This window comes from Rana temporaria, chromosome 7, assembly GCF_905171775.1.
Source record: "Rana temporaria chromosome 7, aRanTem1.1, whole genome shotgun sequence".
NCBI lineage: Eukaryota > Metazoa > Chordata > Amphibia > Anura > Ranidae > Rana > Rana temporaria.
In genome coordinates, this window is record NC_053495.1 from 96,865,803 (window position 1) to 96,937,891 (window position 72,089).

The following is a 72,089-nucleotide window of genomic DNA, read 5'->3' on the forward strand; positions in this document are numbered from 1 at the left end:
ACACCAATGTCTCATTTACACCATGGGCTGCCCTGCCCAACACATAGCAGTGTGAATGGGCCCCTCATCTGCTGGTTACACACTGCCCACATTTCCCTCTCATTACACGAGGACACAGTCAGAGGTGATTACAGGGCTTCTACATAGGAAAACAAGCCAAGAGTAAAGAAAGCGCTGTGCACATGTTACACATCAGGATATACGAAGTTTGGGGAGAGCTGTGTGTAACTCTCGCCGGCAGGTCTCCTGGCTCCAGCTCCTCATCTCCTCCACACCTTCTGTCTGTGACATGGTGAGCCGTGCACTGCAATACGTCCAGCCGGAGAACACGTCTCTGTATGAATGAAGGGCGCCAAATCCCAGCAGTCAGTGAGCTGTGTCCGGTCCTGTCACCTCAGCATAGGGAAGTCCCGCGGCTCCCGGTGGCATTGTGTCCGCTCACTATACGGGGAGAGAGAGAGAGACAAGCTCCAGAGTCTGATGGCGGGAACACAAAGTGGCCCCGCCTGGTCCTTTGCGCAGCATGTGACGTATGAGGGAGAGAGTCATGAGGAGTGCTTGTGTAGTGTCCTGACTGAGCTCATGGAGGTTCCAAGCAAGCTGTGAAGACCAGCAGGCGTTCTGGTGCTGTACACATATTTAGAAGGCACCCCAGGAGAGTCCCCTTTCGATTGCAGTGTTCAGCTGTCTGTTATAACTTGTACTGTGGTTGTTGAAAAAAATCAATCGGGATTTCAACATCCACTTGAGCTACCTCCTTATTGACCGGACATGTTTTGCTATTCGGCACAGTGCTACTTTAAAGTGTTTGTTACCCACCCCCAAAAAAAAGGATCCTGTTCCCTTAAAGCGGTTGTAAACCCGCATGGAAATTTTTTATTTTTTTTCCTCCTGTAAGGGAAAAGTCATAATGAGCTAATATGCACCGCATATTAGCTCATTATGAAATACTTACCTCGGAACGAGGTGCGTAGCACTTACCTGATTCACGCCGAGCGAGATTTCATCTTGCCTCGGCGTGTCTTCCGGGTATCGCCGCTCCAGCGCTGTGATTGGCTGGAGCGGCGATGACGTCACTCCCGCGCGTGTGCGCGGGAGATTTAAAACTCGGCAAGGTCCGGCGGCTGCCGGTCCTTTCGCCGTAGATCCCCCCTGCGCATGCGCAGCGGCGCTTTGCGAGGGGAATATCTCCTAAACCGTGCAGGTTTAGGAGATATTCTCCTTACCTACAGGTAAGCCTTGTTATAGGCTTACCTGTAGGTAAAAGTACAAAAAGTGGGTTTACAACCACTTTAAAGCATGTTATACAGCATAGTGTCTGTGCTGTGTAATTTGGCCCCTTCTATCACCTGAAATACCTGGCTGATCCTGCCTTGTTCTACCTTCCCCCTGTAAACTGACCACGGTTTATCATGGCTGCTGAGCCCTGACACCGTGGTCAGTTTACGTGCCTCCATCATCCACTCTCCCCTCCCTGCATGTCAGCTCATACCAGCGCCACTCTGCTCCCCTCCCCGCTGCTACAAAACTATGTTATGCTTATTGTTATGTTCATACCATCCCCTCTGTTAGATAACAACATGTGTCCTAGTGCCTGTTCTTTATTTAAAAAAAAAAAGATTTCTATCTGATTTGACAGAGCCTCCCAACGCTCACGTGACTTCTCGGCTCTCTCCTCCCGAATGATATCAGCGGGAGTTCTCGGCCCCACCCTCTGGAGCTGTCAGAAGTGGAGAGAGCCTAGGAGTCACGTAAGCACCTGGAGGCACTGTCAAATCAGGTAGAAATCTTTTTTTTTTTTTTATAAAGCACAGACACTAGGACACATTTTGTTATCTAACAGAGAGAATGGTATAAACATAACATAGTGGCTTAAACGCCCATAACTTGCAACATGGCAAAAGGGATGATCAGAGACTGCATACTAGGGATGAGCTTCGTGTTTGAGTCAAACCCATGTTCGACCCGAACATCGTATGTTCGAGCGTTCATCGAATTGCGAACGTTATGGTGCGGTATTAACCCCCGCTAGCGGCCGATAAAGGGTTAATACCGCCCGCAATGCGCCTCTGCAGAGGCGCATTGCGGGCGGTATTGCCGCGGTTTCCTATTGTTTTAAATGGGAAGGAGCGGTATACGTGCCAGTCCTCTCACCGCTCCAAAGATGCTGCTGACAGGAGATTTTTTTTTCTCCCGCCAGCGCATCGCCTCAGTGTGAAAGCCCTCGGGCTTTCACATTGAGTAGGCAGTAAAGGAGTTTTTCAGGCGGTATAGCAGCGCTATTTTTAGACCTGTACCGCCTGAAAAACTCCTCAGTGTGAAAGGGGTCTTAGTGTACTGTGTCCTCTGCACCTAAATACAATTGCTGGTGTTCTCATACAATTACAGTCAGGGACCTACAGTATTCAGTTTTATTGTCCTTTGCACAGTGTGCACCTAAAGCTTACCTGAATACAATTGCTGGTTTTCTCATACAAATACAGGCAGGGACCTTCAGTATCCAGTTTTATGCCTCGTTTCCACTGAGCGGAACGGTTCGGGTCGGTACAGTTTGGAACAGTTAAAATGGTCCGGTCTATTCTGGTGAGCGTTTCCACTGCAAATCGGACCGTCGGGCCATACAGGGTTTAGAAAAAATGCCTAGTGTGTCCACCAATCAGTGGAATGTATTGTAGCTCCACCCTAACCGAACCGTTCCATTTTCTATGGCCCCACATCTGAAGCAGGACCCAGAATGATGCGGTACGGTTCGGTTTTATGGCACACTTTCAAAATGGAAACACCCAAAATAGAGTACCGTACCGAACCGATCTGCTCAGTGGAAACAAGGCATTAGTGTCCTTTGAACAGTGTGCACCTATAGCTTACCTGAATACAAATGCTGGTGTTCTCATACAAATACAGGCAAAATTACAAACAGATTCTACTTAACAACAAACCTACAGTCCCTGTCTTGTTTGCATCGCTTGTATACTGCTGTTCAGAGTATATAGGGCTTGGGGGCCCCACGCCTTTCCTTTTTTTAATTTGGGTGCGGGGTTCCCCTTAATATCCATACAAGACCCAAAGGGGCTGGTAATGGGGGGGGGGCCCATGCCATTTTTCTCAATGATTTTCATCCATATTGCCGGGACCAGACATTACATTAAAGCCGCAAGCAGTTTTAAATGACTTTTTTCCTATATAAATGTCATTTTGTGCAGGGACAGTTCTAAACACAGGAAACACGTGCCACTTTACAGGCATACTATAGACACCCAGCAGGTACGATACTTAAAGGAATATTTCACTCTTTTTTTCGCTTTAAGCTTTATTAAAATCACTGCTCCCGAAAAGACGTCAGTTTTAAAAACGTTTTTTTTGCATTGATACATGTTCCCTGGGGCAGGACCCGGGTGCCCAAACCCTTTTTAGGACAATAACTTTTATATTATTATCGTTTAAAATTAGCACTTTTGATTTCGAACGTTCGAAGGTTCTGATGCGAACCGGGGGGTATTCGGCTCATCCCTACTGCATACATGGCAAAAGAGACGATCAGAGACTGCAGGCATGGCACAACAGACAATCAGAGACTGTGGGCATGGCATAAGGGACAGTAAGAGACTGCTGGCATGGCACATGGATGGTCAGAGACTGTGGAAATGGCACAAGGGTCGGTCAGAGACGGCAGGCATGGCATAAGAGGTTGTTAGAGACTGCATACATGGCACAATAGATTGTCAGAGACTGCATACATGGCACAAGAGATTGTCAGAGACTGCATACATGGCACAAGAGGGAGAAGGGGCGGTGTCTGCTATCTGAGGACTCTCTGTCCTGCATCTGGCAAAGGAGGAGTAGGAGTGCAGGAGGCAGTGCCGGTGTCCTACTGGGAATTTTGCCCGCTCTGTCCTGCGCAGGTGCAGCGGACCTCCTGCTCTATTCTGCGCAGGTGCAGTGGACCTCCGAAAATATCCAAAGCTCAACACAGCTGTGAATCACCTGGACACGGCGCATGCGCAATGAGCACAATATTGTGCCACGCTATGATGCTGTTATGTATCACGTACCTGGTAACCAGAGCCCGGTGGTAGGAGTAGGCCTCTCTTACAACTCCGGCTTGTGAGCTGCTGGATATGGAACAGCAGACTCAGAAGCCTGGCGGGGTAGGAGTGCCGGCTGGCCGGATAGGTGAGTAGATGTAGACCACTGCTGGAAGTGTAGACTGGAGCTGAAACCGGAAGAAGGGTCCGCGACACTTGACAGAAGATTCACAGCAACAACTGAGAAGGCAAGCCGGTTAATAGACAGCAGACGGAAGCAGAGTCAAAACAAGCCGGATCACAATAGAGAGTTCAGGTATTCAGATGGGATAAGCAGGAGAGTAGTCGTTGTGCAGGCAGGTAGGTCAGGCAACAGTGGATCAATCAGAGGTAGGTCGATAGCAGCCGAGGTCAGGATCGGAGAGGTGCGGAAGGTCAAACAAGCCGGGTCAAATAGGTGATAGCAGATAATCAGGTTTCTTCAGGGTAACAGCGTTCAGAGACTGTAGATCAGACAGCAATGTGCTGGAGCTGTCAGTGTCCATTTAAAGCCGTTTTGGCGCCAAGGAGTCAGCGCGCACGCGCGCGCCCCGCTGCGCGCGCTCCCGCCGTGCACGCGCGCGCCGTTAACGCACGCGCGCGCACCACAGGCACACGACGGTGCGCGATTGCGCGCCGCTGATTTAACCCTCTGGAAGGATTCCGGAATTGAGAGGTGAGTCCCTGACATTGCCCCCCCCCCAAGGGGCAGCCTCCGGATGCCTAGTCGGGCCACCTTGTCAGGATGATCAAGAAAAAATGAACGTACCAATCTTCTGGCATGGATGTTGCTTTCAGGTTCCCAGGAGTTTTCTTCTGGTCCGTAGCCTTTCCATTTAATCAAAAATTGGTTTTGTCCTTGTCGCCTTCTACAATCCAGGATGGCTTCTACTACAAATTCCTCGCATCCGTCAACATGAACTGGTTCAGGAGGTCTTGTACCCCTATTAGGGAAGGGATCAGGAGCTGCAGGTTTCAATAAAGAGACATGGAATACAGGGTGCACTTTAAGAGAATCAGGTAAAGAAAGTTCATATGAAACCGTGTTGATTCTCCTTTTGACCGGAAAGGGTCCCATAAATTTGGGTCCCAATTTTTTAGAAGGACAAGCTAACCTGAGGTTACTGGTAGAAAGCCATACCTGGTCCCCTGTTTTCAGATCCAGCTCTCCTTTCCTTTTCTTATCAAAGAACCTCTTGCTGTCAGCCTGGGCCTTGGTTACAGCTTCCTGTAGTAATTTGGTGTTCTGTTTGAGGAATTCCACTGTATTCTGTACTGCCGGTACTGAAGATTCTGAAAGAAAATCTGGTAGAAAAGTTAGGTTGAAACCATAATTGGCAAAAAAGGGAGATTGCCCCGTGGCAGAATGACTGGCGTTGTTGTAGGCAAATTCTGCTAGAGGTAGCAGAGAGACCCAATCATTCTGAGAAAACGTAGTGAAGCACCTGATGTATTGTTCCAGAGTCTGATTGGTTCGTTCGGTTTGCCCATTAGTCTGGGGGTGATATGCTGAAGAAAGAGCGAGTTCAATTTGTAATATTTCACAGAGGGCCTTCCAAAACCGAGAGGTAAATTGAACTCCCCTGTCTGATACTATGTTGGAGGGTACCCCATGCAACCTAACGACTTCTTTAATAAAGACACGAGCAGTCTCAACGGCAGAAGGTGTGTTCTTTAGAGGGAGAAAATGGGCCATTTTGGTCAAACGGTCCACGATCACGAAAATTGCAGTACAGTCTTCGGAGCAAGGAAGCTCTACGATGAAATCCATGGCCACCATTTTCCATGGTCTGTCGGGTACTGGTAAGGGTTTCAATAAACCCCAGGCTTGGTTTCGAGGTGTCTTGTTCCGATTACAAATAGGGCATGTACTGATGTACGATTTGCAGAAATTCTCTAATCCAGGCCACCAAAAGGTGCGACGCACCAGCTCTAGTGTTTTACGAACCCCAAAATGTCCTGCCATTGGATGGTCGTGGAGGTGTTTTAGAACCTCTACTCGGATGTCTTCCGGGACAAAAATCTGGCTTCCTCTCCAGAACAGTCCATCTCGGGATTCTAAAGAAATGTTGGGAGGTTTGGAAGAGTCCGAAGATGCTCTCCGGAGCAGGGAAAGCAGGTCAGTGTGCAGTAGCAAGAAACTGTTCTCTGGTAGGATGGTGTCAGGAGTGGAGGTATCTTTTGGGTTGTCATGCATTCTGGACAGAGCATCTGGCTTGATATTTTTTGAGCCTGGGCGATAAGTGATGTGGAAGCAAAAACGGGAGAAGAAGAGTGCCCACCGAGCCTGTCGGGGCTTCAATCGCTTGGCTGATCTTAAATATTCCAAGTTTTTATGGTCCGTATAAATTAGCACAGGGTGTGAAGCTCCTTCCAATAAATATCTCCACTCTTCCAAAGCGGCCTTTATGGCCAATAACTCACGATCACCTACGTCATAGTTTTTCTCCGCAGGGGAGAGTTTTCGGGAGAAGAAACCTACGGGATGTATTAGGTCTTTGTCTCCCATGCGTTGGGAGAGAACGGCCCCCACTGCGACTTCGGAGGCGTCTACCTCAAGGAGGAAGGGTAGAGCCGGGTTTGGGTGGCTGAGAATTGGGGCGGTCGTGAAGAATCTTTTAAGCGTGTCGAAGGCTTCTTGTGCCTCAGGATTCCAACGGAAACGGAAGTTTTGTTTTGTAAGCTGTGTAATGGGAGCAACAATGGTAGAAAATCCTTTAATAAAACGTCTATAGAAATTCGCAAAGCCTATAAAACGTTGGACCCCCTTCTTGTCCAGGGGCACCGGCCAGTCCAGGATAGCAGACACTTTCTTGGGGTCCATCTCAATTCCCGTCGCGGAGATCACTAGGCCCAAAAATTGGATGGTATGCAACTCGAATTCACATTTTTCTGCTTTCGCATATAGACCGTGTAGACGAAGACGATTCAAAACCTTCCGAACATGCTCTCGATGTTGATTTAATGAGCCCGAGAAGACCAGGATATCATCCAGGTAGACGATGACAAAAATATCTAAAAAGTCTCTGAACACGTCATTGACGAAATGCTGAAAGGTGGCAGGAGCATTGCATAACCCGAATGGCATGACTAAATACTCGTAGTGACCATACCGAGTACGAAAAGCAGTCTTCCATTCGTCACCGTCCCTGATGCGAATTAGGTTGTAGGCCCCCCTCAGGTCCAGTTTAGTGAAGATAGTAGCGAACCTTAATTTTTGAAACAGTTCGGGTATCAGTGGCAATGGATAACGGTTTTTAACCGTGATGTTATTGAGCTCTCGATAGTCGATGCACGGTCGAAGGGTCTGATCCTTTTTAGCGACAAAAAATATACCAGCACCTGCTGGTGAGGTGGATGGACGAATGAACCCCTTATTTAGGTTCTCGTCGATGTAGATCTTTAGAGCATCTTGTTCCTTCTCGGATAGGGGAAAGATGCGCCCAAAAGGGATCTCGGCCCCAGGAAGTAGTTCTACCGGGCAATCATAGGGGCGATGAGGAGGTAGGGAGTCGGCCCCCTTTTTACTGAAGACATCGAGGAACTCATGATAGGGCTCCGGAACAGACTGAAATAAACTGGGGTCGGTGTTCAGACATAACAGAGTTGGAGAGAAACTGGAAGATCCAGGAAGGCAGTGTTCCAGGCAGTATTGGGAAGGAAATTGTAAAGTTCCAGAGACCCAGTCAATCTGGGGGTTGTGGACCCGGAGCCAGGGAATGCCAAGGATCACTGGAAACAAGGGTGAAGAGATTACATCCAGAATTAATAATTCCCTATGATTAGCGGAAGTAGAAGCCGGTAGAGGAAGGGTTTCTTGGGTCACTTGACCCGATTTAATGTGGGATCCGTCGGCCAGAAAAACTGAAAGCCTGAAGTCTTTCTTTCGAAGAGGAATGTGGTGCAGACTGGCAAAGGTGGCATCAATAAAACAACTGCAGGCGCCGGAGTCAATGATTGCGTTGACCGGAATCGTTCTTCCTGGGAGCTGTAAATACAGAGAAAGAGCAAGGTGTGTTGTATTGGTTGAGAGAGTAGAGACGTTGACAGGAACAGAAAAACGACACTTACGCATCTTGATGGGGCAGTTGGCGACATAATGACCGGGCTCACCACAGTAGAGGCACAAATTTAGCTGCCGACGACGTGTTCGTTCTTCTGGAGGCAGAGTGGGTCGCATGACCCCAAGTTGCATAGGCTCTGAGGTATCAGGAGAAGAGCTGGCCGCACTAGAGTGGACGGGTGGTTGGTAGCGAGAGGCAGGCAGGGGTGCTTTAGTAGTAACCCATACAGGGCGACTTAGATGAGAAGATCGCTCTGCTCGTCGCTCTCGTAGGCGTCGGTCAATCTGTATGGATTTGTCAATTAAGTCCTCCAAGGTATCAGGAACCCCAATACGGGCCAATTCATCCTTTAAGTTTTCTGAAAGTCCCAAACGGAACTGGTGACGCAGAGCTGCGCTGTTCCACTGGGTGTCCGCACTCCAGCGGCGAAAGTCCGAAACATACTCCTCAACGGCTCGGCGGCCTTGTTGAAGTGCAAGCAGGGCGGCCTCAGCAGTAGCAGTTCGCTGAGGATCGTCATAGAGTTGTGCCATGACCTGAAAGAAAGCAAGTAAAGTCTCAGTGTTGGTGCCATTTTCCTCCAATAGTCGGTGCGCCCAGGTTAGAGGCTCTCCTTGAAGAAGCGACACCACAAATCCCACCTTTGTGGCTTCTAAAGAAAAAGTCCTAGGTTGGAGAGCAAAATATAATTGGCAGGTGTTGCGGAAATTCTGGAATTTGGAGCGATCCCCGGTGAATCGCTCTGGCATCGGAACCCTGGGTTCGGGTGGTAGCATCACTACAGTTGGAGCAGCGGCTGATGAAGACGATCTGGCGGAAGATTCAGGAGTTGCGTCTCCGGACAGATTCTGTACTCGGCCTTCCAGTCGCATGTAGCCGTCCTGTAGATTTTTAACAGCTTGGGTGAGAGATGCGAGGTGTTTACAAATCTCCTCCATTGCTGGGGCCACTCCTGAGGGCTCTGACATGGCTGTCTGATACTGTTATGTATCACGTACCTGGTAACCAGAGCCCGGTGGTAGGAGTAGGCCTCTCTTACAACTCCGGCTTGTGAGCTGCTGGATATGGAACAGCAGACTCAGAAGCCTGGCGGGGTAGGAGTGCCGGCTGGCCGGATAGGTGAGTAGATGTAGACCACTGCTGGAAGTGTAGACTGGAGCTGAAACCGGAAGAAGGGTCCGCGACACTTGACAGAAGATTCACAGCAACAACTGAGAAGGCAAGCCGGTTAATAGACAGCAGACGGAAGCAGAGTCAAAACAAGCCGGATCACAATAGAGAGTTCAGGTATTCAGATGGGATAAGCAGGAGAGTAGTCGTTGTGCAGGCAGGTAGGTCAGGCAACAGTGGATCAATCAGAGGTAGGTCGATAGCAGCCGAGGTCAGGATCGGAGAGGTGCGGAAGGTCAAACAAGCCGGGTCAAATAGGTGATAGCAGATAATCAGGTTTCTTCAGGGTAACAGCGTTCAGAGACTGTAGATCAGACAGCAATGTGCTGGAGCTGTCAGTGTCCATTTAAAGCCGTTTTGGCGCCAAGGAGTCAGCGCGCACGCGCGCGCCCCGCTGCGCGCGCTCCCGCCGTGCACGCACGCGCCGTTAACGCACGCGCGCGCACCACAGGCACACGACGGTGCGCGATTGCGCGCCGCTGATTTAACCCTCTGGAAGGATTCCGGAATTGAGAGGTGAGTCCCTGACAGATGCACGCTCACTCCACTCTGCAAGGGGCGTGTATATTACTATTATATCGTCAGCAAGGGGGCGTGGCGTCTGTATTACTATTATATCGTCTGCAAGGGGGGTGGGTGTATGAAAAGAAGGGCGAGTTTTGCACTGTTGATGGCCGAGTTTGTGCCATCCGCCCCTTACACGATATAATAGTAATACACCTGCCTCCCTTGTAGAGTGGATCGAGCATCCGGAGCGTGCAGCAACGACTGTCACAATGCCCTGTTCATTGCGCAGGCGCAGTGTCATGGAAGGCGTTCCAGCATCAGTGACAATGGCAGGAGAATCCAATCCCGGCGCGTGTGCGGTGGTGTTAGTTGGCGCGCATGTGCGCTCATCGGTAGAGAGCGTGCGCGGTGATGGCGTTTGGTGCCAAAGCTCCCTATTTAAACAGTCTGACCCCTCACCAACTTGCTGTCCAGTCTACAGCGTATCCCTGGAGAATCTTGCACCTGTATACCTGTTTGTATCCCGATTACCTGACCCGGCTTCCTCTGACCTCTCCATCCTGCAACCTGCCTCTGAGCCCGGCTACGTCTGACCACCGCACCTGCTCTGCCCCTGGCTCTGTTCTCTGCCCGCCTGTTATACCGACCCGGCCTGAACTTTGACTACCCCTTTGGACTTTGCTCTGGCTTCTGATCTGCCCGCCTGTGTTTGACCCGGTCTGCCTCACCTGCTTGATTCCTGTCCCACAAGTGCCGCACCTCTACTCCAGCTTGCCGCTAGCATCCTGCCAGGACCTTGGTGCACCTTCCTGCTGCCGCATCCGGCCACTACTCAGCTTACTACCAGGCGCTTGTGCCCCTCTGAACTCTTGACCCCCTGTCTACTCTACCAGGGGCTCCTGAGTCAGAGGCTTACGAGAGGCCGCTCCCTGCATGTTGGGGTCCACTACCAGGTACGGGACAGTACTGGACAGCAATGTCCGAGCCCACGCAGGGAGCGTCTCCCATGGAGGACTTATGCCGTCACCTGGATGGTCTCACAGCCGCTGTAAGAAACTTGCAAGAAGGGTACACCCGTCTGGAGGGATGCATTCAGATTTTGTCCGCAGCAGCCCCTGCAGCATCCGGAACCTCCTCTGCCCCCTCAGTCGTGATGTTGCCACCTGAGCCCAGAATCCCCACTCCAGAAAGATTTTCTGGGGACCGAACCAAGTACAGAGCCTTTCGCAACGCCTGTGAACTTTTCTTCGCTCTGCAACCCAGGACTTTTTCGCTTGAATCTACAAAGGTGGGCTTCGTCATTTCATTACTATCAGGCGAACCTCAAACTTGGGCTCATCGTCTCCTGGAAAGCAAGGAAGATTGCCTTAACCTGCTGAGTACCTTCTTCCAAGCCATGGACCTCATCTATGAGGATACGCAGCTAGCGGGTACCGCAGAAGCAGCATTGTGTGTGCTACAACAGGGCGCAGGACAGTAGAAGACTATGTGGCAGAGTTTAGACAGTGGAGTTCCGATTCCAATTGGAATGATGCTGCCCTGCGTCACCAGTTCCGTATGGGTCTTTCGGAACCCTTAAAAGATGAACTGGCCCGAGTTGGCATCCCTGCAACGGCGATTGAGAGGCGATTGACAGGCGATTGAGGGAACGACGAGCTGAGCATACATCCGGCTCTGCACACCCAGTATGGATGATGCCAGGTGTACCTAGTTCTCCTTATCTAGTTCCTCCCAATCCTGTACCAGCCTCCACCGATACCTCGGAACCAATGCAACTAGGCCTGCTCCGCCCGTCTCTGATTTTTTCCCTGGCCGACTTCGAGAGAGGAATTTGCCAATAACCCTTGGTAAGGTCTAACGTTGTCATGTACCGAGCAGTGCCTAGGCAATCAATCAGTTCATCTATGCGGGGCATGGGATAGGTGTCAAACTTAGTGATTTGATTAAGGCGGCGAAAGTCATTACAAAACCGTCAACTTCCATCGGGTTTGGGCACTAAGACAATGGGACTTGACCAATCACTATTTGACTCTTCTATCACCCCCAGCTCAAACATTTGTTTTACTTCCTGGCGAATTGCCTCTCGCCGGGCTTCTGGAATTCTATAGGGCTTCAACTTGACCTTATCCCCTGGGGTGGTGATAATGTCATGTTCGACTCCGGAGACCCAACCTGGCAGGTCTGAAAACTTCTCCTTATTACGGAGCACAAATTCTTTAACCTCCTGTTTCTGCGTTTTGGATAGAGTCTCCGCTATCCCAACTTCAGCTATCCCAACTTCAGGGACAGCCCGGTCAAATGGAGCAGAAACTCGGGTAGTCTCAGCAAACAAGGACTCTCTATCCTTCCATGGTTTCAGCAAGTTCACGTGATAGAGCTGGGGTGAACTCTCACTCTCCCATGTTTCCCTGGCAATGTCCAGTAGGCCCCGAGGGTGCCTCCCATACAGTAGCTCAAACGGAGAGAACCCTGTGGACGATTGGGGAACCTCTCTTATTGCAAACATTAGATAAGGGAGCAGATAATCCCAATTCTTTCCGTCTTTATTCACCACCCTCCTCAACATTTGTTTTAAGGTTTTATTAAACCTCTCCACTAACCCGTCTGTCTGAGGGTGATATACGGATGTACGTAGTTGGGTCACTTTCAGGAGTTTACAAAGTTCTTTGGTCACCCTAGACATAAACGGGGTGCCCTGGTCAGTTAGGACTTCCTTAGGGAGACCCACACGGCTGAAAACCTGAAATAACTCTTTGGCAATTGTTTTAGCAGAGGTGTTTCTGAGAGGAATCGCTTCTGGGTACCGGGTGGCATAGTCTATTATTACCAAGATGTGCTGGTGCCCTCTAGTGGACTTCAACAAGGGGCCAACCAGGTCCATGGCGATCCTCTCAAAAGGGACCTCGATAATGGGCAGGGGTACCAACGGACTGGGGAAATGTGGCATGGGTGCAGTGATCTGACACACTGGACAGGAAGAGCAGTACAATTCCACTTCTTTTGTGATCCCAGGCCAATAAAACCTCTGGGTGATCCTCTCCCGGGTTTTTTCCGCTCCCAAATGTCCCCCAAGAATATGCCCATGGGCCAGTTCCAAAACCATTTTGCGGTACGGTTTAGGCACTACCAGTTGCTCAATGGTGTCCTCTATCCTCTGTGACACTCTATATAACAGGTCCCTTTCAATAATAAAGTAAGGGAGGGCAACCCTCTCGTCAGGATTAACTAACTCCCCATCTACCTTCACTGCATTCTCTCGGGCTCTTAGCAATGTGGTGTCCCTCAATTGCTCAGTGACAAAGTTTTCTCTGTGCACCTCGAGGTCATCAAACCCTATCGGCCGCTGTTCCTCTTCTAGCAGGCTCCTCCCTAGGGACTGGTGTTTCCCCTGCTAATACTGAGAATGGAAACTCAGGAGAATCCTCACAGTTAGAGGTTTCTGGAATAGATGGTTCAGACTCAGAAGAACCACCTACTGAGGAATTTGGGCAGTCCCAGAGTTCCCAGAATTTTGGGAAATCCCTTCCCACAATGGCGTCATGTGGCAGTTTGGGAACTAAACCTACCTGGTGACACAAGTTACCGAGGGAGGTTTCAAAGGAAATGGTAGTCACCGGATATTCTCGAGTGTCCCCATGTACACAAACTACAGCCATTTTCCTCGGACGTAAGGTTTTTCCCACCACTAGGTCACTTTTCACTAAGGTGACCAGGCTACCTGAATCCAACAATACCACAACATTTTTACCATCTAAGCACATTCTATATAACGGTTTCTTATTTCCCTTTACTGCAGTGCATGTGGTTGCAAAAAGGGACTGTCGTCTCTCGGTAAGAAAGTCACATTGCATGGGTTCATCACCCGCTGGGCAAACGGCTGCTACATGTCCCTCTTCATGGCAACGGTAACAGATCAACCTTCTGGTCCTCTCCTGGGTCTTCCAGGCCACTCTCGCCAAACATTAGCAGTAGTCCCGATAGTTCCTCTAGTTGCTCCTTGGTACCTCTCTCCACCCCCATCCCTTGATGCAGTCTTACCTATAGGTGGGGACGGTCTGGTCTTGGGGTGAAAAGTCTGTGCGTCTCAGGGTGGAAGAGGACAAACTCTCCGTTGTTAGGTACCTTTCGACCAGGTCTACAAGTTTGTCTGCAGTATCCGGACCACCATGGTTCCCCCATTTCTGCAGGGTGTTGGGAAGAGACCTAAGAAATTTGTCCATGACAACTTGCTCCAAAATTTTTGGTCTGGACTGAGTTTCTGGCTGCAGCCACTTCTTAGCCAAATGGATAAGATCATACATCTGTGACCGAGGTGGCTTCCTCTGCTGATAACTCCAATTGTGTACCCGCTGAGCACGGACATCTAGGGTTACACCGAAACATGCCAATATTTCCACTTTTAATCGATCATAGTTCTTTGCGTCTGCAAGCTCCAAATCAAAATATGCCTTTTGGGCTTCTCCAGATAAAAGGGGGGCCACTAGTCCAGCCAACTGGTCTTTAGGCCAATTCTCTCTTTCCGCTGCTCTCTCAAACGTGGTCAGAAACATCTCAGGGTCCTCATCTGCAGTCATCTTTGGCAATAAGTGTCGCACCTGAAAAGTCGGTACGTTACTGGCCTGACTCCCAGCCTCGGTCTGCTGTCTCTGAAGTTGTTTCACAATGGCCTCCATTTGCTGCTGGTGTCTCTGTTCCAAGCCTGCAATGCTTTCTTTCTCTTGGTGAACTTGTTGTTAAGCTGCAATGCTCTCTCGGTAAACCTGTTGTTGAGCTGCCATGCTCTCTTGGTGAGCTTGTTGTTGAGCTGCAAGGCTTTGTTGTTGAGCTGCAATGTTTCGTTGCAAAACTGCATTCGTCTGTTGTTGATTTGCATTTGCCAAAGTCAGCTGTTTCAGCATCTCCTCCATTTTGGGTTTACTTTAAATGCCCGCGGCACTCCACCATATGTGAGGGGTTAGCTCAGTAGCGGGGTGTGTGACCCCTTGGGCGTCTACCTTCCACACAGGAACCTATCTATGAAGTCTAACACAGCCTATTGCTGAGTAGACAGTGCTGGTCATACAGCACAACACAATAGTCTTTTGAGATTTATAACACAGGAAAAAAGTCAATGGTCTCCTCACCTCATCAGGCACTGCTCTCCTACTCACACAGCCTTAGGAGTGATGCAGCAACCAAGTGGTAACCCTCTGGCTACTTATAAAGGCCTTGATTACTTCATTCTGAACAGCTGAAGTTTTCTAACAGCCTCTAGCCTTCCTCTGGCTACGTTTGTAGCCGACGCCCGATAATAATCTGTGTATCATCTAAACAAGGCAGAAATGTATGTCCCATCAGTGACAACACCCACAGATTTACCTGACTTCCTGTCACACTGGAAACCGAAGCCGAGAACCGTCAATTAGTCCCAGAGGCCTATCACAGTTTTTTGGACGTTTTTAGTAAAAAGGGCGCTGAGACCCTACCACCACATAGGTCCTACGACTGCCCAATTGAACTTCTTCCTGGAGCAGAAATTCAATTTGGGAGAATATTCCATTTGACTGAATTGGAACTGGGCACCTTAAAGTCTTACATAGACGAAAATTTAGAAAAAGGCTTCATACGTCCTTCCACATCTCCCGCCGGAGCTGGAATATTCTTCGTAGAGAAAAAGGACCATTCCCTACGCCCCTGCGTAGATTACCGGGATTTAAATACAATCACGATCAAGAATAGGTACCCTCTTCCTCTGGTCACCGAATTATTTCAGAGACTTGGATCTGCTGTCATCTTCACCAAGCTTGACCTCCGCGGGGTCTATAATCTGGTTCGCATTAGAGATGGCGATGAGTGGAAGACTGCGTTCCGCACCCGATTCGGGCATTTTGAATACCTGGTCATGCCCTTCGGTCTTTGCAATGCTCCCGCCACTTTTCAACACTTTGTAAATGACATATTCAGAGACTACCTCGACCTGTTTGTCATAATCTATCTGGATGACATTCTGATCTTCTCCTCTTCTCTGTCAGACCCTCGGGAGCATGTCTGAAAAGTACTAGCCCGGCTTCGTCAACATAGCATGTATGCCAAATCCGAAAAATGCGAATTTGAGCGAGAGAGCATCCAATTCCTAGGACTAATCATCTCGGTGGAAGGTGTTAAAATGGACCCCCAGAAGGTCACCGCTATTGTGGACTGGCCCGCTCCCACCGATAAGAAGGCGATCCAGCGCTTCGTGGGATTCGCAAACTTTTACCGAAAATTCATCAAGGGCTTCTCCTCCATCATCACCCCCATTACAAATTTAACCAGGCAAGGCACTCGGTTACAGTGGTCTCCCGAAGCCCAGGCCGCTTTTGCTACCTTAAATGATCTGTTCACCTCAGCCTCCATCCTGAAACATCCCGATCTGGCCCTACCCTACATCCTGGAAGTGGACGCATCTGAGGTGGCAGTTGGAGCGGTGCTCTCCCAGAGATAGGGACCCCAGGCCCTACTGCATCCAGTTGTGTTCTTCTCTCGCAAGTTATCGGAAGCTGAGAGGAATTACGATGTTGGGGACAGAGAACTCTTGGCGATTAAAGCCGCTCTCGAGGAATGGCGCTACCTTCTGGAGGGTGCAGCACACCCTATACTGATCTACACCGATCATAAAAACTTAGAGTACCTGAAGGGTGCTAAAAGACTGAAGCCACGCCAGGCCAGGTGGGCACTCTTTTTACCCGGTTTTCTTTCCATATCACCTACAGACCTGGGTCGAAAAACACCAAACCAGACGCACTTTCTTGGATGTTTAATGGGCCGGAAGCCCCTTCATCTCCAGACACCATCCTAGCTCCCGGTAACTTCCTCATGTTACAAGGGGATCTCCTGTCCCAAATTAAGCAGGCCTCCTCAGAGATTCGTCCATCATCGGATCCAGCCCTACAGTTAAGGGACGATCTATTATGGAATAAGGATAGGATCTTTGTGCCCCAACAACTATGGGTAGCAGTCCTCAAATCCTGTCACGACCATGAATTGGCCGGCCACTTCGGAGTACACAAGACATCCGGGCTTCTCCAGCGTACCTTCTGGTGGCCACAGTTACCTCGGTATCAGGAATCAAGTACTCACCGAGACCGAACTGCCGAGGGTAGTTCACCTTTACGACCAAGCGCGCCCGCCCACTGAGTTTTGGAACAGGTGGCGGAAGCACGAGGCGGTACCGGTGCCAGTGGAGAAGCGATGACCGGTGACGGTTGTAGATGGCAGGTGCTTCTGGGTGACTGCAGACGGAAACAGGAACAAACGATACTGAAGCCGGATAACCGGTACTGAAAGAGTCCAAGAAACAAACTGGAAAGTCCGGGGTGCAAGCCAAGGTTCGGGGAGCAGAGAAGACAGCAGATCCGGGTCACAAGCCAAGAGGTTCAAGGGCAGGAGAAACAACAACAGAGTCCAGGTCACAAGCCGAGGTCGGGGTCAGAAGAGTTCAATAGAGTGGTGAAGCAATCCGAAGTCAGGTTCCAGGTGAGAGGTGAGTCGGACGGAATTCCAACAGGAAATGGTTTCCAGAGACACAGGTTCAGGAAGTAGCTGACGATAAACCAGCAATCTGTCTACTGACAGGAGCTGGTTTAAATAGGGCAGTCACGCTGGTGATTGGCCCCGAGAGGTCACATGCGTATGCGCACACGCCTAAAGTGCCCAGTTAGCCGCCGGGAAGCCAATCTACTACGCTGGTGTGTTAAAGGAGGAAGTACAGCGCTTTGGCCCTGACACTCGGGACTGCAAAAGCTACGTAGAATCCTGCACTACCTGCATCCAAAACAAGGGCAGCATAACCAGAGCTTGGGGGTTATTAAAACCACTACCTGTTCCGGAGAAACCATGGAGGATGATATCCATGGACTTTATTGTCGAGCTACCTCCATCGGAAGATTACACCACCATCTTCGTGGTGGTGGATAGACTTTCCAAAATGGCCCACTTTTTGCCTATGGTTGGAACACCTTCTGCTTTTGAAACAGCAAAAGTATTTATCAAGGAGATAGTGAGACTCCATGGCTTTTGAAACAGCAAAAGTATTTATCAAGGAGATAGTGAGACTCCATGGCATACCCGCAAATATTGTATCTGATCGGGGGGTGCAATTCACGTCAAGATTCTGCAAATCACTATGTGGGGCCCTGAAAATTGATCTCTCTTTCTCGTCTGCATACTACCCGCAGACCAACGGCCAGACTGAGCGCACCAACCAAACGCTTGAGCAGTATCTGCGTTGCTTTTCAAGTTTTTCTCAGGATGATTGGGCCTCTCTATTGCCCATTGCGGAATTCGCCTACAATAACTCTGTCCATTCCGCTACCAAGCAGTCTCCATTTTTTGCCAATTACGGTTTTCTCCCTCTATTTCTATCCAACAACATTCCAGAATGTACAGTACTGGCTGCCCAAGAAACCTTGGATTTCTTCTCCACTAACAATAAGTTACTCCAGGAGACAATGGCGAAAACCCAAGAATACAATAAGGAGGTGTTTGACAGGTAGAGGAGGGGAGAACTTGACCTAGCGCCAGGGGACCAAGTCAGGCTGTCCACCCTGAACCTAAAATTAGCCTGCCCATCCAAGAAATTAGGTCCCAAGTTTGTGGGTCCCTTCCAGATACTTAGGAAGATTAACAAAGTGGCCTACGAATTAAAATTACCTGCCTCCTTCTGGATTCACACAGTCTTCCATGTGGCATTACTCAAGCCTACAGTCTCGGATCCCTTCACCAACCAGAATGCCGGGCCTCCTAAACCAGTACTTATCGATGGCGAAGAGGAATTCGAGGTGGAGTCCATTCTGGACTGCAGGAAGAGACGCAACCAGGTTCAATACCTGGTGAAGTGGAAGGGCTATGGCCCGGAAGAAAATTCCTGGGAACCAGAGACCAACATCCATGCTGAGAGACTGATCCTGGCCTTTAAGAGGGCGCACCCAAGTAGGTTGGCAGAGTTGGTCAGCCGGAAGCTGCCGTAGAGGGGGGGCAATGTCATGGAAGGCGTTCCAGCATCAGTGACAATGGCAGGAGAATCCAATCCCGGCGCGTGCGCGGTGGTGTTAGTTGGCGCGCGAGTGCGCGCATCGGTAGCGCGCGGTGCGGCACGGTGACGGCGTTTGGCGCCAAAGCTCCCTATTTAAACAGTCTGACCCCTCACCAACTTGCTGTCCAGTCTACAGCGTATCCCTGGAGAATCTTGCACCTGTATACCTGTTTGTATCCCGATTACCTGACCCGGCTTCCTCTGACCACTGCACCTGCTCTGCCCCTGGCTCTGTTCTCTGCCCACCTGTTATACCGTCCCGGCCTGAACTTTGACTACCCCTTTGGACTTTGCTCTGGCTTCCGATCTGCCCACCTGTGTTTGACCCAGTCTGCCTCACCTGCTTGATTCCTGTCCCACAAGTGCCGCACCTCTACTCCAGCTTGCCACTAGCATCCTGCCAGGACCTTGGTGCACCTTCCTGCTGCCGCATCCGGCCACTACTCAGCTTACTACCAGGCGCTTGTGCCCCTCTGAACTCTTGACCCCCTGTCTACTCTACCAGGGTCTCCTGAGTCAGAGGCTTACGAGAGGCCGCTCCCTGCACGTTGGGCCCCACTACCAGGTACGTGACACGCAGTCTACAGCTCATGTTTGGGTATTTTCGGAGCTAGAGCGCTGCGCCTGCACAGTCCAGGGCGGGCATTATCCTCCAGGGGGACACATCTCGGCAGAACACCGGCACTCAAACGGGTGAAGTTAACAGCGCCCAGCTAGGGCTGTGCTGCGCCGCTTGTCAGTGTGCTGGGGAAAGGTACGAGCAGGGCCGGCCGCCGAGGCTAGAATAAGCACCCCCTTGGGACTGAGCCCCTGGCTTTGGCGCCCCCCTCTCCTGGCGCCCTCAGGCGGGCCTTATGTCATGCATTATGTGGTGCACCCCCAGGGCCATCTTTAATTTTGATTGGACCCTGGCCAAACATTTTCTTGGGCCCCCCACCTGCTCTCCACCTGCTCTGAGTCATACAATAAATAGCAGCTAGACTCAAAATCAGTTTACTGAATCAGATCAGGCAGCGATTGCGATTTGGTTGACAGAGGTTATAGGGTATCATTACCGCTCACTGACTGGCTGTTAGAAGTTATAGCACACATTATGGCTCACTTATTATTTTCTGGAGGTTACAACGCATGACTTCTGCTTGTTAATTGGTTGCTAGAAATTACTGTACATCAACACTGCTCACTGAATGGTTACTAGAGGTTACTGGGCATCCTTACCACTCACCAGTTGGTTGCTAAAGATTACTGCTCTCACTGATTGGTTGCTAGAGGTTACTGCATATGCATACTGCTCAATGATTGGTTGAAAGAGGTTAGTGCACATCATTACTGCTTACTGATTGGTTGCTAAAGGTTATAGCACATCATCTCCTTACTGCCTGCACACCATGGACTGGAGAGGTGAGGGGACCCATCAATAGACAGAAAACTCCTGGGGATCCTAGGACTCCTGGGATCAGTGGCAATTCTGGGGGAGGGTGTGTGATCAGTAACGATGCTGGGGGTTAATGGTGGCAGTGGTAGGGGGATAGGATTAGCTAGGAGGCAGTACACCTCTGATGAAGCCACGTGATGGGGCGTAACTAGTAACTGCACCAGGAAACACTAGAAGAACTGAACGCTGAATCGTTGTTTTACATTGCTTAACAAACCTTTATGTAAGTTTCTATATTTTTATTTAATAAAATTCAATGATATACTTCACTATGGGATGTCTCTCTGCTTTACACTTGGGCTAACATCGAGGAGAGATCCTGTGAAACCATCTACACCCACAGTGACAGACAAGAGCTGGAGACCAACGCAGAGGAACCATCCCTGGATTATTTATATCCGCACAAGCTGTTTTACACCTGCCATAAGGTAAGCGCTCTGTAAGCACAACTTATAGAAGAGCTACATAAGAAGACTGTGAAGACATATTTGTTTGGATATCTGTTTACACAAGGACACTTCATCATCCATTTTGGGACTTTTTTGTTTACTATTCGTCCTATGCATATATTGCACAGTATTGCTGCACTTTGCACAATATTTTTTGGCATTTTACCACTTTGCACAATATTTTTGCCATTTTACCACTAAGTGAATATTCATTTTGGAATATTTATTTATGTATTATTGATTTACTTAATTTATGCGCTGATCACTTTTTATCACACCCACTTGAGGTATATAATTATTTATTTACTTACCGTATTCAGATTAAGCAGCATTTATTTGATTGTTTATCCTTATCTTACATTTGGTGGCGCGGAAGCACTCTTCACCTCTTAGCACACTGCAGCAAATTCTGAATCATGAGCAAAGCTGGAAATCCTTGGCAAATATATATTGGTGGATTCTACACTGACCACCAATGTAATGTGGAATTTACACTGACCACCAATGTGAGGGGGGATTTACACTGACCACCAATGTGAGGGGGGCATTTGCACTGACCACCATGTAATGGGGAATTTTACATCACCCACCAATATAAAGAGGGATTTGTACACTGACACCAATGTAATAGGAGCATTTACACCAACCACCAGTGTAAGGGGGAATACACAATGACCTCCATGTAAAGGGGGAATTTACACTGACAATCATTGTCGAGGAGATTTGTACTGACCACCAATGTAAGATGACACTTCTACATTGCCTGCCAATGTTAGGGGGGTTTACAATGACCACCGATGTAAAGGGGTATTTACACTGACCACCAGGGTAAGGGCAATTCTGCACTTACCACCTATATAAAGGGAAATGTACACTGATCACCAATGTAATGAAGATTTTTCACTGACAACTAATGTAAAGGGGGATTTTACATCAACAACCAATAAAGGGGGGTTTCTACACTGGCCACCAATGTAAGGGGGGTTTACACTCACCACCAATTTGAATGGGACTTCTACATGGACCACCAATGTAAGGGAGGATTTGAAACTGACCATAAATGCAAGTTTGATTTTTTTTACGAATTACCAATATAAAGAGGAGTTTGTACACTGGCCATTAATGTAATGGGGATTTACATTGACCACTAATGTAATAGGAGCATTTGCAGTATCCACCAAAGTAAGGAGGGATTTACACTGACCACCAATGTAATGAATGAAAGGATTGTACACCAAGCCCCAATGTAATGAGAACATTTACACTGACCGCCAATGTAATGAGACATTTAGCCTGCATTCACATTTGCGTGTGTCGGGAACGCATGCAAAATCACTTTCCTGACATTAATTGTTAATAACACCTTCATGGATCTACTGAGATGTGCGTATTCACATGCACCAAAATTCAGGGTGCTGTTTCACCATGTTATTTTTAAAAAGGGTTCTACCTCCAATTTGCTACCATTGGAAAGGGTACCCCCCCCCCCCCCCCCAATGTACACACCAGGACTTTAAGGGCAACTGAGTACACAAGTTAATAATTAGAAAATGTTATTAAATATTGTTAAAACGTTTGGTGCATACATCACCATACAGTACAAAATGGTATAACAGAGCTGATTGGAATATATTGTTCTCCTGATCGTGTGCCCGATGCGTTTTTAGGACATGTGAAGAGTCTTTTTTTCAGGGGCATTCCATAAGGAGTTTACTAGACAACACTCTAGAATAATACATAACCTACATTAAGAATCATATGACAAGGACATTATAGGAGCATCGTAGGAAGTGGGCTAATGCCCTGGACACACGGTCGGAATTTCCAATGGGAAAAGTTTGATGGGAGCTTTTCATCAGATATTCCAACCGTGTGTATGCCCAATCTGACTTTTTCCGACAGACTTAGATAGAGAACATGTTCTCTATTTTTCCGACGGAAAAAAATCCTATCGGAAAATCTATTCCTCTGTATGGAATTCTGACACACTCAAAACCATGCATGCTCAGAATCATGTCGACGCATGCTCGGAAGCATTGAACTTCATTTTTCTCGGCTCATCGTAGTGTTGTACGTCACCGCATTCTTGACGGTCGGAATTTGGTGTGTAAAACAGCTTGAGCGGAATTCCAACTAAAAAAACGGTCGTGTGTACAGGGCATTAGAAACATACCAATCCAATATCTGTCAGTTAGGTAAAATAAAATAACAGCAGCAAGTACCTCCAATTTGCTTAATTTTGCAGAACAGGCTGATGTTAGACTTAATGACCACAGTTGTAGGCAGGACTTTCAAGCATGCTCCTTTACCTCCCAAGTGTCAGTACTAGGATCCCTTTAGGAGCCAGCACAACTCACCTGACACAGCCTTTGCCTGGGAAACAACAGTGATTGGCCAGCTCACCTTTAATTTACCTGTATCATCATCCAATCAGTGCTCGTGATAGAGTTACCTTTGTGTGCCGCTGTTTGAATCAGCCTGACATTCTGCTCTGTGTATTTCGTGTATGACCCGGCTTGTTTGACCCTGTTTGTTCGCTTCTGATTTGGTACCGTTTGAACTCTGATCTACCTGTGTATTACCCAGCTTGCCTAGACAACGCTTTGCCTGATTCTACTGTAGTACATCCATCGACAGCGGTGAACTACAAGCACCAGCCAACATCCATCTTCAGCGGTGAACTACAAGCAGCAGCTAACGTCCACCTTCATCAGCTGCGGTGAACTACAAGGTCCAGCCAACTTTTACCCTTATCTGCAGCGGTGAACTACAAGTCCCAGCTGACCTGCTCATCTCAGACCTGCTCGTGGTATGTGCTCTTGTTCTTGAACTGTTTACATAGTTAGCACACCTGAACTGTTATCTGCTCCTAGCCTTACACCAAGTAAGCAGCATTCAGCATAAGTGATGGTGGATATGACCTCAGGGGGGCATGATATACATATGAATGCTGCCTCTATTTACATATCAATGCCACCGGTCCACGACCATTTATATATTAATGCTGCTGCTATTTAAATATCAATGCAGGCTATTTACATTGTGAGGGTCGCCGATGGAATCTGTACCCCACTGGTTGCCCTGACTCTGCAAGTCCTCCCACACCTCTGACACCCTGGGTTCAGTCATTTTTACCGACTGTTACCACTAGCAAAGAAACTTACACAATGACAGTAAAACAGTTCAAGTTTGTTTACTGTAGTCAAAAAGGACACATAAAAATGCACAACATAACACTATAGATCATAAAGTTATTTTATTTGAACAATATAACATTATGTATAATTTGCTATTTGGTCATTTAGAGCCTTTCAGTAGTAAAGAAAAAATACAAATAAACAGTATAACTCAAGTTCAGCTAGACCTTATTTCTGTCACAATAACCTATGTGAACAGGTTGACAGAAGGGTAGGGAACTGATACTCTGTTTCCTATGTCAGATTTACTCCCCTCTGCTTCCTCAACCCACAGGCCAGGACATTACCATAACATAACAAATACTATTCAAACTATTGTGTTCATAGTGACTAGCTCCTTTAAATATAATTCCAGAGAAGAAGAGCAGATTCTTTGTGCTAAATAAACATAGTCACTTTAACCACTTCAGCCCTGGACCAGGAAGGGTTTAAGTGTGTCCTAGGGAGCGATTCTAACTGTTAGGGGGCGTGGCTTACTGTGACATGACACCGATTGCTGCTCCCGATGAGAAGGAGCAGACTATCAGTGTCCTGTTACTAGGCAGAACAAGGAGATGCTTGTTTACACAGGCATCCCCCGTTCTGCAGCTCCATGACACGATCATGGGACACCGGCAGAAATCGAGTCAGGGGCGCTGCAAATTTAATTCACGTTGATTTGCCTGTCTGTGCCATTCTGCCGATGTAAAAGTGTGTGTGGCGGTCCTTAAGTGGTTAAGAAAATAATGAAAGGATAAAAAGGGTTTGAATGTTATTCCTTGAAATCCGGCAGTCTTCAGCTAGCTTTAGAGTATTATGAATACGTTGTTCTTTGATGGTATAGTAAAACAAATTTAGTTGAACTGTGGTTTCCTTCTTTTACTTCAAACTCTTCCTATGTGGCTTTAGTATTATTGTATCCAGTAAGATTTTTAAATGATAGAGCTGTGAAAAAGGCACATATGTCTGCATACAGTGTTCCGTGAAGTGAACAAATACCAGAAGGCTGGGTTGAATAAGTGATGTCTATATGCAGTGTCTTAAAGAACTAAATGGGCAAATGCCTGCTCACCACACTAGTGACAGAATCTGCTGGCAGTGGCGCAGATGATAAGGATGACTTATGAGTCCTTCTGGAATCTGGCTCTGGGAATGGCGTCTGTCACACTTCGCCACGGCCTACCCGAATCTAAAGTGCAGGCATCGCTGGATAACCTGTATCAGCCTCCGATCCGCTGGGAATGGGAAGCGATGCTGTCCGCAGGTGTCCCTCTGGATGCAGCAGGGAAGCTACCCTCTGTGAAGGCCACGATTCAGCAGCAGCTCTCACTGACACAGAGTCCCTGCTAGCAGATCCAAGCCAGCGTCCCAAGAGAGCATTGTAGGCCTCCGACAGCCCTTTTAAATCCTCTCCCAGCAGTCCATTCTCCCCTCCTTAGCATTCTAGTAATGGTAGTTCATGCCAGTCCTGCTGGAATTAAAACCTCATCATTCTGAACTACACATCCCATGATGCTTTGCTCTTCTCTAAGTTTCGTCTTAAAGGAAATAACACATGGAGTCCAAGGCAACACTAGAGGGAGACAGCTCCACATTAATAATGCTGCACACTGTCTCTGAATTGTGGGCATAATAGCCAGCTCCTGGCTACACATATAAACACAGGGTCTGCAGGTGAGTCACCTGTACACAGCAATAGGACAGAGCTGGGCAGCATTAGTAACACAACTTCACACTGAGATATCGGGACACTGCACATGACTAAAAGTTCCAGGGACAAGGGAATTTAAACTGGGATAGTTGGCAAGTATGAGGCAGCTGCTTGATGGTGCCAAGGGCAGCTTCCCCTTTTGCCCCACCTTAAAAACGTCACAGTGCACTCCAACAGGATTTTAAAGGGGGTCTATGAAATACTTTATGAATTCCCCTGAATGTTTTGACAGTTGCTTTTTGAAAATAAGACACTTTTAATGATTGGTATCCCAAATCAGGCTTATGCTGCATTTGGTGCAGGCTGTATTCACACTATTGTGGTTTGTGCAAAAATGTGTTGTGCTTGTGGTGCCATTAATTGTTATTGGCGCCATAAACACTGCAAACAAACATGCTTTTGCATAAAAAAACACATACATCTCAACACTTACATTAAAATAGGTGAATGAGCTATTGAAATCTATGGCATAGTATGCAAAAAAAAAAACATATACACCTGATGCTTTACATCGCACGCAGTGTGAATTGGGGCCTTAGACCTCTCACATGAGTGGCAGGCTCTACAGCCTCTCTGAAAAGCAATCCACAGTGGATTGCTTTTTCAGGAGTAATTTAACTACTTTCGGACCACCCGCAATGCATACCTCCCAACATTTTCAGATGGGAATGAGGGACACCTATCAAAAAAAATTACAGGCATAGGACACACACCCTTGCCACGCCCTCTTAAAGGAGAATTGTAAAAAAAAAAAAAACAAGATTGATTAAACCCACAAGTGCTTTTTTTACCACTACTATTGCTTTATATTGGCCTTTGGAATTTACAAATGCAGAAATTTAGAAATCAGATGAAAGGTTTAGCACTAAAAAATGCCTTTTGATAGATAACAAGTGCATTTTATATAGATCAGACCAAAATGAGGGACAAATGAGAAGGAAAGAGGGGCAGAGGGACATTGCTCAGAATCAGGGACAGTCCCTCAAAATCAGGGACAGCCACTGTGCAATCAGCCTGGGTCTTGGCTGAGGAGGCCAGGCTGTCTGTCACACGGTGCAGGTCACAGGCTAGAGCACCCATGTGGTGTGTCTGCCTTGCCTGCTCCCTCGCCAGCCCTTCTTGGAGGGATTCGGGTACACCCCTGGTCTTCCTCAATGCCTTCCTGGGGGATGGAGAGGCATGTGTCCGTCTGGACGGGGTAGCCCGGGAGGGGGTTCCCCTGGATGGGGTAGCCCTGGAGGGGGTTCCTCTGGATGGGGTAGCCCTGGAGGGGGTTTCCCTGGATGGGGGTAGCCCTGAAAGAAAGGTTCCCCTGGATGGGGTGGAGGTCTGTGAGAGTCCTGGGAAGGTGGACGCCTCCTCAAAATAGAGGCATTCCTCCTGGTGGAGATCCACCGGCTCCTCCTCTACTACCTCTAGAGGAGAGGTGTGGGTACTCCCCCCCACCGCTGTCTCATGGCTTCCCAGGGGGTCAGGCTGAGGCAGATGTTCCGGGGATGGCGTGAGTCGGACACCGGCAGACAACGGCCCAGCTCCCTCCAGCACATCTGTGGATGACACAAAGCATTCACATGTTGGTGGACCCACACACTTGTCACATATTCCCTTCCACCCCCTCACATGCTACACATCGGATGGGGGATAAATCACACTTACCTGTCCTCAAGTCCTGCTCACTGGAGTCAAAGCCCTCCAGGCCCTCCACCTGCTCCCGCTCCAGACAGCTGGCGATCACCTCCTCCTCAGCTGTCAACCTCAGAGATGAAGCAGGTCAGCCTCCCGTGCCCCTGAGGTGCCTCCTCACCTTGGCCAGCTTCTCCCTGACACGCCGTCTCATGTCATTAATCTTTTTTATAATGTCCTTAGAGGTCCTGGTCTCATGCCCAAGGGCATTGACCTCCAGGGTGATTTTCTCTTAGATCTCTTTCTTCCGTGCCTTGCTGGTCGTGGCACTCTGTGCGCCATGGAGGTAGGCATCATACTGGCCTATTGCAGAGGTCAGGATCGCCCTCTCTTCTGATGAGAAGTTTTTCTTCCTCCTCTTCCTATCCACCTCAACATCAGACATGGCTGCGCAAAAGTACTGTGCTCCAGGGGGAAAACAAGCAAACGGATGTACTTTTGGACGGGCGTATTAATGCGCTCGTTGTAAGCCAGTGGGCTGGCGTATCTCTGGAAATTGCGCCAGCGTAGTTGTGAGCATGCGCACAGGGGTGCTGGGCATACGTCGGCGTCACGGCGCATGCGCCGTTCATGATACGCCGGGCGTAAAACATTGCACCACGCTCGGACCTTTATTTGCATGGGGCCACACCCACTTCCACCTACGCCGGTCTGCGCCTTCAAAATCCACGCCACGCCAACGCAGCTTTGGGAGCACTGGCTTCCTGAATTACATGCTTGCCTCTCTGCACTGCGTCGGCGTAGCGTAAATAAGATACTCTACGGCGGCATAAATATGTGAATCCGGGCCGAGGTGTTTAATGTGGGAGTAAATTCGCTTGCATGAATTTTACCTATAGGTAAAATCTTATATAAAGGCTACTGTAAATATCTCCTAAATATGCACTGTTTAGGAGATATTTACTGTAGATGCAGCCGGTGACGTCACCTGCACATATGCTCTGAAGGAACGGCATACTCGTACCGCTCCTTCAGAGTCCTGTGCCATTTACGGCAACTCCAGCGCACGGAATGATGTCATCATGGCTCCGGCCAGTCACACAGCCAAAGTCTGCGAACCCGGAAGGAAGACCGATTAAAGATGGAAGCCCCATCAGCTGGTGACAGCACTCTGCTGGAGGGCTTTGCTTTAGGGTACGTTTCACATAATGCATACTAGCACATTATGACATTGTCTTGCAGGTTTAAAACAAACAAACAAAAAAAAGCCAGCAGTTTACTACCGCTTTAAAGCTAGTTTACAGGTGTTCAGGAGGTAATACTGTTGTTTGTTTACATTTATTCCAAGGGGGATTTTACATTGAAAGACAAGCACTTGGCACATGGCTGTGACACAGTCCCATTGACTTCAGTGGGCAAGTTTAACCACTTGCCGACCAGCTCCTTTACATATACGGCAGCAGGATGTTCTCCTGCGCAAATCGCCATATATGTATGGTGGCTCCTTAAGAGCCATAGCAGTCGGGTGCACGTGTTCGCTGCACACCGGGGGACACGATGCATGTGGCCAGCGGGTGCAATCGGCCACCTGTGATCGTGGGCACGAGGGCCAGAATGGGGATTTGGTGGTGTAAACCCACAAATCCTTGTTCTGACAGGGGTGTAGAGACAGATCTGCTGTTTGCAGTAATTGTGAACACCGATATGCCTCCTCCCCAGTCAATCCTATCCTCCCACAGTTAGAAGCACTAAATAGGTTTAGCACAGGTCTACTACCAAAAGTTATCTTTTAAGAAATGTATTGTTTCTTTAGAAAAGGGTTTGGCTCAGAGGGAGTGGCCATTGAGACTTTATCAGGATATTTCCTTCTGGTTAAGAAAAACAGTTATGCATTGTAGGATGTGTAGGACAATGAGGAAGCACTCATGTTGTTAAATCAGGTTGGGAACTACAAACCCACAATGCAAAGCTACAAACCCACAATGCCGAGTCACAGCACAGCCTGCTGGGTAAGCAGATAAAAGGACAGGCGTTGCCTGCTTTTCTCTCTCTCTCTCTGGACGCCATCCAACAACCAGCATGAGGCATGTGTCTGTGCCCAGGGCTGGGAGAGCCTGCGGCCTACAGCAGAGAGAGAGGATCGCCTGCCTCAGAGGGATCCTTGTGAGCAGCCCTGTCGATCGAGCAGGAGTGGGTATCTCTGCACTTTTTATTTTTTTTGCGCTTTAAACAAAAAACAAGCGACAATTTTGAAAAAAATATATATTATTTTTTTACTTTTTGCTATAATAAATATCCCAAAAAAAAACATTTAAAAAAAAAGAGTCTTCATCAGTTTAGGCCAATATGTATTCTTCTACATATTTGTGGTAAAAAAAATGTTTTCACAGTGACAGAAGGTGGTAAACACTGCCACATTCCTAGTATACAGACAGAGTGGAGAAACATCAATATTTCATCAGTACCCGCATGGGGACAGATGAAATATTTGGACAATGGAGAGTAATACTGTATTGACCGTTACCTTATGTACATGAATCCATTCTGTGTGATTGTTTTGTGTGATGAGATCATCACATGTGTATTTGATCTATTTTAATATGTACTAATAAATATGTGATTTTATTCATACTTCTTGGTGGTGTTGTTGCCTTTAAAATCCCAAACAGGGGGTTTCTCCACTCTTTCCAAAAAATCCCATTTTACCAAGTTAAAATTGCTCCAAAGCATCACGGCTGCCATGTCACATTGTTGGGGAGAAGGGAAAACATGTCTCAAATGTCTGTTTTTTACCATCCCCTGACTGTCCCTATGAACTATGACCTTAGCCTTACAGTCTTGGTGCTCATACACAGCTGTAAATGCAGAGCTTCCTGCACTGAAACTTAGTCATGGCTCCAGGGTGGGGCCTGAGGGGGCCACGACCCCCCCAATTTTACTGTGTGCCCCCCCCAAGTTAAGTGTTGTCTGTCACGTAATAATAACCCGAAAAATGTCCGCCGGCCAGCGCCGTGCCTGGTGTCCGCCCTCTTGAATCACTCACTATAACTGCCAGTCTCTGAGCCAGTAAGCGTGGCTAGCCCAGGTGACATTGCACATTGTAGTCCGTGGTGGCGGCTGCATGCTCAAGCTTCCTGCTCCTGGGGGGTGGGGACAGTCTGAGGAGAGCAGAGCTATTCTACGTGCTACAACTCCCATCGCTGCACTCAGATATTGCCTGCCTGGACACCATGGACACCACGTGAGGTGGCTGGCCTGGGCGCGCCTGCTGGCTGGTGGCTGCAGTACAGAGTACTGTGCAGTGGAGACCCCAGGAGTGAGCGACATCACCGACCGACCACTGGGACTGGAGGAAGCAGCAGTCAGCAGTGCAAGGAGAAGGTGGAAGAGAGGACCTGTCCTGTCCTGCTGAGCTCTGAGTCTGCTGAGCAAGGTGAAAGACCCTGACATCCCCACAGGATGTGATACCAAGGACCTCTGTGTTGTCTTTGTACATGTGTGGGCAACTCCCCACGTGTACACAGATGTGCCACAGGTCTCAAACTGATCCTGAAGCCCTGTGCAGAATCCAAAGCCCGATGATACACAAGTGCCATCAAAGTGCCTTGGCAGTGTAACCTCATGTTTGCCTAGGCTAGAAGTATCAGAAACACAAAAAATAATATTTCAAACTTAATAGTGGAAAAGGGGAGAGCCAGATTCAAATAAGTTGCCTCATTAGATGAAGGTCTGCTTTAACAACCAGTACTTAAAGGGTCACTAAAGGATTTTTTTTTTAGCTAAATAGCTTCCTTTACCTTACTGCAGTCCTGGTTTCATGTCCTCATTGTTCGTTTTTGCTTTGATGTTGCTGTAATTCCTCTCTGTTCTGGACACTTCCTGGTTGTCTGTTTCCTGATCACCACAGTACTGGGAGATTTCTCACTGTGGTGACTAATCAAGGAGGTGTGATTACTGTGCGTCTAAAACCCCTCAGCACCAATCCAGTTTAGTTTTACAAACCATCACTGCCCTCTATTGGCTCTCTGGCTCTGTACATCAGAGAACCAGGAAACAACAGCAAAAAAGAAAATAAACTGTAGGTACATTATATGATTGGTTTTTATCTATTTTTAATCATTTTTAAAAGGAATCAGTTAACTATTATGGGCCAGATTCACAAAGCACTTACGCCGGCGTATCTCGAGATGCGCGGCGTAAGTGTAAAACTGCTACCGTTGTTTTGCTAGTCAAATATGCAAATGAGGGAGATACGGCGATCCACAAAAGTAAGTTTGTGCGGCGCAGGCTACGCGCTGTGCACATCAGCTGTATGTCCGGTCTAAAGTTACCACTTATAAAAGCAGGCTTAACTTTGCACCAGACGTGTGCAGGTCAGCTAAAGCAACACTGTTAGGGATGAGCTGAGCACACACACTTGCAGGACAACAATCTGTATGCCAACATGCCAGGGGCATCCATGGTCATAGCTATACTAGTGGCTTTAGAGGCGCGCAGAAGGCATCTTTGCACGTTAAACACACACATTATTCATGGCACAATGAGAATGCATGCATGCACCCCACTGTGGTCCCTAGCACACACACCCCACATCCTCATCAAATTGGATTAGACCAAAGTACACCGCACGGTACTAGGGAGCAGCAACGCCACGCCAAGGCTCCAATTATGTTACTGTACATTCATACACCCTTCACACAGACCTGGGATCACTTCTCCCTGTTCCTGGGGAACCCTTCTCCACCACAAATGAGGGTGACACCCCTTTTCCGGCAGGAATGTCACCCCCACATTCATACATCATTTACAAACATAAAACAAATCATAATCACAGTACAAACAAACAAAAATTAATAAAACACTGAAAACAAAAGTACACCACAAATCAACGTCGTTGGCCACGGCCCCTCTGGGGAGACTCATGGGGGGGGGAATCAGGAGAAGAAGGAGCCTCCCCTGGTCTCTGCCCACCTGCCGGCCTGCCCTCCAAGGCCACGGCTATCCTGTTGAGGCCAACATTCAGGGCTGCTGTATTGGCCAGGACTGCCTGGGTCAGGGCACACACCTCCTGACCTACGCCTGCTGTGGCAGTCTGCATTTCATTAAAACAGTTTATAAATGCCAAGGAGTTACAGCTCACGTCATTTACTGAGTCCTTTATGGAGGCCAGGCTCTCCTCCATCCGGGCCAAAGTCTGGATGACCTGACCCAGATGGCGGGTCTGAAGGGCCTGGTCCCTCCTAAGATTTGCCGGCAGAAAGTCTGACACCCCCCTGGTCTTCCGGGTGGCCTTCCTGCCTCCAGATGAGGCTTGGGGCCTGGGAGAAGGGGAGCCCCTTGGGAGGGAGCCCTGTTGGGGGAGGAGTGGGAGGGGCTACCCCTGATGGAGGCCTGACTGTTGCCAGCCCTAGGGGGAGACTCCTCCAAATGGAGTAGTACCTCATTCCCAGAGGTGACCTCCTCAACCTCCTCCCCCTCAACCTCCTCCCCCTCAACCTCCTCATCCTCCTCATGAGGTGAGCTGTGGCCACTCCCCTCCCCTGAGGACTCCTGGCTTTCCTGGGGGTCTTCATCAGCCTGATGTCCGGGGGATGGGGCAGACTGGCCAGATGGCCCAGCACCCTCCTGCCCATCTGTGGATGACACAAAACATTCACAGGTTGGAGGATACACACACTTGTCACATATTCCCTCCCCCCCCCCCCCCCACACATGCTACTCGCCAGATAGAAAAAAAAAACACTTACCTATCCTCACGGCCTCCTCGGAGTCAAAGCCAGGCAGGCCCACCACTTTCTGCCTGTGAAAGCACTGGGCCACCACACGCTCCTCAGCAGTTAGCCGGATGGTGCATGGTGGTCCCCCTCCAGTGCCCCTGGCATGTGCTGTTAGCTTGGCCAGCTTCCCACGCACCAGGCGCCTCAGATCGTTGATCTTTTTGGTGACCCCACTGACGGTCCTCGTCTCACCCCCCAACGCATTAATATCATCTACAATGTCCTGTAGGATCTGCTTCTTCCTGGCCGGGGTGGTGTCCCGGCTCTCCGGGCCATGTAAAAACCGCCCATATAGGGTGATGGCCCTGGCAAGAATCTCCTTTTCCCGGACAGAGAAGTTTAATTTCCTCTTCTTTGGTGCCATATCAGCACCAAACACTCAGCACAAACAGACACCAAAAAACAGACACCAAAAAACAGACACCAAAAAACAGACACCAAAAAACAGACACCAAAAAACAGACACCAAAAAACAGACACCAAAAAACAGACACCAAAAAACAGACACCAAAAACAGACACCAAAAACAGACACCAAAAACAGACACCAAATAAAATCTACAATAACACTCTCCACTAAGACTTTCCAAGAACACTCCGACACAAACCAACAGACAGCCACAGACAACAGAGCAAAAGCACCTTGCTTCAGGAAGGGAAACACATGGATGGATTTTTGCAATGGAAGGGCGTATGTCTGGGCCTATTTATGCACTGGGCGTATCTCACTAAGTACGCCGGGCCTAGTTCCTATCTCACTGAATGCGCCGGGCCGAGTTCTGAGCATGCGCAGAGAGGCTCTGACCATAGTCCGCGTCATGCGCATGCGCAGTATGGGCGGGCCTTCATTTGCATGGGGTCACGGCTCATTTCAATGGAGCACGCCCACTTCCTAACCACTTTCAATTACCCCGCCTTAAGCCTCGGAATTTACGTTACGCCGGCGCATATTTGGGCGCAAATACTCTGTGGATACGGTAATTGCGTCTCTAAGTTGAGCCGGCGTAACGTAAATGAGATGCGCTATGCCGGTCTATATATGCGCTGCTCTATGTGAATCTGGCCCTATGTCTCTATACCCTGTAAACAGTCATTTCAGCAAAAATAATTTTTCCTTTAGTGACCCTTTAAGCAGAAATAAACCTGAATCAAAATAGAATTTAGTGTGTCCGCCCTTTCATTTACAACAGCATCAGCTGCATATACTGTACTGGTTGTATACAAGTTTTTCAGTTTTATTCAATGCTCATTCTTCAGATAATTTTATATTTTCATCCACTGCACTGATACATTTTTTGGAGAATCATACAGACAGTAAATTGTGCCATTATCTTTATTGGGAAACTATATTTATGTTTATTTTCAGTAAGAGTATATTATGAAAAATATTCTTTAGTTTCTCTTCTATATCCACTTCCAGACCTGCGCACGACGATGTACGTCCTGTTTTTAAAGATTGATATCTCGGTAACGGCAGCAGCTGCTGCCACAACCGAGGTATCGATCTTTAGGGTGCGCGGTCTGGAATCCGATAATGGCGGTCTCCACGGCGGATTCGCCGCGAGATCGCCGTTATCGGTGGCGGGAGAGGCCCCCCCCCTCCCGCCGCTCTCCCGCGCCCTCCGCCGCTTACCGGAGCCGTCGGTAGCGGCGGAGGCGATCGGGTGCTGTCGGCTGGTGAGCGGGGATGAGACTGAAGGAAAAATCTCCTTTGCCCGTCCCCATAGCTCGGCTGGGCGGAAGTGACGTCAAAACGTCAGTCCCGCCCAGCCTCTTAAAGAGACAAATTTTTTTTTTGGTCATTTGAAAAAATGACTTTTTTTTTTTTTTTTTTTTTTTTGCATTTAAGCGCAAATATGAGATCTGAGGTCTTTTTGACCCCCGATCTCATATTTAAGAGGACCTGTCATGCTTTTTTCTATTACAAGGGATGTTTACATTCCTTGTAATAGGAATAAAAGTGATCAAATTATTATTTTTTTTTTTCAGTGTAAAAAGTAATAAAATAAATAAAAATAAATAAGAAAACAAAAAAAAAAATGTTTTAAAGCGCCCCGTCCCGACGAGCTCGCGTGCAGAAGCGAACGCATATGCGAGTAGCACCCGCATATGAAAACGGTGTTCAAATCACACAAGTGAGGTATCGCCGCGATTGTTAGAGCGAGAGCAATAATTATAGCCCTAGAGCTACTCTGTAGCTCAAAAAATGCAATCTCTAGAATTTTTTAAACATCGCCTATCGAGATTTTTAAGGGTAAAAGTTTGACGCCATGCCACGAGCGGGTGCAATTTTTAAGCGTGACATGTTGGGCATCATTTTACTCGGCGTAACATTATCTTTCACAATATATAAAAAAATTGGGCCAAATTTATTGTTGTCTTATTTTTTAATTCAAAAAAGTGAATTTTTTCCAAAAAAAGTGCGCTTGTAAGACCGCTGCGCAAATACGGTGTGACAAAAGGTATTGCAATGACCACTATTTTATTCTCTAGGGTGTTAGAAAAAAAAATATATAATGTTTGGGGGTTTTAAGTAATTTTCTAGCAGAAAAAACTGTTTTAGTCTTGCAAACACCAAATCTGAAAAACACCTAAGGTCTGGAAGTGGATATAGTAGGCAAACTAAATTCCCTAGCACAGAAAGACCGTATCCTTATTTTTTTAAGTGTTTTAAAAAAATGTTGCCTTGATTCTCTCATAGCCAATCAGTTTCTGCCTTTTTCATCTGTCACATTGAAGATAGCAAAATATTGATTGCGATTTTGGATAGGGTTTAGAGTATATATTTATGAATATATTGATTGTATTTAAACTAAAGAACAAAAATGTCATGTATTGCGGCTTACAAGTGCTGAGGCTGCATAGATGGGCACCAGTGAGGCTGCATTGATGGGCACCGACACCGGTAAAACAAAGGTGAATTTGTAACAAGACCTCTGGAGTGCATTCTATTCTTGAATTTATTTTTTAACCACTTAAAGACCTCAGGTGTTTTTCAGATTTGGTGTTTGCAAGACTAAAACATTTTTTTCTGCTAGAAAATTACTTAAAACCCCCAAACATTATATATTTTTTTTTTTCTAACACCCTAGAGAATAAAATGGCGGTCATTGCAATACTTTTTGTCACACCGTATTTGCGCAGCAGTCTTACAAGCGCACTTTTTTTGGAAAAAATTCACTTTTTTGAATTAAAAAATAAGACAACAATAAATTTGGCCCAATTTTTTTATATATTGTGAAAGATAATGTTACGCCGAGTAAAATGATACCCAACATGTCACGCTTTAAAATTGCGCCCGCTCGTGGCATGGCGTCAAACTTTTACCCTTAAAAATCTAGATAGGCGACGTTTAAAAAATTCTATAAGTTGCATTTTTTGAGCTACAGAGTAGCTCTAGGGCTATAATTATTGCTCTCGCTCTAACGATCGCGGCGATACCTCACTTGTGTGATTTGAACACCGTTTTCATATGCGGGCGCTACTCGCGTATGCGTTCGCTTCTGCGCGCGAGCTCGTCAGGACGGGGCGCTTTAAAAAAAATGTTTTTTTGTTTTCTTATTTAATTTTATTTATTTTATTATTTTTTACACTAAAATATAAAAAAAAAAAAAAAATGATCACTTTTATTCCTATTACAAGGAATGTAAACATCCCTTGTAATAGAAAAAAGCATGACAGGTCCTCTTAAATATGAGATCTGGGGTCAAAAAGACCTCAGATCTCATATTTAGGCTTAAATGCAAAAAAAAAAAAAAAAAAGGAAAATTTGTCATTTAAAAAAATGACAGAAAAAAAATTGTCTCTTTAAGAGGCTGGGCGGGACTGACGTTTTGACGTCACTTCCGCCCAGCAGAGCTATGAGGACGGGTGGGGGCCATCTTGCCCTCACTCAAGTCCTCACTCTCCAGGCGGCAGCATCGGATCTCCTCCGCCGCTACCGACGGCTCCGGTAAGCGGCGGAGGGCGCGGAAAAGCGGCGGGAGGGGGGGGCCCCTCTCCCGCCACCGATAACGGCGATCTCGCGGCGAATCCGCCGCGGAGACCGCCGTTATCGTTTACACGGCCGCCAGCTGAAAACATGGATATCTCAGTTGTGGCAGCAGCTGCTGCCGTTACTGAGATATCCATGTTTAAAAAGAGGACGTATATATACAGTGGGGGGTCCTTAAGTGGTTAATAAAAATGTGTGTGTATGTGTATATATATATATATATATATATATATATATATATATATTCATACATATTCATACATGTTTTATGGTTGGCCCCCCTACTTTTGTCCTTGTCCCCACATGTGCCCACCCTAAATATGAAAGCTAGAGACGCCACTGCATGGCTCTAGTACAGTTCTCCTAGCAGGTTGCTCACTCTCCACTTAAGCCATTCATAAGATGTCTTGTATTCAAATACAAGACATTCTGGGAATAGGGGAGGGGTGGATGAATTTCACGGTCTTCCCTCATCTAAACACCTTGTATCCTGTGAAAAGAATATGGCTGTGGTGGACAATGAGGGACCTGCTATGAGAACTGTACTAGAGATGCGACTGTCAATTAAACAATTAACCATTTCTGGACCGCCCACTGCACATATACTGCGGCAGGGTGTCCCGATGTACACTGCAGGGGGAGACAGGGGGCGCCAGGAAGCAGGGGGGAATCGGCACTGCACAGGGTGATACGGGTGTGCCCAAGTAAAAGGACTGTGGCATATGTGTTCTGTTATATAGTGAATAGACTCAACAGGAAAGGTCAGTGTCAAATAAGGTTTTGTAAACATTTTATGCCGAATGTGTTTGTGGTATAATTGGTGTTTACCACTATATTCTTCACAGGATTATCTCTTGGGTATACAGTATTTCTGTCATTATCATGATACATTTTCCATTGCCAGGTGTGATTCTTATTAAAACTGCTGCAGGTATATCTTTAAACCACATCTGTGATAGAATATAATAATGCCTATTTTAGAATTAAGCAAATTTTTTTATCAGAACCACTAATAATGTTTGATATTTTCTTTATTGTTTTTTATATTGTTGTTTTTGAATTGGTTTCTTATATATACGCATGTGTGAAATATATGTATCACAACAAGATTATTTTCCTTAAAGAATTTATATCAGGAATGATATATAATGATTTTTAAAAGTTATGAATCCTGCATAGAAAGACTTTTTATCAAGCACAGATGTGCTCAAGCCTTCTCATTTCCCTTCTATACACTTTGAGGCTTGTAAAGGACATTCAAGAAGAAGCTTCCCCATCCCCCGCATTCCTGATAGCCTACCTTAAACTTCGAGAGGAAACTGAGTTTGCCCTTATCCTGTCTCCGCCTCCCCAAAAGGAATTTATTTCTCAGGACTGTTATGCTAAATCTACTCTCTGCTCTCTGCTTCGTGTAAACCTCTGATTGGACTGTTTTAACTCTTCGATGTGTTTGGATATGAACTGGCCAATGACAGCCTCACAAGGGGGTGGGTGAAATGGGTGTGTATGTATGTTTCGTGATATTCTGTGGTTTAAATAAAGAACCAGCAGGTTTTGCTCTTCCTGTTGGGATTGAAGTCGAGAGAGGTGAGCATGTGTTCTGTTCATAGATTACATTGTTTCACCCATAGTAATTTGGGTCTTCCGGCAGAAAATGGGTAACCCTGAGTTTATCAGGATATCAATTAAGTAACGAGTCTACATCACACCCATATGCACACCCTCTTTTCACTGACCACACCCTCTTTTCAAGATGTGCACTATGGCTCATTATTCTGCCCCTCTAAAAATTGCCTCTTTGTCAAGCTCAAAAGTTGGGAGGTACATATGTGCTTGGTGTTTACCTACTGAGCTACTGAGATTTGGAAATAATAGCCTTTGCTCAATAGGCTATAGATGCTACAGGTGAAAAGTAATGTAGAGAATTACTTGTCAGCTAAACAAATACAATGTATTGTTGCACTAAAATATTTCATAATTATTTATTTTACCTAACTAGAAAACATTTTTTTCAATGTAATTTTTTTTAGTCTTCAACATAATAAATAAATACAATGGGCCGCATTCAGCAACGATTTACGCCGACGTATCCATAGATACGCTGCGTAAATTCAAAGCTGCGCCGGCGTATCTACTTTCTGTATTCAGTGCGAAACCTGGGCCTGTTTGGCTGAACACAAAGCTGATATTCTGGCAGGAATCGAAGAAAGACACACACGTAGCTCTTCGTCAACAGCTCTCAGTCTCTCTCTGTCTTTAGTTTTTATAGCAATCAGGCTTGAAAAGCTCATCTCACACAGATATGTAGTGGAAAATGGGAGCAATGTCAAAATAGCTTTGTTGGCAGTATCCAACCAAAAACTGTCCAAATGTAGATCAGCAAATCTTAACTTGAAACCACGATTTTGTCTCAGTTCAGTTAGTTCCTCCTGCTCCTGTAAAGTCATGTCCTTTCCACCAACTGATGCTGAGCTATAAGGGTCCCTAACCCAGTCAAGGCATTCAGTGGAGACTGAAATAAAATGAAAACCTCTCCTCGAGGTTAACTATTATCTCACACAGTGCAGCAGTGTGAACACCTTGCCATTGCTTGGTGAGTGTGAACATTTCAAGATTACCACTTTCCACGTGTTGATGCCAGAGTTGCACCTTTGAACGGAATCCATTTATTTTATCTGTACTTGTAAGCAGGTTTTCATTTCGGCCAGGGCTCAAGTCCTGCGGGAACGCGTGGGAACGAAGTTCCTGCACTTTTTTCACAGCAGGAACTCAGTTCCCTTTGCAGGACTAGAGCAGGCGAGAGCAGCCGAGCAGTGTCTCCTGGGAACAATGACAAAAGCTCCCAGGAGACACTGCGGCATCGAGGAAGTGACGGAATACCCGCACACTACCCGATGAATCCATATACAGGAAGCGGCCAGTAACATAAAGGATTACTAAGGTTCAGTGGATCGGAAAAAAAAAACATGCGGTTTAGTAATTATGCATATAAGCGTATAATTTTTTATTTTTTTTTGGTGGGGGAGTGGATCTTGGGTGGGAGTTCCCACACTTTTTTCCCCAGGACTTGACCCCTGATTTCGGCCTTGCATTCGTGTGTTCAGTTCATTCAGAAGATGAAAAATATCTGCCAGGTATGCCAGCCTTGCACACCACTCGTCACTTGCAAGCAGCTTTGCGTAATCTGACCTCTCATTTGTCAGAAACACTTTGCCCCCGTTCACACCTAGGCGTATATACGCCTGTAGTGCGACACCGCTGCAGCCCCGAGACGCCAGAGGGATGATTTAACATGCACCTCTATGGAGATGGTTCACATCTCCACGCCGAACGCCGAACGCCGTACTCCTGCCGCCTGAAAAAAAGTCCCGGACCTTTTTTTCAGGCGGCTTTCGGCGTTCGGCATAGGAGATGTGAACCATCTCCATAGAGGGGGTGAAGGCTGCATTCACAATCGCGGCGTTTTGTCGCCGCAAACCGCGGTACAAAACGCCGCTATTTGTCGCCGCAATTCGCGGGACAAAACCCTGCGATTTTGTACGCCGATGTGTGAATGCAGCCTTAAAGTTCCTCCCGCAGCTCATACACACGAACCAAGACCTTGCCACGCGACAACCACCGGACCTCCGTATGAAACAGCAAGGTTTTATGTTTCGCTCCCATCTCCTCACACAAATCTGCAAATATGCAACTTTTTACGGGTCGTGACTTTACAAAGTTTACCATGCGCACAACATCATCCAACACAGGAACTAGGTCTGCTGGTAAAGTCTTGGCTACGAGGGCCTCACGGTGTAAAAAACAATGCGTAACAATCACATCTGGATTTCTTTCCTTCACTCTGCTTACAAAGCCTTTGGTGCGCCCGACCATGGCTGTAGCTCCATCGTTGCAGACACTTGTGCAGTTTTCCCACTTAAGTCCTTCTTGTTCAAGGTATTCTGATGTGACCCGAAAAATTTCTTCTCCTGTTGTTTTTTCTGGCAATGCCTTGCAAAAAAATAAGTTTTCTCTAATTGCATCACCATCCACAAAACGCACATTGGCCAAGAGTTGAGCATGTCCACTGATATCAGTAGACTCGTCAAGTTGCAATGCAAATTTCTCACTGATACGGATCTTTTCCAAAACCACACTTTCGATGTCTGCAGACATGTCATTAATACGTCTGGAAATTGTGTTGTCTGAGAGAGGGACTTTGGCTATTTCCTTAGCTGCTTCAGGTCCGAGCATCTCCTCTACAATAGCTTTGCAGGCGGGAAGTATTAATGTCTCCGCCACAGTGTGCGATTTTTTTTGACTTGGCTATAAGTTCAGCAACTTGATAGCTAGCTTTAAGAGCTCTTTCATTTACCTTTGTGGTTTTTCTCATGAAAGTTGCCTGTTTCTCCGTGTTTTCACGCAGGCGAACAAAATAGTCCGCATTCTTGTTTTGAAGCGAAGGGTGTTTCGTTTGGAGATGGTGTTTAAGTTTACTTGGGACCATAGCACTGTTAGATAGCTTTTCATCACACACCACGCACAGTGGAGTTGGTTTCTTTGCATCTCCGGTGAAAGTAAATCCAAATGAAATATAGCTTTCGCTATATTGCCTTGTGCCAGAGAATTTGCTTGAGCTAACCATCTTTCCTTTCTTTTGATCCCCACTCATACTTGGGCTCTCATCTGGCTCCGAATTTTGTTCAGAGTCCAGTTCTTTCCTTTTCAAAAACTTGTCCATCACTGCAGTATCTGCTCCTGTCTCACTGTCACTCAGTACTTACTGCGCTTGTCTCCTCCAGATAGCCGCTGTCCGTCACACTCAGCACTCTTCTGCGCATGTCTCCATCCAGATCCATCAGTCAGCGCTCTTCTGCTCATGTCTCCTCCAGATCCATCACTCATAGCTCTTCTGTGCTGCGTCCGCGATAATCCTCCAGAGTCCAGATCCATCGGCGCTCTTCTGCGCATCGGCGATCTACTTTGATGTCTCCTCCTGTCAGTGTAACAGTGACACCGGAGCTATTTATAGTCCGTAACATGCGATTTGGCTCACAAATAGACCAATCATTAGAATCTAATGATTGGTCTATTTGTGAGCTGAAGCCGCATGTTACGGATGAAATTGGATGAAATTGGAATTTTTCTCACGGCACACCAGACAATATCTCACGGCACACTAGTGTGCCGCGGCACAGTGGTTGAAAAACACTGGTGTAGAGTATGCAAATTACCTAGTTACGCCGATTCACAACGTGCGCCCGGTGGTAGTTTTTTACATCGTTTGCGTAAGGCTTTTTCGGCGCAACGTTGCTCCTGCTATTAGGTGGCGCAGCCAATGTTAAGTATGGACGTCGTTCCCGCCTTGAAATTTTAATTTTTTACGTTGTTTGCGTAAGTCGTTCGCGAATAGGGCTGGACGTAATTTACGTTCACGTCGAAAGCAATGACGTTTTGCGACGGAATTTCGAGCAACGCGCCGGGATTCTTTCACGAACTTAAAAAACGTAGAAAACGTGGGGTCACCATAATTTAAATAAAACACGCCCCCCTTCCACATTTGAATTACGTGCGCTTAAGCCGGCCCCATTTACGCTACGCCACCGCAACTTACGGAGCAAGTGCTTTGTGAATACTGCACTTGCTCCTGTAAGTTGCGTCGGCATAGCGTAAATACGATACGCTGCGCCGCCGTAACTATGCGCGCCCCTACCTGAATCTACCCCACTATGTACAAAACCCCACTATAAATTCCCTGCAAGAAAAGGTTTGCAATGTTCCTGCCCTTGTCACAAAAAAACAACATCTGGCAATTTGGTAACATGACATTCTGAAACACGTTTTCCTCAATTTATTAAAAGGAAGGGTTCACCTTTTCGGAACAAAAATGAAATGATAACCTAACTGCGTACACCCTCCATGCTGTACTTGCGTTCCTGGGTTGTGAATTGTCAATGCCAGCGCTGATGGTATAGTAGTTTGGGGATTAAAAATCCCCAGTCTTCTTCGCCTTCTTTCTGCAGGGCTTCTGGATCAGAGCGATTCTCTGTGGCCGAGATGACCAATCAGACTAACTCTGATCCACTCTGAAAGCCCTGCAGAAAGGAGGGGATAAGCGGGATTTCAAATCCTCAGACTGCTGCACCAGCTGGATGAGCACTGTCCCACACAGCAGAGGCGACTCTCTAATTAGGCAAATAAGGTGGCCGCCTAAGGCCTTGCACTCCCAGGGGCCTTGCAGCTGCCTTATTTGTCTAATGCGTGTGTAGGAGTTGCAGGGAATGCCCGCCGGTCGGTGTCCCCGTCTTGCGTCCCCACCCATTTTCCCCACCCAGGGGCAGACTGTCACTGACCATTGCCTGAGGTCGGAGAGTCAGTGGGTGGCACCATGTACTCCTATCACCCAGCTCCTCCCTCCTGCCGTGAACAGCGGATCTCTGACTCCGTATATGTGCAGAGCTTGGATAATGCAGGGTGGACGATCTGAAATGGAGGACCTGTCTCAGCTGACGCCCAGCAATCATCCAGGAGCCAGTCTGCAACTAACAGACTCAAAGGTACAGCATAACGGCCCTGCCTGTTCCCGACACATCCCTCGAAATCACCTCCTGGCTGAGGGCGCCCTGAGAATTACCGCAGCCTTCCTCCCGTGTGACCTCACACACACACACACAGCCCTGAGTGATGATATGCATGCAACCTGGTATATCCCCCTGTACCCCACTGTCAGCTGCCTACCACCCCACATCATCATCATCCCCCCCTGTACCCCACTGTCAGCTGCCTACCACCCCATGTGATCAAAATCCCCCCCCCTGTACCCCATTGTCAGCTGCCTTCCACCCCACGTCATCATCATCCCCCCTGTACCCCATTGTCAGCTGCTTACCACCCCACATCATCATCACCCCCCCCCCCTCTGTACCCCACTGCCGACATCCCACTCATCAACATCCCCATCATCCCTCTGTATTTCACCTCTGGCATCCTACTACCCCACCCCCTGTCATCATTCTCATCTTAATTCCTCCTGGTACTCCACTATTAGTTTCCTACCACCCAACCCCCTGTCATCATCATCCCCATGTACCCCACCTCTAGCATCCACCACCCTACCCCTGTTATCATCCTTATCTTTATCCCCCCTGTACCCCACTATCAGCTTCCTACCAACCTTCCCCCCCGTCATCATCATCTCTATCCTTATCATAATTCCCCTGTGCCTGGTATCCTATCACCCCACCCCCTAATCTTCATCACCCCCGTACCCCTCTGCCAGCATCCTACCACCTCACCCCTTGTAATCACTTTCCCCCGGAACCCCACTTCTGACATCCTACCACCCTGCCTCCTGTCATCATCCCAGCCTCGAGCATCCACCACCCTACCCCCGTTATCATAATCATTATCTTCATTCCCCTGTACCCCACTGTCAGCTACCTACCTCCCATCTCATCATCATCCCACCTGTACCCCACTGCTGACATCCTATCACTGCACCTATTGTCAACAACATTCCCATCATCCCTCTCTACTCCACCTCTGGCATCCTACCACCCTACCCCCCATTATCATCATCCCCCTGTACCCCACCTCTGGCATACTACCACCCTACCTCCTGTCATTATCATCCTTATCCCTCATGTACCCCACCTCTGGCATCCTATCACCATATCCCCTATCATTATAGGGGATATATGATCTCAGCCTCTCCCCAATACTGCCACCATCACCACAAACTTCATCCTGTCATCCAATCAACTGTACCCCAACAGTTGCATCACGCACCATAATACTGCCCTGCCACCCAGTGAGCAAACCAATGAGTAAGCGGTAATGACATCCAGTAACCTCTAGCAACCAATGAGCAAGCTGTAATGATGTGCAGTAACCTCTAGCAACCCATCAGTGAGCGGTAGTAAAGGTGCAGTAACCTCTAGCAACCAATCAGTAAGCAGTAATGATGTGCAGTGACCTCTAGCAACCAATCAGTGAGCCTGGAGCATCAGTGAGTGTGAACTAGATCTTTATGTTTACATTATTCAAGTTTTTTTTAGGTAAGTCTTTGTGTGTTTGTTTTCTGTGATATTTGGATGGGAAGCGAAATTGCTAGGGGTGGGGGCCAGAAAAAAAATTGAATTATTTTTCCCATTATGGGTGTGAGTGGGGTCTCATGTCTAAGATTTGCCTAAAGTCTCACAAAGCCTAGAGCCGCCTCTGCCACACAGGTAAGTACAGTAAGGACCAGGGAAGGGTGTACAGTGTTAGTTCTCCTTTTCATTTTTCTTTAAGGGTACCTTACCAGTGAACAGAAAGTTGACTTGAATAGATTTCATAGATATACATATATTGATGAAAAAGTGTAGCTGCAGTTCTACTTTCACTCCACTAACCCTAGGTTCACACCTATGCGTCTTTAGTGCAGTTTTTAGAAATGCACTACAGTCCATTTAACATGGTTTCCCATGGTTCACATACAGTAGATGCCTTTTTCAGCCGGTGCATTTATGGAAAGGGTTAGGCACTTTTTTTCCCCACAGCACATTGCGGTTTGCGTGTAATAGACTTCAATGGACCTGCAACAAAAATGCAAGTGTTGCATTTTTGATGCATTTTTAAATGCGTTTTCCATTTATTTTTCCTCCATAACAAACTGCGTATAGCTGGTTGTTAAGGAGCGGACCGAGAAGCCAGCCGCCACGTTCTTAACAATCGATGAGTCATCAGCTGTCAGCTGAATGAAAACACAAGAATTGCTGACAATAAAAAAAAAAAAAAAAAAACTGCCCTTCGGGCCTCGTATGGATTTGGAGGGAAACCCCATCCCAAATCTTTTAAAAAAAAATTGCGTGGGTTACACCCAAAAGCCATATCAGACCCATAACTGAGCATGAAGCCCGGCAGGTCAGAAAAAGGAGGGGACAAGTGAGCGGCCTCTCTCCTCCTGAACCATACCAGGCCACATGCCCTCCATGCACCGCCCCGTGACATTATCGATGCATGCTGGGTCAGTGATGTCACAGGGGGCAGAGTCACTTGGTGATGTCACCTGGTGGCCCCGCCCCTTAGCTGTATAAGAACTGTCAGATGGCAGAGCAGGCAGATGGCAGGAGCCTTCAGCACGAACCAAGCTTTTTCTTTTTTTCTTTTTGGGGTTGGCGGTGATGGCGGGCATCGTGTTTACCAATGAATCTCCATCGGGGGACATTGGTTTTTTTTTTATAATTTTTTTCAAAAAGTCGTGTTGTGTCTTTACTCACGTTTTTGGTGAATGGGTAGGGGTACTATTTATCCCATACTCATTCACATAGGGGGATTGCGGGACAACGGGGGTTTCCCTTTGTTAAAGGGAGCTTCCAGACTCTGATAAGCCCCCTGCCCGCAGACCCCCACAACCACTGGCTAGGGTTGTAGGGTAGAGGCCCTTGTCCTCATCAACATGGGGACAAGGTTCTTTGGGGTGGCCCCCTGCCCCAAAGCACTCCCTCCTGTTGAGGGCATGTGGGTGCCCCAAGGAGAACGCTTCTTTGACGGGGCACTCGAGAAGAGGATGAGCCACCAGTGCCGCTGACGGACCCCAGAAGAGGAGGATCGGGGCCACTCTGTGTAAAAAACAACTGCACAGAGGAGGTAAGTATTATATGTTTGTTATTTAAAAAAAAAGGGGTTTAGTAACCCTTTAACAACCATCTATTCACAGTTTGTTAAAACGGAAAAAAAAAAACCAAGCATGAAAATGAAATGCAAAAATGCATTAAGAACGCAAAGCATGCTGGTAAAATGCATCAACTGCAGCCATCTAGATGTGAACCTAGGGTTTTTTTCAGTGCAGTTTCACTTTAAGCAGGCTGACAAGGGTGGACAATAGACAGAGGACAATAGTCAATATAAAACTATGAATATGCGGATTCTTTTAAACCCTTAATGGCATTGAAAAGTCCCTTAATCATGCATGGGTTAGTAATTTTCAGGAAAAAAAGTAGTTTGATCTAACTGATATGGCGGAAGAGCAGAAAGTACTTCCAAAGGATGTTTTGCTATTCCAGAAAGTGTACAGGGAAGTGTATTACTGAGAATGTTGGTGTCTAGATTTCATTTTTAAAACTCTGTGTACAGGTCAATCTTTATTGAAAACTGTTTTTCAAATTTAGAACACAGTACAAAACAACTGTGCCTGGAGGGCGACCATTACAGAGAAGCAAGGATAGACATTAACGACATTCAAGGAACATTTTTAAAAAACATATTTAACCACTTCCCATCCCGCCTAAAGTAATATGACGGCCACAAGGTGGCTCTGCAATCCTAGATGGCCGTCATATGACGTCCTCGGGCCTCCCGGCTGCTAAGGGGCATGCGCCGGCCGCGTCACTCAGGTGCAGATTCGCTTGCCTAGCGGCCACGATATCTGCTAGGTACCCACAATCTGCAGTTACAGAGCGAGGGACGTGGATCTCTGTCAGGGAGAGGAGACCGATGGTGTGTCCCTTGTACATAGGGACATTGATCGGTCACCTCCCCCAGCCAGTCCCCTCCCCCCCACAGTTAGAATCACCCCCTAGGGAGCACATTTAACCCCTTGATCGCCCCCTAGTGTTAACCCCTTCCCCGCCAGTCACATTTATACAGTAATCAGTGCATATTTATAACACTGTTCACTGTATAAATGTAAATGGTCCCAAAATAGTGTAAAAAAAAGTGTCCGATCTGTCCATCCCAATATCGCAGTCCTGAAAAAAATACAGACAAATACAGACACAGACACAGATAACCGACATTACTAGTATATAAAAAAAAAAAAAATGTCTTAAATCTATCCCCCATTTTGAAGGCGCTATAACTTTTGTGCAAACCAATCACTATATGCTTATTGCAATTTTTATTTTTTTTACCACAAATATGTAGAATAATACATATCAGCCTAAACTGAGAAAAAAATAATAATACAAAAAATTGAATATTTATGATAACAAAAAAGTAAAAAATATTGTGTTTTTTTTTCAAAATTGTCAGTCTTTTTTTGTTTATCGCGCAAAAAATCCGCAGAGATGATCAAATACCACCAACAGAAAGCTCTATTTGTGGAAAAAATGGACATCGATTTTGTTTGGGAGCCAAGTCGCATGACTGCGCAATTGTCATTCAAATCGTGACAGCGCTGAAAATTGGCCTGGGCAGGAAGGGGGTGAAAATGGCCGGTATTGAAGTGGTTAAAAGTGTGAAACATTGTGCTATCCAGTTTAATACCAAAATCTTAAAGGATCACTAAAGGAAAAATGTTTTGCTGAAATGACTGTTTACAGGGTATAGAGACATAAAAGTTAACTGATTCCTTTTAAAAATGATTAAAAATAGATTAAATTCAATCATATAATGTGCCTGTAGTTTCACTTTCGTTTTTAAACTGGTTTCATGTTTATGTGAAGTAAAGAGACCCACAGAACAAAAACAAACAAATCCAGGGCAGTGTTTTGTTTTTAAAATGAATCTGATTGGTTCTGTTAAGTTTTAGACACACAGTAATGACAGCTTAGACCATCGTGAAAAGCTCCCAGTATGATGGTCATAAGGAGCCAGACAACCAGGAAGTGTGGAGATCAGAGCAGTTGTACAGCAACATCAAAGCAAAAACGAGCAATGAGGACATGAAACCAGTACTGCAGTAAGGTAAAGGAAGCTATTTAGCTAAAAAAAAAAAATTCCTTTAGTGACCCTTTAAATTTAACACCAGACGTTACTGAACATGGACACAGCAGCTCAAATAAGAAATCGGGGCAGCCTCAATAGATTAATAAGTAATGTTACAGAGAACATCAAATTTCCTATGCTCAGCAGATGACTGTTATTTTTAACAGTTTTATTATTTGATGATAATCTTATCAAATGTGGTTGTATTATAATGTTGTTTTTATCTTAAAGTGGAACTATAGTCAAAAAATTAACTCTTGCTAGATCACTTCAGACTGGCCCCTTTTGCAGGTATAGCTATTTAAAACACAAAAAATATGCGTCTATATTGTTTAAAATCTAATAATACACTACTTTGCACGTGCTCAGTTGCTTTCCATTTTTATACATGTGTAAGCACTGCTGAGTTTGTACAGGCCCATCTGCTGACAGCCTTAAAGTGGAATTAAACCCTCCTTTATTTCACAGCCAAGGTAACTGCTTCTGTGATCAGTTATGACAGCAGCCATTTGATGGTTTGACAGTTTGCTTGGGGACAAAAGCAAATTTGACAGTTATCAGTTCTAGGAATGTTACTGTTTTTTGAAACCGTTAAATCAATGGGTTTACAGTTATACTTTAAGATTTACTACTGGGGCTCTGGGCTTCAACAAAATGGCAGCCTCCAGCAAGAAGAAACAGAAGCAATGTTGGAGGCAATTTACAGCACACACTAATTTTGGTAGCGTAATTATTGTGGAGTGTATGATCAAGTTGTTATGAGTAAAATTCCACTTTAACTTTCTTTTCTATACTTTTCTTGGTATTGTATCACAATATTTTACATTTTGTTTTTAACAAAATAATAATAAACAAAAATTAATTAATACAAATTATAAAAAAAAATTGCAGTGCTGCACAGATTGTATATGGCAGAACTTCCTTGTACACTAGTGTCAAAGGTCTATTAGAAAATTGAAAAGAGACCTTGTTGTAAATACATGGGTGTATTTATACAGTATAGGAAGAATGCAATCTTTATCAATATGAGTACAGAACCATGTATTTATTTGGAGGAGGAATATATCCTGCACAAAATTGTAATACAACGCTGCTTTACCTTTGTTTTGCTACTCTGGTATGTTTTATGTTGGTAAAATAAATAGGTCATTGAAAACCAAAATAGCATCTACTATTATATACTATGTGATATATATATATATATATATATATATATATATATATATATATATATATATATATATATATATATATATATATATATATATATATATATATATTTTGTGACAGGAAGTCAGGTAAATCTGGGGGTGTTGTCACAGACGGGAGATACATTTCTGCCTTGTTAAGAAAATTCACCAATTACTATCAGGTGTCGGCTACAGAGGTAGCCAGAAAGGTTTAAGGATGTTGGATAGCTTTAGCTGTTCAGAATGAGGCAATTAAGGCCTCTATAAGTTGTCCAGAGGACTACTACTGAATGCTGCATCCTGAGGCTTGTTGAGTTAAGGAGAGCAGTGAGCTGAGGAAGACTTCTGAAGGTGAAGTGGTTGTTGATATTTTTGCTGTGTGATAAAAAAATCAAAAAGACTATTGTTTTCTTCTGGAAGACCAGCAGTGTCTGCCCAGCAGTAGGCTGTGCCAGACTCCGTAGGTAGGTTCCTGTGTTGTGAAGGTAGACGGCTCAAGTGGCCAGGGTTTATTTTATGTTTTATTTTGTTTATGCTGTTTGGATGCTTGCACTTGTTTCCAGCAATATGGAAGAATAAACCATAATCCTTGTTTTTCAACCACCCTCGGCTGCCTCTCTGTATAGTTCAGTGTGTAGTGAACCCACTCAGGAGGTCACACACCCCACTACTGAGCTAACCCCTTACACATGGTGGAGTGCCGCGGGCAGTTAAAGCGGGAGTTCACCCATTTAAAAAAAAAAAAAATCTCCCCTTAGCTTCCTGCTCGTTCGGTCTAGGGGAATCGGCTATTTATATTAAAATATGTGCAGTACTTACCCGTTTTCGAGCTGCATCTTCTTCCGTCGCTTCCGGGTATGGGTCTTCGGGAGCGGGCGTTCCTTCTTGATTGACATTCTTCCGAGAGGCTTCCGACGGTCGCATCCATCGCGTCACTCGTAGCCGAAAGAAGCCGAACGTCGGTGCGGCTCTATACTGCGCCTGCGCACCGACGTTCGGCTTCTTTCGGAAAATCGTGACGCGATGGATGCGACCGTCGGAAGCCTCTCGGAAACCTGTCAATCAAGAAGGAACGCCCATTCCCGAAGCCCATACCCGGAAGCGACGGAGAGGATGCGTCTCGTAAACGGGTAAGTACTGCACATATTTTAAAATAAATAGCCGATTCCCCTAGTAATAACGAGCAGGAATCTAAGGGGGAAAAGTGCCCTCTAAGGGTGAACCCCCGCTTTAAAGTAAACCCAAAATGGAGAAGATACTGAAGCAGCTGGCTATAGCAAATGCAAATCAACAGCAGACAAATGCAAGTTTGCAGCCGGAGCCTTGCAGCTCACCAAGAGAGCATTGCAGGCTTGGAACAGAGACACCAGCAGCAAATGGAGGCCATCGTGAAACAGCTTCAGAGACAGCAGGCCGAGGTTGGGAGTCAGGCCAGTAACATACCGACTTTTCGGGTAAGCCACTTATTGCCAAAGATGACTGCAGATGATGACCCTGAGATGTTTCTGACCACGTTTGAGAGAACAGCGGAAAAAGAGAGTTGGCCTAAAGAACAGTGGGCTGGACTAGTGGCCCCCCTATTATGTGGGGCTGGACTAGTGGCCCCCCTAGTGGGCTGGACTAGTGGCCCCCCTATTAGTGGCCCCCCTATTATCTGGAGAAGGCATATTTTGATTTGGAGCTTGCAGATGCAAAAAACTATGATCGGTTAAAAGAGGAAATATTGGCACGTTTTGGTGTAACCCTGGCTGTTCGTGCTCAGCGGGTCCACAATTAGAGTTATCAGCTGAAGTAGCCACCTCGATCACAGATGTATGACCTCATCCATTTGGCCAGGAAATGGCTGCAGCCAGAAACTCTGTCTGGACCAAAAATTTTGAAGCGAGTAGTCATGGACAAATTTCTTAGGTCTCTTCCTAACACCCTGCAGAAATGGGTGAGCCATGGTGGTCCAGAAACTGCAGACAAACTAGTAGACCTGGTCGAAAGGTACCTAACAACAGAAAATGTGTCCCCTTTCCCCAGAGATGCACAGACTTTCCACCCCAAAACCAGACCCTCCCCACCTATAGGTAAGACTGCATCAAGGGATGGGGGTAGAGAGAGGGACCATTATCGGGACCACTGCTAGTGGTTGGCGAGAGCGGCCTGGAAGACCCATCCCACAAGAGAGGACCAGTAGGTTGATCTGTTACCGTTGCCGGGAAGAGGGACATGTAGCAGCAGTTTGCCCAGCGGTTGATGAACCCATGCAGTGTGACTTTCTGACAGAGAGACGACAGTCCCTTTTTGCAACCACATGCACTGCAGTAAAAGGGAATGAGAAACCTTTATGTAGAATGTGCTTAGATGGTAAAGATGTTGTGGTATTGTTGGATTCAGGTAGCCTGGTCACCTTGGTGAAAAGTGATCTAGTGGTGGGAAAAACCTTACATCCTAGGAAAATGGCTCTAGTTTGTGTACATGGGGACACTCGAGAATATCCGGTGACTACGGTTTCCTTTAAAACCTCCCTCGGTAACTTGTGTCACCGGGTGGGTCTAGTTCCCCGACTGCCACATGACGCCATTATCGGAAGGGATTTCCAAAAGTTCTGGGAAATCTGGGGTTGCCCAGATTCCCCAGTAAGTGGTTCTTCTGTGCCTGAACCATCTACTCCAGAATCCTCTAACTGTGAAGATCCTCCTGAGTTTCCGTTCTCAGTCTTAGCAGGGGAAACACCAGTCCCTAGGGAGGAGCCGGCTACCTCCGAAGAGGAACAGCGGCCGATAGGGTTTGATGACCTCGAGGTGCACAGAGAACATTTTATCACTGAGCAATTGAGGGACCCCACATTGCTAAGAGCCCGGGAGAATGTAGTGAAGATAGATGGGGAGTTAGTTAACCCTGACGAGAGGGTTGCCCTCCCTTACTTCATTATTGAAAGGGACCTGTTATATCGAGTGTCACAGAGGATAGAGGACACCATTGAGCAAATGGTAGTGCCTAAACCGTACCGCAAGATGATGTTGGAACTGGCCCATAGGCACATTCTTGGGGGACATTTGGGAGCAGAAAAAACCCGGGAGAGAATCACCCAGAGGTTTTATTGGCCTGGGATCACTAAGGAAGTGGAAGTGTACTGCTCTTCCTGTCCAGTGTGTCAGATTACTGCACCCATGCCACATTTTCACAGTCCGTTGGTACCCCTGCCCATTATTGAGGTCCCTTTTGAGAGGATCGCCATGGACTTGGTTGGCCCCTTACTGAAGTCCACTAGAGGGCACCAGCACATCTTGGTAATAATGGACTATGCCACCCATTACCCAGAAGCGATTCCTCTCAGAAACACCTCTGCTAAAACCATTGCTAAAGAGTTATTTCAGGTTTTCAGCCGTGTGGGTCTCCCTAAGGAAATCCTAACTGACCAGGGCACCCCGTTTATGTCCAGGGTGACTAGAGAACTTTGTAAACTCCTGAAAGTGACCCAATTACGTACATCAGTATATCACCCTCAAACAGACGGGTTAGTGGAAAGGTTTAATAAAACCTTAAAATAAACCCTGGCCACTTGAGCCGTCTACCTTCACAACACAGGAACCTACCTATGGAGTCTGGCACAGCCTACTGCTGGGCAGACACTGCTGGTCTTCCAGCAGAAAACAATAGTCTTTTTGATTTTTTTATCACACAGCAAAAATAACAACGACTTTACCTTCAGAAGTCTTCCTCAGCTCACTGCTCTCCTTAACTCAACAAGCCTCAGGATGCAGCATACAGTAGTAGTCCTCTGGACAACTTATAGTTAATTGCCCCATTCTGAACAGCTGAAGCTATCCAACGTCCTTAAACCTTTCTGGCTACCTCTGCAGCCGACACCTGATAGCAATTGGTGAATTTTCTAAACAAGGCAGAAATGTATCTCCCGTCTGTGACAACACCCCCAGATTTACCTGACTTCCTGTCACAATATATATATATATATATATATATATATATATATACTATATATATATATATATATATATATATATATATATATATATATATACATTATATATATATATATATATATATATATATATATATATATATATATATACAGGGCTTTTTTTCCTCAGAGAATAGGTGCAGGAACTCTCCCTTTTGGAGTTACCACATCTTTACCACTACCCAACTCTGAGCACCATTCCTTGGTCTCACCCCCTACCCACCTCCCAGTACTGCACCTTTAATTTGTTAATGATAACAAGAAAAGCAGTAAAATAGATCCCCTGCAGCCAACAACAATAGACCCCAGCAACAATAGATCTCCCATCAACAATAGATCCCCCCCAGCGACAAAAAATCTCCCCAAAGACAGTATCGATAGACCATCCAGCAGCCAGCTACAATAGAATTCTCCCTCAACTGTAGATCCCTCCAGGCAATAACTGACTCTCCCAGCAACATAAGACCCATCCCAGCAACAATAGATGCCCTGTCAGCAAAAATATACCTCCCCAGCATCAATAGACCCTCCCCCTGCAAAAATAGATCCCTTGCAGCAACACTAGATCGCCCAGAAGCAATAGACACTGTAGCACAACCCAGCACCTCTTGACATTAGTGCTAGATGTGCCGGAACTGAGTTCCACCGGGCTCCGGCTAAAAAAAAGCCCTGTGTATGTGTGTATGTATATATATATATATATATATATATATATATATATATATATATATTGTAAGGGGTTGGCTCGGTAGCGGGGTGTGTGACCCCCTGGATGGGTTCACTACACACTGAATTTATACAGAAAGTCAGTCGAAGACGGTTGAAAACAACGATTTTGGTTTATTCTTCCATCTTGCTGGAAACAAGTGCAAGCATCCAAACAGCATAAAAAAAATCAAACATAAAATAAACCCTGGTCACTTGGGGCGTCTACCTTCACCACACAGGAACCTATCTATGGAGTCTAGCACAGCCTACTGCTGGGTAGACACTGCTGATCATACAGCAGAAAAACAAAAGTCTTGTTGATTTTTATCACACAGAAAAATCAATAGCACCTCACCTCTTCAGAAGGATTTCACCTCACTGCAGTCCTTCACTCAGAAAGCCCCAGGATGCAACAATCAGTAGTAATCCTCTGGATTACTTATAGAGGCCTTAATTGCCTCATTCTGAACAGCTGAAGTTTTCCAACGCCCTTAAATCTTTCTGGCTGCTTTTGCAGCCGACACCCGATAATAATTGGTGTATTGTCTAAACAAGGCAGAAATGTATCTCCTGTCTGTGACAACACCCACAGATTTACCTGACTTCCTGTCACAATATATATATATATATATATATATATATATATATATATATATATATACAGTATCTCACAAAATTAATACACTCCTCACATTTTTGTAAATATGTTATTATATCTTTTCATGTGACAACACTGAAGAAATTACACTTTGCTACAATGTAAAGTAGTGAGTGTACAGCTTATATAACAGCGTAAATTTGCTGTCCTCCTAAAATAACACAACACAGTCATTAATGTCTACAGCTGGCAACAAAAGTGAGTACACCCCTAAGTGAAAATGTCCAAATTGGCAAAGTATCAATATGGTGTGGCCACCATTATTTTGCGGCACTGCCTTAACCCTCTTGGGCATGGAGTTCACCAGAGCTTCACAGGTTGCCACTGGAGTCCTCTTCCACGGAGCTGGTGAATGTCAGAGAATCTGCACTCCTCCACCTTCCATTTGAGGATGCCCCACAGATGCTCAATAGGGTTTAGGTCTGGAGACAAGCTTGGCCAGTCCATCACCTTTACCCTCAGCTTCTTTAGCAAGGCAGTGGTCGTCTTGGAGGTGTGTTTGGGGTCGTTATCATGTTGGAATACTGCCATGCGGCCCAGTCTCCAAAGGGCGGGGATCGTACTCTGCTTCAATATGTCACAGTACATGTTGGCATTCATGGTTCCCTTAATGAGCTGTAGCTCCCCACTGCTGGCAGCACTTATGCAGCCACTGACACTCCCACCACCATGCTTGACCATAGGTGTGCGCAGGGGGTGTGCCTGGGCACACCCTAATCACTCTGTGTGGTGCTGATTCCCCTTACTGCCTGGGGTTCCCCCTGCTGTGGGGGATGTTTCAGGATGGAGAGTAGGGGTATGGGGCTAATCAATATATCATTTACCAGCTTTTTTTTACACTTACAAACTGTGTTTATTATGCTTCAGTTTGTGAATGAACAAGAGGCCGCTCAGTACAGAGCACTTCCCATTCATTCACTGTCCAGTGCAGCTGAGGCTGCAGAGAAAGGCAGGTGCATTTCAGCTTTGGGGTGCACACCGTAATGCAATAGGCTGCGCACACCTATGTGCTTGACTGTAGGCAAGACACACTTGTCTTTGTACTCCTCACCTGGTTGCCACCACACACGCTTGACACCATCTGAACCAAATACATTTATCTTGGTCTCATCAGACCACAGGACATGCTTCCAGTAATCCATGTGCTTAGGGTGCTTGTCTTCAACAAACTGTTCACAGGCTTTCTTGTGCATCATCTTTAGAAGAGGTTTCCTTCTGGGACAACAGCCATGCAGTCCAATTTGATGTAGTGTGCGACATATGGTTTGAGCACTGACAGGCTGACCCCCCACCCCTTCAACCTCTGCAGCAATGCTGGCAGCACTCATACATCTATTTCCCATAGGCATAGATATGATGCTGAGCACATGCACTCAACTTCTTTTGTGGACCATGGCGATGCCTGTTCTGAGTGGAACCTGTCCTGTTAAACCAATATATGGTCTTGGTCACCGTGCTGCAGCTCAGTTTCAGGGTCTTGGCAATATTCTTATAGCCTAGGCCATCTTTATGTAGAACAACAATTATTTTTTTCAGATGCTCAGTGAGTTCTTTGCCATGAGATGTCATGTTGAACTTCCAGTGATCAGTATGAGACAGTGAGAGCGATAACACCAAATTTAACACACCTGCTCCCCATTCACACCTGAGACCTTGTAGCACTAACGAGTCACACGACACCGGGGAGGGAAAATGGCTAATTGGTCATTTTCACTTAGGGGTGTACTGACTTTTGTTGCCAGCGGTTTAGACATTAATGGCTGTGTGTTGAATTATTTTGAGGGGACAGCAAATGTACATTGTTATACAAGATGTACACTCACTACTTTGTAGAAAAGTGTAATTTCTTCAGTTTTGTCACATGAAAGGATATAATAAAATATTTACACAAATGTGAGGTGTGTGCTCACTTTTGTGGGATACTGTATATATCATATAGTATATAATAGTACATTCTATTCTGGTTTTCAATGACCTATTCATTTTACCAACATAAAACATACCAGAGTAGCAAGACAGAAGTAAAGCAGCATCAGTAGTATTTTGTAATATACTATATTGTATTATATATTTTATATTATACTATACAATCGATCACCTATTGCCTGCCATTACACAATTTAATACAGTGTAATAGATTAGTCTGAGCTTTTGTGCATTGGACAAGGTCTATAACATTTCAATGTTCAGAACTGAAATAAATAATGTTACAACTCAAGCAATATCTTCTCTTGCATTTAAAATTAAATTAGTATTAAACTCAAAAGCAAACATTTCATATATTCCAATATATTGGAATTAGTAAGCTTCAATACAATAAATGTTTGCTTTTGTGTTTAATACCACTTTAAACATACTGCCCAGTATTATTGAAGCTAATAAGTATGGTTATATTACTTAGAGCAGATTAAACAAACTAACTATGGGCAAAACTTTTGTTTTCATTTTGAATCGAGCAAGGTTTGATTATAAACATTGTCAGATTATTTTTTTCATCATATGTGTCCAATTACAGGGATTTTCCTTTACTTCCTGTCCCAAATCTCAGAAAATAGTAAATTCTTGGGGACCCCCAGGTCCCCAGAACTAGTGTCCCCATTGGAAGACTTCCTCTATATTACTTTTCCGGGGACAACACAAAATTTGTGATTTTGATTTACTTTCACTTTTAATGGTAAACAGGACATGGAGGATGAATCTCCTTAAAGCGGGGGTTCACCCTAAAAAAAAACTTTTTTTATACCATGCCATCCTGCATACTAGCGCGAGCTACAGTATGCCTTTATTAAATTTTTTTGCGCCGTGCTCACAGTTTAATCCCTTAGTTAAGTTTCAGTAGGCGTTCCTATGCAGAGGGAAACATGATTGACGGCCGGCTATGGCACGTCACGCTTCCCGAAAATAGCCGAAATAGGACTTGGCTCTTCACGGTGCCTGCGCAGTCAGCTCCTAGTCTGTGCGCAGGCGCCGTATAGCGCCTTGAAGAGCCGAGTCCTACTCCAGCTATTTTCGGGAAGCGTGATGCGCCATAGCCGGCCGTCAATCATGTTCCCCTCTGCATAGGAACACCTACTCCCCGCGGGGAGTCTGAAACTTAACTAAGGGATTAAACTGTGAGTACGGCGCAAAAAAATAAAATAAAGGCATACTGTAGCTCACGCTAGTATGCTGGATGGCATGGTAGAAACTTGTTTTTTAGGGTGAACCTCCGCTTTAATGGGGACAAGCGTTCTAATCGATCTCCACTCTATCCAATACGGAAAAAAAAAAGTTTTGCCCTTAGTTATACTTTATGGTCAAATTGTTAAATTATATATTAATTTCCACATTGTATTTCAATTATTTTAAGGCCTATTCCTATTAATCTAAACAGTCCTGAAGTCTGTAAGTTTTTTTTGGATGATCTCCACAAATTCACTTTCTTGAAGTCTGGGACGTCTGCTGGAGGATATTGAGGACAACAACATACTTCCTGAGTTTACTGCTTTTTGCTCATTGGACAGAGGACTATGCAGTATGGGTGTTGATTGTGAGTGGTATAAAATGCAAAGACCAGCCATGGCTGGATCAAGCTTTAAAGGATAAGTTTGATGGTAAAATAATGTGCATTTATTTATTTTTTTCTAATAAGCCTGCAGAGCATTCTACCTGCAATCAGCAGAAGGCTCCTGCAGACACTCTGTAAAGCTGTCTGTTCGTCCCTCCAATACAGGCAGACAGTTACTGGGTAGAACCAATGAACTATGAGAGGGCTAATCCATGCCCTTGCAGTTCATTAAGAACTACAAGCAGTCCGCCTCAATGGCAGACGGTACTTTGTAGTTAATTAATTCACAGAACTCTGTGAATGAATGATGCAGATGTGTGGGTGGAGTCCGGCACAGCTGTTTTCAATTTGTGACAGCAAGTGCAAGGAGAAGATCCCCCACTCACTGTCACAATGAGGGTGGGGGGATCGACAGTATGGGGGAAGGTTGCTGAACATGTTGCATGTTACACAAGTGTAACATGTAACATGTTTAGAAAGGCAAACTTAGCCTTTAAGGCAATGTAAAGAGCATTCTCCCCACTGACCATCATGCTGATGTTCTATGAGCTGGAGAAATAATTATTAGCTGGTGTTCTCTGAGAATGAAAAGCTATTTCAAAGGTTTTTCTGTTTTGAAAATGTTGAGAAAGCTTCTTTATTTTTTTTGCCTTGCTCTGGATGAGCTGTGGGTAAAGGGTTCTGTATACAGAGGTTTTCAATGTATTAATTTATTAATTAATTTTCCGTTGGTTGAACTAGATGGACGTTTGTCTTTTTTCAACCTGACTTTGTACCTACACATTAAACTAAGCTTTGCTGTCCCAATTAATAGAGAGCTGATTGACTCATAATTTCCAGCTTTTTTCTGTCCCCACTGCATTATTGCCACTTGTAGTACAAAAACAATAGGACAGCCAGTTTGCTCCAGCTGCATTGTCAGACAGAAATAACATTATGCTGTAATATAAAAAGGTTTGCGAGTTCAGATAAAAGTTAAAGTCAATAGTGTAAAGCTGACCATACACTGATGGAAATCCAGCCTGTCTTAGGCCCCATACACACCATAGAATCCATCCGCAGATAAATCCCAGCAAATGGGTTTCAGCGGATAGATCCTATGGTGTGTACACGCCAGCGGATCTTTATCCGCGGATATATCTCCCCTGGGATGGATTCCAGCAGATCGGATATTCGCTGACATTCAGAACAAATCCATCTGCTGGAATCCATCCCAACGGATGGATCCGCTGGTCTGTACAGACTCACCGAATCCATCCGTCCGAAGGGATCCCCCGCATGCGTCGCAATGATTCAACGCATGCGTGGAATTCCTTATATGACAGCGTCGCGCACGTCGCCGCGTCATAATCGCGGCGACGGCGCGACACGTCATCGCCAGAGGATTTCGGCGCGGATTTCAATGCGATGGTGAGTACACTCCATCGCATTAAAATCTGCTGAAATCCTCGAGAGGATTTATCCGCGGAAACGGTCCGCTGGACCGTATCCGCGGATAAATACTCCCGTGTGTATGGGGCCTTAGGCCTGTTTCACACATGATTCAGCTTGTATAAGAGCAGTGTGAACAGCAAGCGTTGACAAAGCATTTGCAGGGATTTCAACAAGCTTTTAAAGTGCCATTTAGCTGTAATTTGTAAATGTTGAACACGGATCATAATGGGACAGTTGCAGGCTTCAGAACTTCTTAAAGCTTGTTGAAAGCCTGGCAAAGCCTACTAGCAGCTTGATTAACCACCTCAGCTCTGGAAAGATTTACCCCCTTCATGACCAGGGCATTTTTTGGTATTCAGCACTGCGCTACTTTAACTGACAATTGCGATACTGAAAACATGAAACAACCACTACAGCAAAAGAAAGAGAAAAGAGTAGCCTGGTATAGTGTGTTATATATTACATTGATAAAAAAGACATGAGCTGAAGTAATCAAATGTGGGTCATAGTTTATAAGGTAATAAAAAACAATAGTGTGGCGCTAAGTGAGCAAGTGAATAGTGTGTGAACCTGGAAGGGTAAAATAGCCAATGCAAAATTGAATGTGAATAAATCTAAAACATAAAAGTCCAAAGGGAATAATAAACATCTATGGAAGGTCCTTTTATAGTTCAGAATAAAGTGAAAGTAAAAGGTCGGTCTTGGATAATCAAGGATGAATTTTTAAAATACAGTCAAATTGGTAAAGTGTTCACTCTTACCAGAATCGATGGACACATACCGTATAGCACGTGGGTCAAACAGGCACTCTTGAGGGAATCACCTAAAACAGGAGCTTCCACCCCTGTAAAAACGGTAGGAAGGGTTCCACCCAATGTTGACTGAGGACTGTCAGATATCCATGATGGACTCCAAAATATGCAATGAATCACATCAAATGTGCATGAAAAACAAATGATCTGTACATACTGTGATGCTGTTTGACATTTAATGTTCAAAAAGGGGGTTTACACTTACAGAAAATCCGATAAAACAAGCTTATAATTAAAATAGATTATAGGCAACGATTCCAAGAGCATCAATCAAAAGTTGAGTGATGCTCTTGGAATCGTTGCCTATACTCCATTATTATAATTATTATACCGAATTTATATAGTGCCAACCGTTTGTGTAGTACTTTACAACATGTGGGCAGACAGTACAGTTAAAATATAATTCAATTCAGGAGGAATCAGAGGGCCCTACTCGTTAGAGCTTACAGTCTAGGAGTATATGATCTTTCTATGAGGAAAGATTAGAGCATCTGAACTTATTCTCTCAGGGGATATGGACAACATGTATAAATACATAAGTGGTCCATAAAGTGAACTTGGTGGGCTTGTCAAAAGTTTTGGTGTGTTTATGTCTAGGGCACATTAAATTTTTTGGGGTAAATGAGAAGTGGTACTGCGTATCCCTTAATCATTCACATGGGGGGTGGGATCTGGGGGACCCCATGTTAAAGGGGGCTTTCCAGATTCCAATAAATCCCCCCCGCACCCCCACAATCACTAAGCCAGGGTTGTGAGAAAGAGGTCCTTGTCCTCATCATAGGGGCAAGGTACTATGCCAGGGGGGCCTCCTCTGGCAAGTACCCACTCCCATGTTGAGAGCATGTGGCCTGGTATGATTTGGTCCATGCATGCTCAGATAAGGGTCTGGTATGGATTTTTGGAGGGATCTCGAATCATTTCTTTTTTTGATTTGTGGTGTGGGGTGCTCTTTAAAATCCATACCAGACCTGCAGGGCCTGGTATAGATTGTATGGAAAACTGTATGTTGTTTCCTTTTTTTTTTCTTCTTCTTCTTCTTACTGTCTGGGCTTTTGTTTACATTCTGCTATCGGTGGAGAATGCCCAGGTGACAGCAGAGATGCGTCCCTGGTTATTATGATGTTGGCAGGTGCCGGCTCCTTCACAACCATATATATTAAATTCATACAGTAAATGTGTTAAATAGAGCATGGCTAGATTATGACTTGATTATCCAACATATTTATTTATTTATTTATTTGTTTAATGAATTGATTTTTTTTACATCAGTTTATGCAGTGTGTTGCAGTAAATACCACATAAACTGACAGTGAATTCACGTTTTCAATATCACATGCAATATTTGGCTCAAATGGATCACATGATTCAAATATCACATGCCGATATTGTTTAGTGTTTGAGTACTCCATCTTTAATGGTATCCAAAAATTGGGCATTATATTGTGTATTTGTTCACTAAAATGTATTCTAGTGTAATTTTTCCTGAAAATATACATTTCATAAATCATTGCGCAAACATCGTGCAACATTAAAAATTGCAACTGCCAGCATTTTATTCTACAGGGTCTCTGATTTCAGGAAATATGTAAATGTTTGCTCCTGACACATTAAAAAAATAAACTGCTACTACTACATTAATACAGTATCAGATTTAAAAGTGTGGTAGGGAATTTTTATTTATACCTTGAAAAATTATTCCAGTAAACCTTTCTACAATACCTAAACACAAAGCAAGTACTTTCCTCTGCCAAGCCTTTGATGTGTGAGCCAAATATCAAAGAGTTGTTTAAAGGAAGCAAATACCATTGAAACTTATCAAAACAGACAATTGTGTTCCCAAATATTATAATGGAAAATCTCACGCTAAATAAAATAAAATAAGACTGCTGCACTTTTTTTTTTGTTTACAAATGTTTTTATTGAAGTACGTGGATTGGTACACAGATAATTTGCAAAGAGTATACAATCTTATCAGCGGTATACAGTGGTTAAGCATCGTGCATGGTAAAAAAGAAATGTCTTATATCTATTGGAACCTATGAAGGCAAAAGTAAAGAAGGAAGATGATAGTACAACGAAAAAGGTCGAAGAGTTATATGAGACTGCTGCACTTTTGCTACCCCTTGAATATAAGGTGGTGAAAAATAGGTGCTCAAGATATAAAATATATGCACTGTCTTGTGTAAAAACAAAAATAGAATATTGTGACCCAACACAAAATATTTCACCATGTAATTATGCCAACATGATGACACAAATATTAACCACCTCAATACAGGGCATTTAAGGTGATACTATAGGTTCACGTTTTTTTTTTTAAATAACAAACATGTCATACTTACCTCCACTGTGCAGTTAATTTTGCACAGAGTGGCCCCGATTGTCCTCTTCTGGTGTCCCCCTCTGGGAAGCTCTCTCCCAAGGGGGTTACCTTGTGGGTGCACTCCCGTGTCATACACTTGGCGTCCATAGAAGCTGAATGTATGACTCGGCCCCGGCCCCCGGCAGCTGCGTCATTGGATTTGATTGACAGCAGTGGGAGCCACTGGCTGCACTGCTATCAATCTATCTAATGAAAAGCTGAGAAGCAGTTTGGAGAGAGAAATGCAGGATCGCGCCCATGGAAATTCGGTGCTCAGGTAAGTAATACAGTGGCTCGGGGGGGTTGGGGCGGACACAGCAAGGTGTTTTTTCACCTTAATGCATAGGATGCATTAAGGTGAAAAAACACAAGGCTTTACAACCCCTTTAAACCCCCTTCCTACCCAAGCCATTTTTCAGCTTTTAGCGCTGTCACAATTTGAATGACAATTGCGCGGTCATGCAACACTGTACCCAAAAAAATTTTTTATCATTTTTTTCCCCCCACAAATAAAGCTTTTTTTTGGTGGTATTTGATCACCTCTGTGGTTTTTATTTCTTACACTATAAACAAAAGAAGAGTGACAAATTAAAAAAAAACACAGTGGGCCAGATTCAGAAACAACTTACGGCGGCGTATCTCCAGATACGCCGCTGTAATTTCAAATCTGCACCGTTGTATCTTTAGGCCGATTCTCAAAGCCAGATACGTTGAAAAAATAGGCTTTCTCCGCCGACGTAACTTGCATACGCCGGCGTATAATTGTGTGCAATTTTACGCTGGCCGCTAGGGACGTCGGAACAGCGTAAAATTTTTCACGTTTTACATCGTTTGTGTAAGTCGTCCGTGAATGGAGCTGGGTGTAAGTTACGTTCACGTCGAAACCAATGAGTATTTGCGGCGTAATTTTAAGCATGCGCACTGGGAGACGTCCACGGACGGCGCATGCGCCATTTGTAAGAAGCGTAATTTACGTGGGGTCACGAGTAATTACCATAAAACACGCCCACCACTTCCACATTTGAATTAGGCAGCCAATTTACGCTACGCCGCCGTAACTTAGGATGCAAGTGCTTTGTGAATACTGCACTTGCCTCTCTAAGTTGCGGCGGCGTAGCGTAAATAAGATACGCTACACCCGCACAAAGATACGCTCATGTCTCTGAATCTGGCCCAATGTTTTTTACTTTTTGCTATAATAAATATCCCATAAAAAAAAAAAGTTTCCTCTGTTTAGACCAATATGTATTCTTCTACACATTTTTGGTTAAAAAAAATCACAATAAGCGTATATTGATTGGTTGGCGCAAAAGTTATAGCGTCTACAAAATAAGTGATAGATTTATGGCATTTTTATTATTATATTTTATTAGTAATGGTGGCGATCTGCGATTTTTATTGTGACTGCGATATTGCGGCGGACAGATCGGACACTTTTGACACAATTTTGGGACCATTCACATTTACTGTATAAATGTGACTGGCAGGGAAGGGGATAACACTAGGAGGCGATCAAGGGGTTAAATGTGTTACCTAGGGAGTGATTCTAACTGTAGGGGGAGGGGACTCACAAGGACTCACAAGGGGAGGAGACCGATCTGTGTTCCTCTGTACTGGGAACACACCATCGGTCTCCTCTCACCTAAAAGGATGTGGATCTGTGTGCAATCGCGGGTGCCCAGCGGACATCGCGGCCACCGGACACACGCACTGGCTCCCGAGGGGGAGCAGACGCGTCCCCTAGAGGGCCGGAAGGCCAAGGATGTCATATGACGCCCAGCCAGAACGAGAGCCACACCGCCCAGCCGGCAAGCGGTTAAAGACAAATATCAGACAATACGTTTTCATGTGTATTAAAAATATTGTTCAAATCTTGCTGCACAAAATCAAGTGAATCACTCCCAGTGATAAAATAATATTCAATCCATGTTCCAGATATAAAATTAAATGTGCCGCTTACCAGATTTCCATGATCTCTAAATTATAGGAGATCATGATATGTATAAGGTGAACAGATGTAGGGATTCCTCCAGTGTGTAATCCGACCTCTGCGATGGATCAATCAAACAGCCTCCTGATTAGTTTCCCAGCCCTGTACACTTCAATGTGGACTCACTCAATGCTCTCCATTCTGTGTGCAGGGTTTCAATATGTTGACAGGACCATTAGGGCACATAATGTGCTCATTGGTGAACACCTGACCAACATACGAAAACGGTAAAATACTATTGGAAAACCTCTAATATTGGGATTTTTAAGGCAACAGAAAACTAAAGTATAGTGAAAAAAATAATTTATTGTACAAAAATGTTATATTATAAATACATTATATCCTATTTCAACATTAAAAAAGAGGACTTTGATGAAAACATAGATAGAGATGATACATTTGCCAAGATTCAAAAACCTCCAGATCAACTGGTGGCAGAAGAATAGCAAATTATCCAACGCTATTCAAGTGGTAGTATTAAAACATTTCTTCATCAGGGATATTGTTGTATCATTATCTATAATAGATCAAAAATTCATTTAATACCAACAAAATATTGAACCACATTTCCACACCCCTACTGGTGTATATAGACAGTGACTCACTTTTCAAATTTCAGTATCCTCAACGAGCAAGTGCCTTCCCCATGGTGACAGTAGTGTTAGTTCCCCTTGTTTTTCTGTGTCTTTCTTCACACCCTCACTTCCTATAGGAGAGTCAGATAATTATCCAAAACATGGCACTTGAATACTAATTAGGATGCTTTGCCAAAGAAAAAATAAGGAAAATAAAAGAAAAACTGTTATAATTTAAACAGCTACCCTCTCTCCATAAGGCAGCATATAGGAGATGGATACAGGAAAACTTACCCAAAAATTAGGTAGAATCCAAGAACAGAACAAAAAACTAACTCCTTCAACTTGGAAGAGAATCCCTGGGCAGCAATCCACCAACTCCACATCTATGACTGTTTTTGCACCATCAAAAATAACTCCTTCAGCTCTCAGGCTGAGGAGAGGGCATGGCACCATATACTCGCCTTGGCGTCCTTTTAAACCTGTGTCCTGGACCTGATTGGTCCATTTTGGTCATGTGGCGTAGATCATGCGCCGCGCCCACATCTAGAATGACGTAGTACGCCAGATGTGCGCCGCGTCCTGGGTCGTAATGACGCGGCACACACAGAAGCTCCGGCACATCATCAATGAACCCACCCTCCACCTGATAAGACGCGGCATGACGTCATCTCCGCTGCCTGGATGAGACAACATCCAGATGAAGCGGGTGCAGCCATGTTAGAACAGAGCAGTGCACTATTTCTAGCAGATCATGCTTTGCACCATGGATGACCACATGAAGCATTGCTGGGCATCTGGTGGGGATCGAAATGGAGAAAGGAGGACCAAGACAGAGGAGAATAATACTGTATTAATACGGCAAAATCTCCTTTGAAAGTGGTATTGGCAAAAGAGGATTAAAAGAAAAACGGGGCCAGGGACAAATTCCACCGGTGCCATAAACCTCTATGGGTGGGTCAAACCAATGAGGAAAACACAAAGGGCCACACATTTGCATATGTGACCCCCCCTGGCACTGGATAGGAAGGAAGGGTAGTGAAGATTACCACAAACACAAACTCCCCCAATATCCCCATCCTTTTCCGGACATTCTGGACATAAGGGGGGAAATAAATGTCGGGGAGAAAACAAAAAATGGAGAAAAAGGAAACCAAATCACACCACAGGAAATGCAGATGTTTTACAAATAAATTCTGAGGCAGAGTGAATTCCGTATTGAAAACACAATTGTGCCTTGCATCAATCAGATTTCAAACACATATATTATAAATAATACATCCTATATCTACCAGCTCCCAACATCCCAAATACCAATCCTGGGATAGAGTGTATATAGATGGAAATGTATGCATGATATACAGAAAGGAGTGTGTGTAGAGGAAAGAAGAGATGCCATATTGCCATGTGTCCAAAGGGAAAAAACCTAGTAGTACAAAACAGAGTAATCCGCAGAAAGACAGGAGTGGAGTCCCAGTCTGAAATATTAATCAGTTTTCCTTGAGTTGTAACCTTCAAGGAAAGGTCTAAAACTCTCCATTTCATTTAATCCTAGGGGAGTCGTGGCTTTCAGGTACCTGATCCAGCGCATTTCGCGCTGGAGCAGGACCTTATTCCAGTCCCCCCCTCTAAGGGGTATGTGGATTATTTCCACTACTGAAAAGATTACCTTTGGCATTTTGTATTTATGCTGCCTCGTAACATGTCTTCCTAGTGGAAGGTATAAATTTCTAATTCGCATGCTGTGCATGTGTTTCTCCACGTGTTTTCCAAGTTCCTGCCTGGTTTTGTCCTATGTAGAAGGCACCACACTGGCACTGCATGAGGTAGACATCACCCTGCGTCCTACAATTTTCAAAATGTCTAAGGCCCCATACACACGATAGAATCCATCTGCTGAAAAATCCCAGCGAATGGGTTTCAGCGGATAGATCCTATGGTGTGTACACTCCAGCGGATCTGTTTCCGCGGATATTTTTCCCCTGGGATGGATTCCAGCAGATTAAATATTTGCTGACATGCTAAACAAATCTATCCGCTGGAATCCATCCCAACGGATGGATCCGCTGGTCTGTATAGACTCACCGGATCCATCCGTCCGAAGGGATCCCCCGCATGCGTCGTAATGATTCGCGGCGACGGCGCGACACGTCATCGCCAGAGGATTTCGGCGCGGATTTCAATGCGATGGTGAGTACACTCCATCGCATGGAAATCCGCTGAAATCCTCGAGAGGATTTATCCGCGGAAACGGTCCGCTGGACCGTATTCGCGGATAAATCCTCTCGTGTGTATGAGGCCTAAGAGTGAACGTCTCCAAATTTGGCAGTGCCAGTGTGGTCCCCCACCAATAACCGTGCATTGTGAGCATGAGCCGCAGGAATAGGTACCAAAGATCTTGCATGGGTCCTTTCTTGCATTGCCCTGGATACTGAGAATGGATTTCATTGCTGGAGTGGAGATCGAGAGTAGATTACTGTACATCGCTGGAATCTTTTTTCTTTTTAATAAAGGACTTATAATGCTGTGTCTGTGTGGTTTTTAACAATTTGACTTTTTTTTGTGAAATGATAGGGGTACAATGTACCCCTTATCAATTCACACAATGGGGGGTGCGATCTGGGGGTCCCCTTTGTTAAAGGGGGCTTCCAGATTCCGATAACCCCCCTGCAGACCCCCACAACCACCAGGCAAGTGTTGTGGGGATGAGGCCCTTGTCCCCATCAACATGGGGACATCCATGTGGCCTGGTACGGTTCAGGAGGGGGAGCGCTCTCTCGCCCCCCTTTTTTTCTTGGAGCCTGCCAGGTTGCGTGCTCGGATAAAGGGTCTGGTATGGATTTTTGGGGGGACCCCACGCCATTTTTTTTATTTTGGCATGGAGTTAACCACTTAAGCCCCGGACCGTATTGCTGGTCAAAGACCAGGCCACTTTTTGCGATTCGGCACTGCGTCGTTTTAACTGACAATTGCGTGGTCGTGCGACGTGGCTTCCAAACAAAATTGGCGTCCTTTTTTACCCACAAATAGAGGCTTCTTTTGGTGGTATTTGATCACCTCTGCGGTTTTTAGTTTTTGCACTATATACACAAAAATAGAGCGAGAATTTTGAAAAAATATATATTTTACATATTTTTCGTTAAAAAAACGCACTAAGCGTTTATCGATTGGTTTGCGAAAAAGTTATAGCGTTTACAAAATAGGGGATAGTTTTATGGCATTTTTATTAATATTTTTTTTACTAGTAATGGCGGCGATCAGCGAGTTTTAACGGTACTGCGACATTATGTCGGACACTTTTGACAAATTTTTGGGACCATTGGCATTTTTATAGCGATCAGTGCTATAAAACTGCATTGATTACTATAAAAATGCCACTGGCAGGGAAGGGGTTAACACTAGGGGGCGAGGAAGGGGTTAAGTATGTTCCCTGGGTGTATGAACAGACAATCAGGCATTTCTCCCCCTGACAGGACTGGGAGCTGTGTGTTTACACACACAGCTCCCGGTTCTCTCTCTGTAACGAGCGATCGCGGGTGCCCGGCGGTGATCGTGCCCGCCGGACACACGAGTCGGCGTCAAGGGCGAGCGGGGGACGCGCGCGCCCCTATTGGCTGCTCGGCGAGATGACATATAGCTACGTGATCTCGCCCAGCAGAGCCGACCTGCCGCCGTATAACTGCGGCGGCTGGTCGGCAAGCAGTTAAAATCCATACCAGACCTGATGGGTCATGTATATATATTTTTTTAATTACCCGGGATCCCCCTTAACTACTTGCCGCCCGCCTTATGCAAAAAGACGTTGGCAAAGTGGTTTCAATATCCTGAGTGGACGTCATATGACGTCCTCAGGATATTGAGCCGTTAAATGCCCCCGGGGGCACGCATCGAGGCGATCGTTGTTGCGGGGTGTCAGTCTGACACCCCGCAACACCGATCTAGGTAAAGAGTCTCTGACAGAGACTCTTTACCACGTGATCAGCCGTGTCCAATCACGGCTAATCACGATGTAAACAGGAAAAGCCGGTAATCGGCTTTTCCTCACTCGCATCTGTCAGACGCGAGTAGAGGAGAGCCGATTGGCTGCTCCTCTGACAGGGGGGGTTGTGCTGATCGATTATCAGCATGGCCCCCCCGAGGATGCCCACACTGGACCACCAGGGATGCCACTAGACCACCAGGGATGCCCACCACAGGTATGCCACCCTAGACCACCAGGGATGACAATCACAAATGGATGCCAATCAGTGCCCACAATGGATGCCAATCAGTGCCCACAATGGGCATCACTGAGTGGCAGGCATTATTGTTTGGCACTGTAACGAGACCCTTGCTCGCTCGGTTCCGCTCTCCCTACACTCCTCTGCTGCTTTTGAATCAGATTGCAGATCACAACGTCTGATGGTTCGGACATCCAAGGCTCCGGGATTCGAACTACAGCTATGTGCAGTTCGAAATCCATCAGAACAAACACCAGGCAGGCTGTATGTAAGTTCAAACAGGAAAACTCTTTTATTGGATGCACACAACACACTTTTATACAGCAGTTTGAACACCCCGCCCCCAACAACCGCTTTCCTATTGGTCAATTGTAAAGTACATTGTAGTTCTCAATTAGGTACTCTTAGCCATGCAAATGAGGACTTGAAACAGGGTCAGCAGGGATTGGTCTGATAGCTTGAATAGGAAGACTGCTATGTGTAATGAGACAGAAGCCCCAGGGAGCAATCAAAGTACACAAACAGCCAAACGCAGAACAATGCTTTTCCTCCAGACCATGGAGCCGTCTGGAGGGGGGGGGGTTAGCCTTAAGACAGGACAGAAGACCCCCCACTGTGTAACAGATTCAAACACTTCAGCATTCCAAGGTCCATGACAATACTCCCCCCTGAGAAACAGTCCAACAGCCACAGTGGGACCCCGAACGGGTCAACTCGAGGATGTTCGAAAAGTAGTCTTAAGGTTCCAGGTCTGTCTGCTGGGATAACCCATCCGCCTTCCTGTTTTGAGGCCCTGGCCCATAATCGGAAGGCAAGAGGCTCGCATTCAGTCCTCTCCAAAAGCCTCTGTCGCAGCTAGGTCTGTCACAGGCACTGATTGGCATCCATTAGTACAACACATACTATTAGCACGTTTGTGCCACCTATCAGTGCCCATCTATGCCCATCCATGCCGCCTATCAGTGCCCATCCATGCCGCCTATCAGTGTCCATCCATGCCACCTCTCCATGCCCATCCGTGCCGCCTATCAGTGCCAATCTGTGTCGCATATTAGTGCCCATCATCAGTGCCCATCAATGCCACCACATCAGTGCCACTTCATCGGTGCCCATCAGTGCCGCCTTATCAGTGCCCGTCAGTGCAGTACCATCAGTGCCCATCAGTGAAGGAGAAAACGTACTTATTTACAAATTTTTATAACTGAAACAAAAAAAAACGTTTTCTTTCTAAATTTTCGGTCATTTTTTTTTTTTGCAGAAAATAAAAATCCCAGAGGTGATCAAATACCACCAAAAGAAAGCTCTATTTGTGGGAACAAAATGATAAAAGTTTAGTTTGGGTACAGTGTAGCATGACCGCGCAATTGTCATTTAAAGTGCAACAGCGCTGAAAGCTAAAAATTGGTCTGGGCGGGAAGGTGTATAAGTGCCCTGTATGGAAGTGGTTAAGATCCATACCAGACCTGAAGGGCCTGATATGGAGTTTGGGAAGACCCTCACGCCTTTTTTTTTTTAATTTTGGTTCCCTACACAAAATGTAATTTTTGAAGGAAAAAAAGTCATTTAAAACGACTTGCGCTATTAATGAATTGTCGGGTCCCGGGAATACAGATAAAAGTCATTGAAAAAAATGGCAGGTAATTTTTTTCAATTACTTTTCTCTGTATTGCCGGGACCGACAATTCATGAATAGCCCTAATAGTTTTAAATTACTTTTTTTCCTTCAGAAATGACACTTTGTGCAGGGACAATTCTAAACACGGGAAACATGCGCTAGTTTACATGCATACTTTAGATACCCCCCAGGTACAAAATGTAAAAGAATATTTCACTTTTATTGTTTCACTTTAAGCATTCTTAAAATCACTGCTCCCAAAAAAACGTCAGTTTTTAAAACTTTTTTTTGCATTGATACGTGTCCCCTGGGGCAGGACC

At 45.7% G+C, this 72,089-nt stretch overlaps 2 protein-coding genes across 4 annotated transcripts in view; one reads left to right on the top strand and one right to left on the bottom strand.

The window, feature by feature from the left end:
* The window catches only part of C7H1orf112 (chromosome 7 C1orf112 homolog), a 414,829-nt gene extending 414,169 nt beyond the window's left edge, over positions 1–660 (bottom strand). Inside the window, exon 1 of one of the 3 annotated variants that reach the window (XM_040359710.1) lies at positions 202–660. In XM_040359710.1, coding sequence (XP_040215644.1) covers positions 202–291 — 90 coding nt within the window. In that variant the 5' untranslated portion in view covers positions 292–660. The remainder of the gene's footprint in view (positions 1–201) is intronic. The other 2 variants (XM_040359708.1, XM_040359709.1) reach the window with 2 other exon arrangements.
* Positions 661–15,866: 15,206 nt separating this feature from the next.
* Positions 15,867–16,268, top strand: LOC120946203 (uncharacterized mitochondrial protein AtMg00860-like). Its single transcript, XM_040361024.1, has one exon. The coding sequence runs from the start codon at positions 15,867–15,869 to the stop codon at positions 16,266–16,268; it is 402 nt and encodes a 133-aa protein (XP_040216958.1).
* Positions 16,269–72,089: the final 55,821 nt, after the last annotated feature.

What these genes read in the sequence shown, in the direction of transcription:
- LOC120946203 (XM_040361024.1), top strand. Translation starts at nt 15,867, where the DNA reads ATGTATGCCAAATCCGAAAAATGCGAATTTGAGCGAGAGAGCATCCAA.